The sequence below is a fragment of the Sorex fumeus genome, unplaced genomic scaffold (genome assembly GCF_029834395.1).
Source record: "Sorex fumeus unplaced genomic scaffold, SorFum_2.1 ptg000037l, whole genome shotgun sequence".
Classification (NCBI taxonomy): Eukaryota; Metazoa; Chordata; class Mammalia; order Eulipotyphla; family Soricidae; genus Sorex; species Sorex fumeus.
In genome coordinates this window covers 65836611-65908699 of record NW_026606094.1, presented here as the reverse complement: position 1 = coordinate 65908699, position 72089 = coordinate 65836611, and the positions used below count along the sequence as shown (strand labels likewise).

General features: G+C 40.0%; 1 non-coding gene and 1 pseudogene across 1 annotated transcript; both read left to right on the top strand.

The window, feature by feature from the left end:
* Nucleotides 1–10586: 10586 nt before the first annotated feature.
* Nucleotides 10587–11492, top strand: LOC130027806 (high mobility group protein B2-like; annotated as a pseudogene).
* Nucleotides 11493–44235: 32743 nt separating this feature from the next.
* LOC130027848 (U6 spliceosomal RNA) lies at nt 44236–44339 on the top strand. The gene has a single exon (XR_008793073.1). It is a non-coding gene; the product is annotated as a U6 spliceosomal RNA (small nuclear RNA).
* Nucleotides 44340–72089: the final 27750 nt, after the last annotated feature.

The window sequence follows — 72089 nt, the reverse complement described above, 5'->3', positions numbered from 1 at the left end:
ACTTAAAAAGGTGAAGCATATTCCAAGTAAGATCCCAGTTTCCCCTCATTCAAGCACCACTGGGCACAATCTGAGTAGCCTGAAGTCTGTCGTACACTGCTGAGTTAAGTGGTCAGTAGAGGTGACCCAAGGTCTTCTCAAGAATGACAGGTAGTGGCTCATAAAATAAAATAAGTTCATAGAGATAGTACAGGGCTAAGACACTTGCTTTGCACGTGACCAACCCCTGTTAGATCCCCTGCACAACATATGGTCCCCTGACTACCACCAGGGTGATCTCTAAGCAAAGAGCCATGAGTAAGCCCTGGCAAGTACTGGACATGGTTTCCCAAAATAAGATAAAACAAAATAAAATGCTTTCTTGTACTAAGCATAACCTTTAATTTTTCTGTATTCTAATATTTAAAATTGAGGCCTAGACAGACTGCCCCCCTCTAATTTCTAAAGATAGTAACATATTCACCTAGACGTAGGTGAGTATGTTACTCATAGATTCACCTGTAACATATTCATAGGCAAATCTAGAGCCCAAACTCAACCACCTCCTCTGCCAGGCTCTCACATGTGGGTTCATTATTCTTCTGCCCTAATCACCAGAGATCTGTGTCCGAGATAGCCAGGGACAGATCTTACATTCCAGACCACTCCAGAAAACTAGCCAATCCTATGTCTATTTACTGGGCTCACTAATCCCTCCCCATGGAAACCACAGTAAAGACTCTTGTTCATGCCCCACACCCCACTTTCTACACAACGCTGCAGCTTCCCCAAGTTTCCCTGAATGCAGTATTATAACTCCTGTTCCTTGGAAACCATCACATAAGTCTGTTCTTCCAGACAGTCATGCCCACATCTATCTCTCTTGCTGTACTGATTAAAATGAGTCTCAAGGCTCCCTCTTCCTCAGAAAAGACACAACTCTGCCCTACTACCTCAGCCATAATTTCAAACTCATGGAGATTAAAACCCAATGCAACAGAAAGAGAGCCAGGAGGGAATCAAGAGGCACTAAAAAACACCGGGCTTGAAAAGATGAGAAGAAACGCAGACACAGAAGGCAGTCAGTTTTGTACCCTGGAAGGTAACCTAAATGCAGAATAGAGAATTATGGGTACTATCCTTTTTGTATCTTGTTCATATTTGATCATCTAATACAAAAAAAGTAAAAATAAAAATCCTCCTGCCTCACCCACCCCAGGGCCTCCTACACCACTCCTGAATGTATTCCCTGTCCTTCCAAAAGTCACACAAAAAGGGGGTCTATGCCATTTCACTATGCTAGACACTTTCAATGTCTCTCTAAGTCCTCTAGTTTTTCCTTATAAAGGTCCTGCGTACTATAACACTAATGCTAATCCGGTTATGTGGCAATTTGATGTGGCATTTTACTATTTACAAAGCAGTTTGCACCTATCATCTCATTGCACTCTCCCAGCAATTCTATTTGGTGAACAGGAATTAATTCTCTGCTCAATCCATTCCTCATTATAGACGGAAATCTCAGCAAAATCTCATAGATTTTTTTAATGACATTCAAAAAATTTCAGACCATTTCCATGAACCCTCACAATTTTCTCTCTAGACAGCTGAAGAGGGCTCTCCCTTCAGTAGGGTCTGGACCTGACTTTGCCCTTTAAACAAGGGAACTTATTCTAATACCATTTGCACGTGTTATGCTTATATCAAGAACACATACGAAAAACACCCATAATCTACACATACATTCATCACTCAGGAAAAAGTTCAGGATAGAGATGTGACATAGTGTATCAGAATCCCACTAAAACTAAAGTCCTGACTAGGAGTTTTGTACCTGCCAGCTCCTCTGTGCTAATCTTTGGTGCCATATTCAGAATGGGAATGGTGAGAAATGGTGCTCATATTCAGGAAAGCTGATCTCACCCAGTTAGTGCCATGCTTCTTCCTGTGGCATAAGATAACATGATTTAAAAATATTACAAATAAGGATTCAAGTAGACATAGCTCAGTGGTAGAGATTTGCCTGCAAGGCGAGATCTAGAGTTCTAGAGTTCGATTCTGGTACCACCCACATGTCAAACATTATCCAGTGACACTGTCATTTTAGATCCTCATACCACAACAAAGTGTGAAATCTCCAGTGTCCACAGTCAAGTATGTGCAATCACCAAGGCTATACATGCAAAACCTCTGGCAAGTACCACAAACAAATGTGCCATAACCCCTGGTCATTGCAAAAACAACAACAATAATGAAAAAAATGGAAGGAGAGAAAATAACAAATTGTTGGATAACTTTTAGATCAATACTGCTCTGTACAACACTTAAAAGCCCATGAGTAGACTGAGCTTATGCAATTGAGTGCATTTTCTGTGAAAGAATCTAGGCAAGGAAGAGAGGTCTGGGTTAAAAAAATCTAAAAGGCATTTTTTATAACTTGAAGAATAATTACAAGATAGATCAGTTATTGTATCATTTATATATAGTGTAAATCTGCAACTTCACTGTCATATTTATTTGAAATGGAACACAGATGGATTTAGTTTGTCAAACCATTTGAACTCCCTTAATTATATTTTTTATGCAATATGATGGGCTGGAGAAATAACACAAGCAGGTAGGGCGTTTGCCTTACATGCAGCTAACCCGGATTCGATTCCTCTGCCCTTCTTGGAGAGCACGGCAAGCTACCGAGAATATCCCACCCACATGGCCAGGCCTGGCAGGCTACCGTGATGTATTCAATATGCCAAAAACAGTAACAACAAGTCTCACAATGGAGACATTACTGGTGCCCACTCGAGCAAATCAATGAACAACAGGATGACAGTGCTACAGTGCTATGCAATAAGATATCACAGAGAAGAGCTGGAGGCTGCTGCTTGGATGAGGGCTGAAGAGACTTTTCTACTCTGGTTTTGATACAAGCTAGTCATATGACCTTAAGTTAAGTTCTTATCAAGAATAGGTTTTCTCTACTGTAAAACAAGAAATGAACTTCCATTCACTATTTTCAAGATATACTTATTTAACTTCTGTACTTAGTATATATCAGGATGATAACATATGTCAGAATAAACTTCCTGAGAACAGTTCCTACATTTCCCCCCCCTGTGGCTGGAATACTATTAAATTCAAGCCTGCTTAATGCTTTCACTGGATTGTGATTTTGCAAGATGTTTTATGTATTCAGCCTTGTTTACTCCTATGAAGCAGGGAATATTGCTTGGGAAAAAAATTACTATGTACCGCTATCCAATGGATAATCATTACATTTATGACCTTGAATTTCTATTGAGTTTCTCTCTTTGTGTTTATTATCCCACAGTCAGCCAATCACCATATGTTCTCCTGAAGACAGCCACTATTACTGTCAGGAATATGCTTATAAGATTTACTCTTTTGTCATTATTTATGTTTCAATCACAGTTATTCTCTCATCCTAAATGAAAGAAGACATATGCATCATTTTCCCAACCCTGGAAGACAAAAAGAAATAAATTAAGAATCAAATCAACAATGGGACTCATCCTCGTTTTGCAGTGAATCAGGCAAAACCAGGGTTGCTGCCAATGGCTGTGAGTGTTGCAGAAGCACTGAGACACCATCCAGAGCACATGAATGGTGGCTCTACTGAGCCGCAGGCTAAAGCCCTTGCTGGAATGGATCTAGGACTAGCACTAGTTAACATACATCTTAGAGAGCAGCAGTATGAAGTGTGATGCTGTGGGACTTATACAGGATTGGCAATGATTAGAGATAAGATCATCAGAGTCTACCTCCCAGTCCGGAGTCAGCCTATCTTTCTCTGCTTGACTACCAAATCCCCACCATCCAAGGGTTTACCTGCTGCTTCTATTTTCTCATTATTTTACAAACTCCCTGCAGCAGAGCTTCTATTACTGAAAATTATGCTTCTAACATCACCAGCATCTAAATTTCTCAGTGCTCACTTTGTCTGACCTCTTGCAGGCACTTCATCTTGCTTGTGACCTCTTTTTTTGCTCTTTCTTATTGAAATGTTTCTTGCCTTAGGTTCAAGACAAACAGACTTCTACTCTTAGAAGGGTACTCTTATCCTCAAAGAATCTTTTGCTGACTCCAAAGACTAGAATATATAACCCTGCTTGGTTCTCCCATAACCTCCACTTATGACACATACACACTATCTTAAAATTGGACACATTCACGTGTAACCCATCAGACTGCTCAGAATATGACATCTTTGTTTAATATCACTGATGTCTAGCACAGAGTTCAGTATAGACATGGACTTGGTAGGCCTGCTTTAGGGAAAAAGTGCAATTTAAATCCAATGTTACCCAATGTTATGAAGTAAGTTCCAACAGGGTTGACTTTAGCAAATATGTACTGAAATAAAATTGAAGAAAGCATATGTAGTATCTGAAAAAAGAAGAAAGTATTCTGACTACAGAAAATATTGAAGTTGTGGTCAAAGATAGGTTTTTCTAGGTGCACACGTGAAAACGGAATTGTCATATCTACTTAAGTAGGAATACAATATAATAGGAGGTATGTTGTAAACATAACTAAAGCTCATCATTTAACATATATAAATAGTTGATACCAATGTATTATACCTGTTCTGTTACTGGGAAATACAACTGCATGATTCAAAAGTACAAATTTTAAGAAAACCCATTGCCTCAGAATGTGATAAAAGAAAACTTTGTGCTGTCTTAGTGAAATGTAAAATGACTTGCCATTATTGAAGCAGTATGGAAAGTCTCAGAACATAAAGAGTAGAAGAATTATGTAATCCAGTAGGAGCATAATAACCTGACTTAGTATCAAAAAATACCAAAATGCCAATTCAAAAATACATATACACTCCCATCTTCCTAAAGTGTTTGTTGTTCAGAAGAGCCAAACATTGAAGACACTCTAAGTGTCCATTGAGAGGTGAGTGAGTGAAGATGGGACATATATAAACGATTAAATATAACTCACTGATTTAAAAAGAAAGAAATAAAATGAAATTCTGGCATTTACAAGAACATTCATGGTCATTAAAGTTACTGTACAAAATGAAATAAGTCATACAGGGGATGACAAGCACCATATGATTTCATTCATATGTGGAAGATAAAGAAATTAAACACATGAAAAAACAAAATAAAACTCAAATGTCTTTTGCTCAGGCTATAAGAGCCAAACAGTGATTTCAAGGAGAAAAGTGGGGGAAAGCAGAGTAGGGTTATCATGTGATTGATAGAAACTAGACTGATGATGAACATCACATATCTGCATGATAATTTATATTACTGAAACAATATATGCTACACCTGAAACCCACAATATTGCAATAAAAATGAAATCAAGTGGTTCAAACAATTTTTAAATTTTTAATATATTTTTTAAAACTGTTCACAATATTTAATATTCCAACCAATCCCACCACCATTACACCTTCCCACCACCATATTTCAGATGCTTCCATCCAGAACCCAGAACCCTGCCCTCAAAACAGAACTAAAATAATTTATTTTGTATTGCTTGTTATGAATAATCCACTAAAAATGATCCGAAAAAAGATTTCTTAGAGGAAAGTGTATGAAGAATGTTCTCTACACAAGAAAAATCTTGTGTGAAGACTGTTCTTGTGTGAACTAAGTGTATTTCACCCAGGAACCATGAAGTCCGTCAATAAGAGATTAGTAACCTGTTGTTAAAGGCTGAGCCTTGTGTCACTGTCACTGTCCTCCCGTTGCTCATTGATTTGCTCGAGCGGGCCCAATAATGTCTCCATTGTGACAATTGTTACTGTATTTGGTATATCGAATACGTCACAGGTAGCTTTCCAGGCTTTTCCATGCGGGCGAGATACTCTCGGTAGCTTGCCAGGCTCTCCGAGAGGGGCGGAGGAATTGAACTAGGGTCAGCCATGTTGGCTGCTTGCAAGGCAAAGGCCTATCCACTGTGCTATCGCTCCAGCCCAAGCCTTGTGTATATATATATATATATATATATATATTAAATATATATATTTCCCCCTAAGATTGCTTGCCTACTACTTTGAACCCCATCAAATGTGGTGTACTACTTTTGGTATACTAGTGGTGTAAAGTATGAGATGTCCCAGAAGAGATTCGCTCATGGGTCAGGCCTGTCTGAGTGTGTGGAGAGCATGGTAGCTGTTGAGTTTCAGAGGTCTTCACCCACCCCCCCTCCGGGTTGCCCCAAATGAAACAGCCTGGCACGGGGTATGGAGGCATGGCTATGAAATATCTTTTTGCGCTCTCTTCTGAGAGATTTATTGTTGAGTCTCTGCGTGATGGCAGTTGATGAGGTTATATAGTCCCAGAGGTGGCTTTTGGGGGTGACTGTCAAGCTGCCAAAAAAAGAGGGAGATGGGAGGAGGTCACAGTTCAAACATTTTAAAGGCACTGCCTCTACAAAAAAAGAAAAAAGAGAAACACAGATTTTGAAAGCTTAAGGATGTTGTTATATACCTATCAAAGTAAATAATACATTTTATAATTCTATGGAAATATAATTGTTACTGTTGCCATTATAAAATTGCTTCAGACCCAGAACATTCTAACAATATGAATAAAAATAACCACTAGAATATGTTCCTATATGACAATTTACAATTTGACTTTGAGAAGGCATATCCTAAGGAATTAACCTAAAAATATGGCCAAAGGTGAATTTATATTAGGAAGTTTGTTGTAGGACTATCTAGAGATTATGAATGCTGGAAGCAATCCAAGTGCTAAAAGATGGCATCAAGGTATTTAACTGTAACGGATATCTATGAACTGTGTCCAGCTGTGGGAGCCTGATATGAAGTTAAGAAAGAGAAAAATGCAGATACTAAAACATGTACACAGTGATGCAGTCAGATGAAGGTCAGAAGGCATCCAGAGATAGAAAGTCCAGCTTAGCTTTTCATCTTCCCCGGCTTCATTTGTTGTTTCCTCCACCACAATCAGAGGCACTTACGAAAGAAAAAAAAAAGATTTAAAGAGGAAGATATGACTGCATCCATATTTTAATTGGTATATAATGTATATAAAGTCTATTGTTGTATATAATGACTATAATCATTATCATTATCCACTGAGGCCATAATTATTTCATTGGGTGAATTAAATAAAAAAAATTAGTAGCTGCAACAAGACATCCTCCATCATACATTAGGTCCCATAGTCTAGAAAATTCTTGCCACACTGTATCCACACATTCCTCCTCCTTTTCTTTCTTTGTCTTTTTCGCTTTTTGGGTCACATCCAGCGTGCACAGGAGTCTCTCCTGGCTCTGCACTCAGGAATTACCCCTGGTGGTCTCAGGGGGCCATATGGGATGCTGGGAATCAGAGTTCGCTGCAGCAAGGCAAACGCCTTACCTACTGAGCTATCACTCCAGCCCCTCCTCCTCCTTTTCCTTCTCACTCCCTGCTCTGTGCTCATCAAGCCTCTGCTCTCTCCAGTCAGTTCTGCTATTAGTTTATAATTAAACAAGGTTAGTTCCAAGTGTTTGTGGATTATGTTTCCACCTCTTTGGCATAATGATGCTTCATGAATTTCAAAAGGCAATGAAGAGAACTACAAAGACTCATCAGAGAGATAGGAGGGTAAAAACATAGATAGTTGCCTCTTCAAACTATGTTAACCCACCACACCCACCACCAAAGTACAAATATCCCTCCACCATAGCCCAGTGGACCCCTCCATGCTTTCCTTCCCCCTCCTCCCTTTCCTTCTGATAAACTCAGCTCTGCAGTCTTAATTCGAGGTTTGATTTTTGATTGGCTTTGTTCCCATGCTTTGTTATATATATTATATATAAACGAGTTATCTGTTATCTGTTTTTCTCCTCCTGATTTATTTTGCTCAACATGACTCCCTTCAGTTCCATCTAAGTTTATAGAAAAAAGTTTACAGTCAATTAGTATCCCATTGTGTGTCTGTGTATATATATAAATATATATATGCATATATATACACTGTATCTAGTCATTTTTCATTGCACATGAGTTGTTTTCATATTCTGGCTATTTTTATAAATAGCACTGTCAATGAATATAGGTATGCATATATATTTATTTTTAATTAGTGTTTTTGTATTCTTCAGACAGACACTAGGAGTGGAATTGTTGATAATACATTAGATCTATTTTCAGAATTTTGAGAAATCTTCATACTGTTTTCCATAATGGCTAGGCAAGTTGTTATTTCCACCACCAGTGTAAAATAATTCCTTTGTCTCCATACCTCCATCAGCTTTTTGATAGATGAGTTTCGTAAGTTTCTTATATATTCTATAAAGTACGTCTTTGTCATACATATAGTATAAGAATATTTTCTCCCATTTAGTAGAGTTTTAATAGTAGTCAAATTCCTGGAGACATTACTAAAACCATCATCATGAGATCGGTTTTTGCCTGTTTCCTTCTCTGTTCTCTGCACCTTCAAATCTAACATTCATGTTCATCCATTTGAGTTAACTTTTGTACATGGTGATAGGATGACCCAGTTTCATTCTTTTGCATATAACTATCCAGTGGTCTCAATACCAGTTTGAGGGAGGACTGGTGGAAGTTGGGGGCAGGGTGAGGGGTAGGGCTTTGCCAAGTGGTGCTTAGTGGGTACTCCTGCCTCTCTTCACAGGGGTCCCTCCTGGCAGTGGTTCGGGAGACTGTAAATGGTGCTGAAGATAAAACTGAGGTTGACAGCATGCAAGCATATGCCTTAAGCCCTGTACTATCTATCCAAACTCTCAAAGCCATCTATTAAATATATCTTCTATCTACCACTTTAGCTTTTGGATTCTAAATTATAAATTAGCTATCCATAAATGTGATGATTTAATTATGTACTCTCAATTTTATTCTGTGTCTTTTTTGATTATTGGTTTTTATCTTTGTAGAAGGCCACACCTGGTTATTCTCAGGGTTTACTCCTTGCTCTGATCTCAAGGATCACTCCTGGCTGGGTTCAGGTGACCATATGAGGTGCTGGGGATTGGGCAGCTGTGTGCAAGGTAAGCTCTCTACCTGCTATGCTACCACTCCAGCTTCTGCGTGTGTTCTCAGCTATTATTTCCTCAAATTAAAAATCTTTCTTTCTTTGTTTATATATGGTTGCACATGGAGAGTATCATACTGGGTGAATTGAGTCACAGGGAGAGAGACAGACAAAGAATGATTGCACTCATATGTGGGCTATTAAAAAATCATAGGTATGAGAATAATACCCAGAGACAGTAGAAACGAGAGGTATAAGGACTGGTTCATGGTAGGAAGCTTGTCACAAATGGGCCTAGGGAAGCAGTTAGAACAGAGAAGGAACTAATAAGACAATGATAGTTGGAAATGATCACTTTGGACAAGAACTAGGTGTTGAAAGAAGGCAAAGTGATAAGCAATCATACCCTTTCAGTAACAGTATTGCAAACCATAATACCTAAAAAAAATGAGCTGGAGAGAGTAGGGGTGTGGGGAGAGTGAGAAGTGTCTGTCATAGACGCAGCTGGGGAGAGGGAGAGAAACTGGGGATATTGGTGACGGGATACGTACACTGGTGAAGATATGGGTGTTGGAACATTGTATGACTGAAACTCAATCATGAATAACTTTTAAATGTGTATCTCACTGTGATTCAATTTTTTAACAATTTTTTTAAAACTTTCTTTCCCTGGGTCATAGAGATAGTATAGTGGTAGGACTCTTTCCTGACCTCAGTTGAATCCCCAGTACCATATATAGTTCCCTAAGTACCACCAGAAGTGAGTCCTGAGCACTTCCCAGGTGTTAATCCCAAATCAAAACACAAAACAAGACAAATTCTTCCTTTATTTTTCTCTTTTCTTTCTGAAATCCTTATATTTATTGTTTCTAGTTGTTTCTAGTGGAGTCTTTACACTTTTTATGTTTATAATAATGATATTTGCAAACAGTGGTAGTTTTGCTTATTTTCCAGTTTGCAACCCTTTTGTTTTCTTACCTTGCCTAATTTATCTGAGTACACCATTCAAAAATGTCTTAAATAATATTTGAGTGTGCGTACACTGTCTTATGCCCGACATTAGAGGAAAATTAGAAGTTTTTCATCAATAAGTATGATGTCAGCCATGGGCTTGTCGTAATGGCCTTTACTATGCTCACCTATTTTCCTGCTGTTCCATTTTGTTGAATTTTTTAAATCATGAATGGAAGTTGAATATTGGCAAATGCTTTGTATCTATTGATATGCTCATATAAATTTTATCTTACATTTTGTTAATGGGTGTATTACACTGATCGATTTATTGTGAAACTTCTTTATGCCCCGGTGATAAACTTCAGTTGTTCATAATCCTATTAATATATACTTGAATTTGCTTCACTAAGATTTTGTTATTAATCCTTGCATCTGTGTTAATCGGAAACATTGATCTGTAATTTTCTTTGCTTTATGATGTCCCCATCTGTTTTTGATATCAGGGTAGTTTTGGCCTGTGTTCAAGCAAGTCTGAGGGATGGTCAAGGGTTGCACAGTAGTGAGTAACTGGTACCTGCTGCAGCATCAAGGCTGAGCAAGCCTGGAAAGCAAACCAGGTAAGGGAGAGGGTGTAATGATGAATGCTTGGCAACAGCTATAATGCAAAGGGAAAACAGACTAAAGAGTGACAAGCAAGAAACCAATTCGCGCTGGAGCCTGTGCAAGGTGGCGGCTGAGGCGGACGCGGCCGCTTGGCGAACTCTGAGGCAAGGCCAGCAAGCAGGGAGACGCCGTCCCGTCGCCGTGGGCAAGGCAGACCCCAACAAGCCAAGGGGCAAGATATCCTAGTACGCCTTCTTTGTGCAGACGTGCTGGAAGGAGCACAAGAAGAAGCGCCCCGACTCGACGGTCAACTTCCTTCGCGGAATTCTCCAAGAAGTGCTCGGAGAGATGGAAGACCATGTCAGCCAAGGAGAAGTCCAAGTTTGAAGACATGGCCAAGAGTGACAAGGCCCGCGATGACAGGGACGTGAAGAATTACGTGCCGTCCAAAGTGGACAAGAAGGGCAAGATGAAAGACCCCAACGCCCCGAAAAGGCCCCCATCTACCTTCTTCCTGTTTTGCTCCGAGTATTGCCCCAAGATAAAGAGCGAGCACCCCAGCCTGTCCATCGGCGACACGGCCAAGAAGCTGGGGGAGATGTGGTCGGAACTGTCCGCCAAGGATAAGCAGCCGAGCGAACAGAAAGCGGCACAGCTCAAGGAGAAATACAAAAAGGATATTGCTGCATACCGCGCCAAGGGCAAAAGTGAAGTGGGAAAGAAGGGTCCCTGCAGGCCAACAGGCTCAAAGAAGAAGAATGAGCCAGAAGATGAGGAAGAGGATGAGGAGGAAGATGAAGAATAAGTGGCTATCCTGTAATATGTATGGAGTGTGCGTGTGTGCTCAGGCAATTGTTTTGCTAAGAATGTGAATTCAAGCGCAGCTCAATATTAGCTTCACTATAAAAACTGTACAGATTTTTGTTTAGCTGATAAAATTCTTTGTAGAGTAAATACTTTTTAAAAAAATGCAGGGGGTAGCTTTTCGAGGGGCTACTACATAATTAGATTTTAAAGCTTCTCTCTCTGGCCCCAGAGTTCAGCATTCTTATTTGCTCTCTATCCCCCCTACAGTTATCTCAACTATTTTTCTAGGGGTGAATGGAGCACTGTTCAGGAATTTTCCCTCAGTGCCTATCACTGGAAAGTGAGTTCCTGGACTACCATCAGCAAGGTTGTAAGCAGCTACCAAGATGGTGCCTGAAAGCAATTCTGATTATGGTTATGCACAGGATCACAGGATTGGGGATCAGGTGATTGACTCAAGCATCCCAACTTGTTCCCCACAGTTAAGATCAGCATTTTTGAAGTCTGTTCCAGGCTGAAGTGGGTTAAGGGAACCCTATCTTGAAAACATGTTCCATTTTCCAGGAACTTAGCTGCTTTCTTTTCTTCTTCCTGTCACTTTTCTTAAATAAAATATTCTCTGAGTTTGACCCAAGTGTGGGGGAGGAGACGGGGCAGAGAGATACTTGAGAGGATAAGGCACTTGTCTTGTGTGCAGCCACCCTGAGTTCAATCCCTGCTACCATCATACAGTCCTGTCAGCTCTGCCAGGAGTGATCCCTGAGCACAGAGCTGGGACTAAACCTTGAGCACAAACGGGTAGATTTACTATAATGGCAGAAGGTAAACAGTAGTTCTCCTATTGCTCACTTCACCAGGTCTAATGTGTCAGAGTTAATCTTCGACTTTTCAGTCCTTTAATGATGCCGTGTGGTGAGCTACATAGCTGACACTTGGTCAAGCTAGCGTCATCTCCAGGCTTTGACTATTCCTTGACATTCATGAGGTTCATTGTCTCGATTTGCTCATGAATTTCTTGATATTACATTTTCCTTGGCCACCACACTTTCATTTTTCTCACATTGTCTCTGAAGCAGTAAAACAAAAAACACCTTAGTTTTAGTACAGTCTTCGATTTACAGACCCTGAAGCATGTGAAAAATAAGATATAGCCGCGGTTCTTAGTGTTGAATAAGCATCAGCAATGGCTTCCAGAAATTATATATTATTCCACTTCATTATGCCCATGGCTTTCCTTGAACTGTGAAGCCAGTTATGGGTGGTTGTCAAAGAAAAAATAGAAGCACGAGGGCTTATACCTGATTCTGTGCCTGAGGATCACTTCTGATGGGGCACTGGGAACCATATGGGATGCCAGGGATCAAAACCAGGTCAGCTTCATGCACCCACCCTCTTATACTCTGCCCAAGGAGATATTTTAATACCCATATAAAACAAAAATATTCATAATTTTGACAAAAATATTTTGTAAAATTCTAAAATATTTATACATTTTCCTTTGCTAAAAAGTAATGGAGATGAAGCAAATGATAATTAGGAATATAGTATCTTGGTTTCTAAGTAATCTCCAAGCCTAGTTAAGCAGTTAAACTGTTCCTTCTTTTTAAAAATAACATTTTTCTCTTATGAGGCAGAAGAAAAGATATAAAATTAAGCCATTAGAAGTGTCATCACTTATAAGCTTGTTGTCAAATATTTAAATAGGAATAGACATTAAAATTTCAGTGATAGAATTAATTTTCAAAAATATTAACTTTTGTGAAAGAAGAGTAGATTCCTTACCAGTCATCTTCTATTAGCTGTTCTAATGGGATCTTCTAGTATTATAGAACTGTCTAGAGCCAAGCACTCTGCATGGCTCTTAACAGATTAAGACCCCTTAACAGATTTAGACTTAGGAACTGACTTACAAATCAAAGCAACCTGAGGAGTAGAGAGTCTCTAAGAAAGACCAGACAGTGGGTTGTGGATTTCAAGATAGATAAAATGAGCCCCTCGTTTGGCCTAGTATTTGGTTCAAAAAAGTTCCTGAACTTAACACTCCCATTCTCCAATAAAACTGTCCTGTAGTTTTCTTACGCTAGCGTCAGGAGAATCAAGGAGACACTGGCAAACTGTCCTGGACTGAAGGGGATTAAAGCAACATGACAATGAATACAGGACGTGGTCCCAGACTTGATTCTTTCTTAAGAAGGAGATTTTGGGGATAAAGTTGAAATGTAAGTGAGTTCTGATGATTCCCTGGCAGAAATGAATCTGTGCTCATTCATTGATTCTTGCCATTTATAACCTAGCTTTATGTGGGAAGGTATTAGTATCTAGCAAAACATGCTAAAATATTCCAGGGTCATGATGTTGATCCCACAACTTACAAATGATTCAGGGGGAGAAGTGTTCTTTGCAAGACCCCTTAGAGATTCCAATCAATTTGAATTGGTTGGCAAGAGAGAGGGTTGGGCCACATCCAGGGTGCTCAGGGCGTGGCCCCACCATTTTTAGGTGACCTAGTTTGATTCCTGACACCACATAGTTCCGTGAGCACTGCTGAAGAAACCTGAGTACAGAGCAGGGAGTCGCTACCAAGCACCACCAAGTGTAGCTACACACACAAACACACACACACACACACACACACACACACACACACACACACTTTCCTCTCTTCCCTAAAGAAAAGGATAGAAAGAAAGCAAGAAAAGGAATGGTGACCAATCTGAAAAATGAGGAAATGTATTTAGTGGCAGGAGACTGACTAATCAAAGAAGATCTGAATAAAAGAGACAGGTAGCAGGCAGCACTGCAAAGCCTGGTTCAACCTGACTGAGTTGTACTAGAGCCCCTGGACAGTCCCTGAGGGTCTCTTTTGGGAAGGCTCAAATTTCTGGATCTGTTTGACTGCACAAGCTCAAGTTGATCAGAATTAACACTTTAACTTCTTGAACTACTGCTTCTCTGAGATCCTTCTTTTCTTTGGTTTTGTTCTCTTATCAGACTTTCCATACTTCTAAGGACGTTTGTTTTCAGTAAAATGCTTTGTCTCAATAATCTAGCTGTCCTTACTCCCAGATAAAGAAATTCCCATTTTATTCTCTTCATAGTACTCCCCGCCCACCTCTAGAGATTTTATATATTTTATTCCCTTTCTGTCTTTTCCATAGGGCTGGAGCAATAGCACAGTGGGTAGGGCCTTTGCCTTACAAGCGGCCAACATGGCCGACCCGAGTTCGATTCCTCCGCCCCTCTCGGAGAGCCTGGCAAGCTACCGAGAGTATTCGATATGCCAGACACAGTAACAACAAAGTCTCCAATGGAGACATTACTGGGCCCGCTCCAGCAAATCGACGATCAACGGGAGGGCCTTTACCTTTACCTTTTACCTTACCTGTCTTTTCCATAGGCTGAGAGCTCTAAGAGGGCAGAGGTCACCTGCCCTTAGTGAACCCCCTCCAAAAGGATCAATAACAGAATCACAAAGAGCCTGTGAGACCAGAAACCCACCATTCTTCCACAACTACCCGGTGCATGTTCCTCACATTATCCCAAGGCAGAATCATGTTCATCCTTTACAGGTAAAAGGACAACCAGCAGGCTGGAGGGAATATGTTGAAAAGGACATACTCTGTACACTGTTGGGAATGTGATCTAGCATGACCATTATGGAATGCAGTATGAAGAGTCCTCAAACATAAAATAAAATAAAATAAAACAAACATTCAGCCCAGCAATTCTACTTCTGGATGTTTATTCAAAAAGAAAACTGTCACTGTCACTGTCCTCCCGTTGTTCATCGATTTTCTCGAGCGGGCTCAGTAACGTCTCCATTGTGAGACTCGTAACATAAATCCAAAATATATTTATTTTGGATTTGGAAAACAACCTCAATGTTTAATGATGAATAAACTAGTATGTGTGTATACACAATGAGTTATTATTCAGTTTTAAAAAAATGAAATCTTGTACTTGCGACATGATTGAACCTTCGGTAATTATGCTCATAGAACTTGAGTACATTATACTCAATTGCTTCTTAAAGACTCAAATAACTGGCCAGAGAGATAGTACAGTAGGGAAGGTTCTTGCCTTGCATACAGTTGATAAATTTTGATCCCTAGTACTCTATATGATACCCTGAGCCCCACCAGAAGTGATCCCTGAGTGCACCACCAGGAGTAACCACAAAACAACAACAAAAGACTAAGATTACCTTGGAACACATTAAATATGCAGTTTCTGACTCATACCCTCAGACAATTTCAATTAATTGATTTTATGTTGGGGCCCAAATATCTGCATTTTAAACAAACATCCTTGATGATCCTGGAACACATTTGGAGAAATACTGATCTGGACCATTTTAAACCTTCAGTCTTTTTCCTAGTCACTCTCACGTAGGCCAGACCCCTCTATAGACATATCCATGGCTGCAAAGCAAGTTAGACATCCCATACAGCTGTGCTCTGCTCTGCTCACATTCTGATGCCATCTGCCACTTTCTTCATTGCATTTCTATAGGGATTTGAGGCTTCAATTGTTTTGTTGCGTTCAATCTCAGGATTTTATGAGATTTTATGTTCTGCACCAACTCATACTCAATTTGACTTTAAGTTTCCATACTTCACGGTTTCTGCTCCTAATTCCAAATCAGTCGTCTGAGACTCCCAGTTTATCTGGACCCATATAATTTCCATAATAAAACCACTGGACCTCCTGGGTCTTGTAGGACATTCTGCCCAGGGCTCTCAGAGATTTCTACCTCTGTTTTACCTCCCAGCCATGGTTCTTCCTAAGCTGCTCTGACAAAAGGCAAGAAGAACGAGTTTTGAAGAAAAAAAGTCAATTATTTCTCATCTACAATATTTATTTTTTAAAACATGTTTTGTTTGGTCAATGCTGATTTAAGGAACTGAAACATCTGAGTTCCCAAGCTTCATTAAGCAGTGTCCTATTAACTTTGTGCCAACCAAAGAGTCATCAGAGGCTCTGGTGCTTCCTGGGCTGTTGCACATTTTATCTTCACCCCCCTCAGTGAACCCCACTAAATTTGTTTTCTTATCTGCTTCCCTCAGGAACATGAGTAAGTGAGATATGGCATGTTTATCCAATATCAAGATAGTCCCAGCAGCACCGGTTTCTAATAGTTATTCTCAGGCTCCAGTAAATGTCAGTAGGTGATGTGATCTGCTCTACCTTCTCATGTCTGAGCTGCGGAAAGTGAAAGAAATCCAGCTTGATTATAATATGGTGATAGATAATAGCTTTAGATTTGCAACAAAACTGGTTAGATTGCTCTCAGGGGTAATAAACTTAACGTCCATAGGCGTCAGGAAAATCACAAGTACCGAATTTGTAATTGGTGCGGGATGAGACATAAAGAATTTATTTCATATACCATTCAATTACATTCCTTCCTCGGATACCTAAAACCAATCAAGGGGTTAAATACAATAAGACAGAATGGGATTATAGACACTGAGAGTAACTGCTCTGCTCTGCTTGGTTTCCTGGTAAAATTCTAATAGATAGACGGATGATAGATAGATAGATAGATAGATAGATAGATAGATAGATAGATAGATTAATAGATATAGATTGATAGATATAGATAAATACAGAGATATATAGACAGATAGATGATAGATAGATCGATCGATCGATCGATAGATAGATAGATAGATAGATAGATAGATAGATAGATCACTGTATCACTGTCATCCTGTTGTATGTTGATTTGCTCAAGCAGGTGCCAGTAACATCTCCATTCGTCCCGGCCCTGAGATTTTAGCAGCCTCTCCTTACTAGTCCTTCCTAATGGTGCCGTATTGGGAACTCTTTCAGAGTCAGGGGATGAGGCCTGTTATTGTTACTGTTTTTGCCATATTGAATATGCCATAGGTAGATTGACAGGCTCTGCCATGTAGGTGGGATACCCTCGGTAGCTTGCAGGGCTCTCTGAGAGGGACGGAAAATGTATATAAGAGAATACAAGCAAGTATGTTAAAACCAAACATATGTGTGCTGCTTTAGGTACATTACATGGCACCGGGGGCAGTTTGTAAGTGTGACTGCCAAGCTATTGGAAAATGGGGGATCTGAGTGGAGGACGCCCAGTCCCTATCTGAGCAATCTTGGAGATCTCAGCCCCAGGTCCTGCATACCTGGGTTCCTCTGCCAGTTCCTTCATGCACGGGGCTCAACAGAGCATGTGGAGAGTGGCCTTGAACATGGCTGTGGCTGAGTGCTAGAGGTTTTAGGCTGCTGGGGTTCTGCTTGGGGCAGGGAGGGAAACTCAACCCCTCCCCCCTCTGAGGAGCCCAGTGAAGACAGCCTGGCATGGGGCAGGAGATTCTGCGTCACCCAGGCGCCATGTAATCCCATCAATGGCCAAGATTCTGAGACTATAAAACAAAGATCCTGGAAGAGAGCAACACAGAATCTCTTGCCCCTGTGCCAGATAGATAGATAGATAGATAGATAGATAGATAGATAGATAGATAGATAATGTATTGGTTTGAGGGCCATACCAGAAGATGCTCAAGGCTTACTCCTGGCTCTTAACTCAGGAATCACTCCTGAGGGTCGGAGGATCATATGAAGTGTCAGGGATTGAAGCTGGGTCGGCTCCATGCAAGGCAAACTCCCTACCTACTGCACTATGACACAGATGCCTTCTTGCATATTTAATAAACCCAAATCTATCTCATTTTTAGGAGTGTTTATTGGTAAACTTGTTCTGAACCAATCAAATTTTGATCTCTGGATTTGTTTTTGCTTTGAAGCCACACACGGGAATCTGGGGTCCTCAAGACTTGCTTCTTGCTGTGCTCAGGGATCTCACACTGGGCTCAGTGATCACTCCTGGTGATGCTCAGAGGTCGAACTGGGATTGACTGTGTGTAGGTGAATTAAACTCTTTACTACCACTCTGCTTCCTGATCTCTGGCACAACTTTGCAACAAACTCACTCTACATGAGAACTATTTGTAAGTTAATTTGAACAGCAGAGTTGTGAAAAAAGGCAAGAATAATTTAGAGAAGGTTAAATAGTAATGAGCCTTAAGAGCCTCATTTAATAGCCTAATGAGAGCAATCTATTATAATTATTACTAGTACATTACACCCTCTGACAACAGCTGAAAAAAAGAAAGGTAAAGACTAATATTCAAGGCAAATGCAATGAAGAAAATATTTTCTTTTTTATTACTTATTGATGCAGTTTTGACAATTATCTGAATTGACTATAGACCAAACATGATTGCTACTCAATGCCTTTTTTGCAAACCACAACACCCAAAAGGAGAGCAAGAACAGAGGGGATGGGATGGGGAGGATGAGGGGATGGGAGGGATACTGGGATCCATAGTGGTGGGAAATGGGCACTGGTGGAGGGATGGGTAATTGATCATTGTATAATTGAAACCCAAGCACAAAATTTGTAAGTCTACAACAGTACCTCATGGTGTCTCACTAATAAAAAATAAATAAATAAATGGAAATTAATTGGGGCTTGTATATAAGGTAATATACTGGATACAGGTAAAAAATAAAACAAATAAAGATACAAGTATTAAATAGGTATAAAAGTGATATGACTTTACTGATGCTAAGATTTAGTAGGTGACTGATTGGTCCACAGAGAAAATGCACTGGCTATAAAATTAGTAGCATTCTTTTTTTTTGCATTCTTAAGGTTCTTTTTATTTATCTCTTATCACTGGACTTCATTACTATGCATGTCTTGCATTTGTAAATTATTCTTGTTGCTGCTGTGATTTTTTCTGCTACCCCTTCTCCTCATCAGAATCTGTTCTATCTTATGCTAGGCAGTGCTTCCACTGGTTGGTCTTCCCAGAATTCCTCCAAAAGAACTATTTCCTTCCACTTTTTCACATCACAGTAGTCATTTTCTGCTCTTATACTGAATTCTATTTATTCTGTGCTAGCACCCTTTCTGACAATGTGTACACTTACTATGGAAAAGGCATATGATTTCTTTCTCACATCTTTCTGGGATAAAACCCCACATATAGAAAGTTGCTCAACAAATGTTGCTGAAGTTATACACTATAAATTTTGTGTTTCTAGTTTCTCATTCTATGAAAGAAAGGTTTCATATTACTTATTCTTCACCACTGTCTCTAAACTCCCCATATCTTCAGTGATAAAAAAAGATACTCGTTAGTGTTTGTTACAGTTGTGAAAGTTAACATCTACCTAAATTGTCTATCTGTGCAGTATTAGACATAGTTTGTCTAATAGTTGCTAAAATGGATGAGCTTATTTATTAATCAATAAGAATAAACTTCAAAAAATTAAATTAAAAAATCTACTCATGTATGGTATCTTAGTAATCAGTTATGTTTCAAAAAATACTATTTATTTATTTACATCTATTACCTAACCAACAAAACTCCTGATAAAATATCTAAAACAAAAAGTTATTTGAATTTGATTGCTCCAGTAGCAACCTCTGGAACTGGGAACAGATTTTTATAGACAGAGAAGATGAAAACCCAAAAGGCATTCAAGTTTCTTCTACAAGTAAATATTCAAATCCAACACTGAGACAACTCTGAATTATCTTTAAGTAATTCTTTGCCCCCATGTAACTGACATGAAGGGCCGGTGGGGGGGGAAAGAAAAGGAAAGGCTGTGAAGAATGCTAATAGCTCTTAACTCCAATTAACTAGCGTACCCAGAGAATTTTAATGTATGGATTTTCAAACCCTGGCAATTAACTGTAGATTTTTCCATTGATAAATGTAGAGTTTATTTATTCATTGATAAATGAATGCCCACAATGAAAGACGGAAAGTAGAAAAATCACTAAGAGGGAAGATTTAGTGTTTCTTCCCCATAGAGCAGGACATTCAATTCAGCCCACACTGCCCAACTTCCAGAACTGAGGGTGGGGGAGAGGGAATTGATGTTGGGAAACCAGAAAACATGGACTTCGGGTCATTCTTTTTTCTCAGTACCAGATTTACCCTTTGTCTTCTCTGCTCTGATCTAAGCATAAAGAGATTGGGCTCTTTGGAGGACTGCTCCTCAACTTTTCTGCAGGCTGGCTTTCAGCTGGGTTCAACCAATGGGAGACACTGGCAGGAACTAGAGGCACCTGAAAGAGAGAGGTTGGGGATCTGTTTTCTCCTTTTAGGGGTCCTGGCCCCATCCTGTGACTGTCTCTGTACAGCTATGGGTCATCTCTGTAGGGCTGCCAGTCTTGATGTGCTTTTGTAAGGGTAGTTTCCCCCTCTGGCTCTTTCAAGCCTGTCTTCCGGCTGCTGCTAGTTTCTCAATGGTTTTCTTGTGTCTTTCCTTAGCATTTCCCAGACTAGGAAAATAAGATCCACAACTAGGGATCTTATTCTAGTTACTTGGGTTGAATCATTAGACACTGCCACCCTGGTGTGGATCTCAGTTCCAGACTCAATTCTGCCCCTAATTAGGTAAAGGAAACTGGATGGTCCCTTCTCTCTCGGTGTCCAGGGAGAAAGAACAGACATAGAAAGGTCCATCCACATTAATAATTCTATAATCCCATGGAGCCTCTGATTGGTTTGAATCTGGTCTCAGATAAGTCCTTACAGAGTATCTGTTGAAGGACACTCCTTTTAAGGGAAAGCCACAGATGTTTGCTTTGCCATTTTCATGCCTTCTGAAGGAGATGTCCCTGAAGAATGAGCTCCAGTCAACAGCAGGTTGGGCTGAACACTTTGTTTTATTTCCTTTCACTCCCCTGTGTTAAGGATCCAATCCATGCTCAGCCCAATTCAAACAAGTTCTCTCTTCAGGAAGAGGCAAGTCCAGCTCTATTGAAACAGAGTATAGAACCAGAGTCACCAATCAACTTCCTATCCCAATGCCAACTCTGGCTTCTTTCTCTTTGCCCTCTTAGAACTCTGCTCTTATTCCCTGTTTCCCAGTCTCATCTCCTGCTTCCTCTTTCATCTATTCCTTGCTATTACCTCTGGTTCTTTGTATGTCCTCCTCTGAGCATTTAGATGGACAAAAATTACAGCCATCTTCATCTTAGAGCCTAAAAAAATTATTCAAAGTATCCACCAGCTAGAAAGCTGCTTCTGAGCCTATTGGGACCCCAACCTCCAACCCCAGCCTGCACAGTGCATGCAGACTTTCATGCCTTTTCTGGAGTGAGATCCCCACAATGCTGTCCACTGGAATGTGGGACTGTGCAGTTTAAAGGAATCTGTACTATTTCCATGTGGATTTCTGCAATAGCTATAGCTAGTGATGCAAATGTTTCCTTAATTTCTACTTGATCATTCATTCCACAGCTGGCAGGAAATGTAATCTCAGGGGTTTTTTGGCATCTTTCCTCTCTATACCAGATAGAGGGCTGCTTCTGAAGTACTATGGCCCCCAAAGACCCTCTGATCATTAAGTCAAATTTCAGATCATTAAGTTAGATCTCCTGCTCCTTCTGTGGTGTCCGGAGGCTTGGGATCTTCTCCTGAGGGTTCCTGGGTAAAGCACACCAAAAAGACATTCCTTTCTCAGTACAATGACAGGAAGAAAGGGTCCCTCCTCCAGGACTCACAGACTACTCTTTTCCTACACAGTCCTAGTAGGAAGGACTGTATTTTAGAGGGAGGAACTCCTTTCCCCTCACTGTTCTAACCAGGGCACACTCTCCATACTCTGAATTTTGTGCTCTCTTCAGGGCTTAGGCCTTTGAACACAAAAATCCCAGATTTCATCTTTCTGTCCTTCCATCTGTCTTCCTGAGTCAATGAACGCAATGAGTTCCTAGCTTGAATGGCAGGAGAAATGGGGAAGGGAAAGGAAAAAATAAATAGCTTAGTCACAGCACAGAAGAACCACCAACCTTCTTCAATAAAGGACTTCTAGAACCTTTTGACCCTGCTCATTTCAATGTACACTTTGGTCCATCTCAACTTCCAACCTCATCCCACCACTTCAAATGATAAGCAATGGGAGAAAACATTTTTTTTTCCTTTATTTTATTTTATTTTTTTTAAAGTTGTAGATTTACAATTTTTTGTGCTTTGGTTTCAATTATACAATGATCAGATACCCATCCCTCCACCAGTGCCCATTTTCCACCACCATGGATAATATCCCTCCCACCCCCATCCCCCCATCCCCCCTGTCTCTGTGGCAGGGCAATCCCCTGTGTTCTCTCTCTCCTTTTGGGTGTTGTGGTCTGCAAAAGAGGCATTGAGTGGCAAACATGTTCAGTCCATAGTCTACTTTCGACATGCATCTCCCCTCCTGGGAGGATCCTCCAAACATCCTTTATTTGGTGCTCCCTTCTCTATCTGAACAGCCCTTTCCTCTAGGATACCCGGCTGGCCTCTAAGTTATGGAGTAATCCTCCTGGTGCTGATCTCAGCTATTCTTGGGTATTAATCTCATACTTTGTTACTTTATATCCCCCAGATGAATGCAATCTTTCTATGTCTATCCCTCTCTTTCTGACTCATTTCGCTTAGCATGATACTTTCCATATTGTACCACTTGTATGTAAATTTCATGACTTCATCTTTTCTAAGAGCTACATAGTACTCCATTGTGTAGATGTACCAAAGTTTCTTTAACCAGTCATCTGTTCTTGGGCATTCAGGTTTCTTCCAGTTTCTGGCTATTGTAAAGAGTGCTGCAATGAACAAACAAGTGCAGATGTCACTTCGACTATACATTTTTGCCTCTCTGGGATATATTCCCAGGAGTGGTATTGCTGGGTCAAATGGGAGCTCAATTTCTAATTTTTTGAGAATCGTCCATACTGTGAGAAAACATTTTTTGTACAGTTGATTCAACAACTACTCACATCTCCTGAGATACATGGGCATTTCTATCATATACATCCTTTCAAGGGCTGGAGCGATAGCACAATGGGTAGGGTGTTTGCCTTGCACACGGCCAACACGGCCAACCTGATGAATTCCTCCACCCCTCTTGGAGACCCCGGCAAGCTACTGAGAGTATCTCGCTCTCACAGCAAAGCCTGGCAAGCTACCCGTGATGTATTCGATATGCCAAACACAGTAACAAGTTTCACAATGTTACTGGGCCCGCTTGAGCAAATCAATGAACAACAGGAGGACAGTGACAGTGACAGTGACACCCTTTCAAACTGTTGCTCTGTTGGGCCTGAAACCATCAAGGAGGTCTCCTTATCGACTTAAATAGTCTTCTACCAGACTGGTGCTAAGCAAACAAATAAAAAAGTCTGGGAGAATCTTTATTTTATTATTTTTTTAAGGGAAAGGGCTTAGAAGGAAAGTGCTACAACTTTATTCATTTGCTTTTTTGGGTCACACCCAGTGATAAACAGGGATTACTCCTATTACTCCTGGCTTTGCATTCAGGAATTACTCCTGGCGGTGCTCGAGGGACCATATGGACTGCTGGAAATCGAACCCCGGTTGGCCACGTGCAAGTCAAATGCCCTACCTGCTGTACTACTTCTCCAGCCCCACCTGGGAGAATCTTTAGAGACCACAGAGGAAAAAGTTTTAAACAGGATGCAAGATGCACTGGCAAAAATTTATTGCATTTCTGTATACTAACAGTAAATCATAGGAAAGAGAAATAAACAATTCCCATTACAATATTATTTAAAATTATAAAATACCTGGGAATAAAATTGACTAAGGAGGTAAAGACTTGTGCTAAACACTATAAGATATTATTAAAAGGAAATAGACAAAGGACCAAAGGATAGCAAAGTTACCCCATGGAAGAATGAGCATTACTCATCAAAGCAATTTATGAAAATCCCAATGAAATTTCTTTCAAGTATGCTAATTTTTTAAGTTAAACTACTAAAGACCCAAATGAACCAAAGCAATCTCAAAAAAAAAAGATTAAAAAATGAAGTTATCACTCTTCCAGATTTCAAACTATGCTACAAGGTGATAGCAATAAAAAGAGTATGGTATTGGAATAAAACAGATGCTGAGATCAGTGGAATACAATTGAGAGGTCAGAATTAAACCCATATAGATATAGTCATTTATGTTGGAGCGATAGCACAGTGGGTAGGGCATTTGCCTTGCATGCGGCTGACCCAGGTTCAATTCCTCCGTCCCTCTTGGAGAGCCTGGCAAGCTACCAAGAGTATCCCATCCGCACGACAGAGCCTGGCAAGTTCCCCATGGAGTATTAGTTGTGCCAAAAACAGTAACAACATGGAGATGTTACTGGAGTCCACTTGAGAAAATCGATGAACAACAGGACTACAGTGCAACAGTGCTACAGTGCTACATATAGTCATTTAACTTTGACAAAGTTAAAGATTCTGTCAAGATCATACAATGGAGAAAGGAAAACAGTTTTGACCAAATGTGCTGGTAAACCTGGACATGTACATGAATTGTATTATTATTCAACATGATGTACCAAAATTAATTAAAAATAAATGAAATATTTACGTATTCGGAGAGCCCGGCAAGCTACCAAGAGTATTCGATATGCCAGACACAGTAACAACAAAGTCTCCAATGGAGACGTTACTGGGCCCGCTCGAGCAAATCGACGATCAACGGGAGGGCCTTTACCTTTACCTTTACCTTTACGTATTAGACCCCAGTCTATAAAATACATAAAATAAATATAGGGGATGTGCTTCAGGGTGCCAATATTAAAGATTTACCTGGAACTCAATCCCAATGGCAAGGAAAACAACAATAATTAACAAATAGGACCACATAAAACAAAAAAAACTTTTATACTGCAAAAGAAACTGCCACAATAATAAAAAAGCAACCTAAGAATTGATATATTAGCACATAATAAATTTGACAAGGTTAATAGCCTACATATATAAAGAGCTCACACAACTCAACAATAGCAAGCAAACAAAAAACCTATTTTTTTAAAAATTTTATGAACTAAAAATGAATAGAAACTTTACCAAAGAAGACATACATATTGTCCACAATCACATGAAAAAGTGCTCAATTTTATTTATTATTAGAGAAACACAAACCAAAATCATGAGAGATTATAATCTTACCTCCTAAGAATGGTCTGTATCACAGAGGCTGAAGACCGCAAATGTTGGCAAGACTGTATAGAATAATTATTCTATAGACTAATTATTTAGTAGACTATTGTTTGAATATTCTTTGGTCCAGTCTTTAGAAAACAGTATGGAGATTCCTAAAAGGACAAAAGTGAAAACTTTATGCTATCCTGAAATACCAGTCCTGTACATTCACTCAGATATGACAACACTAATTCAAACGGATATTTGCACCCCCGTGTTCACAGTATCACAGTTCACAATAGAAAAAATATGGAATCAATCTAAATACCTATCAACAGGTAACTGGAGTAAAGAGTCTTTGCCATGCTCACTTCAGCAGCACATATACTAAGAGTCTTTGCCACTTACACTCAATGGATTACTATCTTGCCATTTATAAAGATGAAACTGTCAGGGTCAGAGCGATAGTACAGCAGGTAAGGTGCTTGCCTTACACATAGCCAATCTGGGTTCAATCTGTGGCACTTCACGTGATTCCTCAGAGCATGGCCAGGGGCAAACCCGCACACAGAGCTAGGAGTAAGTCCTGTACATTGCGTACATTGCCAGGTGTGGCTCCCCAAACAAACAAAAGATGAAACTGTTCCCATTGGGGACATAATGAATGGCTCTTGAGGTGAGTAATCTAGGTAAAATAAGGAAAGAAGTAAAAGGAATTTATTAGTTTCACTCAGATATGGGCTATGACTTACTGAAACACAAACAAACTGCCCCCTGCCTCCCCAAAATGACATCAAAACTTGCAGGGAGATTTGAGTGCTTGCTTTGTATTCAAGTCAGGCAGGGTAGGATGGAGGGGGGAATGGGGGTGGGAGGGATACTGGGATCCATGGTGGTGGGAAATTGGCACTGGTGGAGGGATGGTATTTGATCATTGTATACTTGAAACACAAGAACAAAAATTTGTAAGTCTACAACTATACCTCATGGTGTCTCACTAATAAAAATTTTTAAAAAATTAAAAAATAAAGTCCTGGGTTTGACCCTCTGGCCACATCCAGGAGTGATATCTGAGCACAAGGCAGGAGTAGGCCCTGTTCACAGAGGCAGAAGTAGGCCGTGATCACCACCGGGTGTTCCTCCTTGCCCTCCCAAATAAAAACCTGTGAAACTCAGTGAAATCTATAACTGAACAACAAACAACTTCAGTGGTAGGTGTTGTGTCTCAAGCACATAGAGAGATGTGAAGCTAAATACTTGAATTTCCGTAATACTCTAAACCAATGTTAAATCAATTTTTAAATCAATGTTAAATTTTTAAAAATTGTAAAGGATTGTGTGAACAATGTGAGACATGGATTTGGGGAGAAAGCTATGTCTGGACAGCCAGTACAAATGTAGACCAGGCTCTGTTTTTGGTCCCATCCTGTCACAGACTTTCCCACTCCACAAAATGATGAGGCCTCAGCACAGCCCACCACTGCTGAGCACATTCAACATTCCCCAGCTGAGTTCATTCAAAGGGAGCAGAACCATTTCAAACCCAAATTTAACCTGCAAAAAACCTAACCCAATGATTACTCAAGTCCCAGGTTTTAGTGGGAGAGATTATTGAAATAGTAAAAGAAAGAAATGACTTTGCATTACTTTTAGAATGCTTGTTATTTACCCATCAACAAGAAGTTGAAATAACCCTCTTGTACGCACATAATATACAATGGTGTTTTTTTCACTGGTAAATAATATCTCTGACCATTTAATTTTGTTAATAATAGTTATTTATTAGCTATTTTTTATTATCGTTTAGATAACATGGTTACAATAGTGTTAAAATTTATGATTGAAAAGTTACTGCACTTTCACCACTAACAAAGTGTTCACTTTACGTTATTCTGGCCCTCCTTTTTTGTTATAGTTTCTATTCCTTGTCTTGTTTCTCTTTATACCACAAATGAGTGAGCTTATCTGGTACTTGTCTTTATCCTTCTGACTGATTTTGCTTAACGTGCTATCCTCTAGTTCCACTCAAGTTGCAACAATATTTTACCCAATACATGTGAACTTCAGATAAATAACCGTTTTTAGGATAAATATATCTCAGACATTACATGGCCTTAAATGTAACTGAACACCTTTGTATATGGTCTAGCAGACCAAGTATGGCTCTGTTGTCCATCCTTATTTCATTAATGAAAGCATGAATTCATCTCAAAGAGCCGAAATCCTCTAGTGTGGCATTCAAGTGAGCCTTGCTGCTGAGCAACTGGTTTGCCAGGTGAGCAGAAGCCTTAGGCTGGTTGACAGAGAAGATGTAGCCCAACTCCCAGTTCAGCCTGCTCTTCTGAGACCTCAATCCCCAAGAGTAAAACAAAACCCCAGTGAAGAAGTTGCTTGCCCAACTTGCATCTGAGTTACAAAGCGAGAACAGCAACTTCTTGTTTATGTTTGCACTTCTTGTTGAACCCTCCTCTACAAGTTTTGACTTCATTTACCTTTTTAGTCTCTTTAGTTCCAATAATCTCTGAGAATTCCCTGTGATGGTTAAAGACCTGCTATCTTTAGATCCAGCAGGACCCACAGTGAAACTAAGGGACACAGTGCCAGCTCTCACCCCTAAGATCAAGAGAACTGCTTCTCACCACAGCCAGGAGAAGCAAAGGGGACATCTTTTAGTCCAATATTCACAGTCAGATCTGAAGTCTGGATTGCTCTAAGATAGTGACACAGTAAGCACCCATGTGCCTGGTCCCCTTCACACAAGCTTTCCTGGCCATGAATTGCTTCATAAATAATCAGCTTACAACTTGATAAATTCTTTTACTAATGAACAAACTGAGTCCCAAATCAGGAAAGGCGCTGGTGCTAGAACACAGTCACAGAATCCCAGCTGTTGATGAACAAGGGGAATCTTGAAACCTTCCACACTTTCTGCTCCAAGGTATTGCCTCTTCCCTTGAGTTGGGTGGAGTTATCAGGCCACTTTTCCGCTCTTAATGTTTTGCACAGAGAAAAAGGGTAACTATCCCCTTATCCATTCATATGTAATAAGATTCCATCTGTTCCCTCTTGAGGACATAATTGTATCTGTGAAGCCAAATCTTATTTTTATAGCCTTTCCAGGATAGTCTGAATGTCTCAATTCTCATTGTAAAGCAATTTATTCTTACACCTGCCAGAAATTTGTTATCACCAAATCTATGCTAGGTGCCTCGTGTCATTATAAGTATTTTGTAATACATATAGAACAGAAAACTCATATACACAAGGTACTTAATAGTCACACCTAATACTTTACAGGACAAAATAATATACGCATTACTATATTGAAAATAAAAATGCAGTAAGAGCTTGTTGAAGTTAAAGTTCCACTTTTATGAGTTCAGACACCTGCTAAGTTGATCACATTGATACAGATCAAAGAGGGAAACATGTTTTCTCCTTTCCCTGGAGAGGAAAATGCATTATCCTCTCTTCACAGTTTCTGTGCACCTGACAGCTCAACTTGGCCTTGGGCCAGTGAGCAAATGACTTACTTTCTCCGTTAATATCACAGCAATGAGAGGTTCTTTTGCCCTATTACTTGCAAGAATTGGTCAAGACTTTAGAAAGAAGAATGACAGCGAATGGAATTCTCTCATCGGGGAGCCCTGATCTTGGGACTCCACCATGGTTCACACATACCCTTCTCAATGAGTTTGTCGGGGAAAAGTGTGAGAGTGACCTTGGAAATGGCTTAGGCACTACTGGTACCGTCATATGATGGGGAGAGCCCTCAGCGGAGGGAAGGGGCGTGGTAGAGCAGACGGCACTGGGGAGTTTATTTAGACAGCAGTTTAATTAATGATACAGTTTCAGTCAAATCACTCAGCCTTTCTGAGCCTCCCTTATTTCCCCTCAAGTGCTTACAGGATTCTGAACCACCACATGTCAGCTGTTTGGATGAATTAGGAACATAGTCAACGGATGTTCAGGAGGGCAGGCTAAGACAGCTGATGGCGGCAAACACTGGGGTTGTTTTGGCTTCATTCCTCACCACCAGTCCCTGAGAGCACATCAAATCCTGAGCACACACATACACCAGGAGTATTCTCCCACCCCTCAAAAAAACATCTGGGAACAAACCAAGGTCTGGGAAAATAAGGGGTAAAACTCTGCAACTGTAAGATTTTAGTTTGAGGGGTTCTTGACTTGCTTTCTTTTCTTATCTTAATTTCTGACTTTCTTTTTTGCTTTTTTGGTCACACCCAGCAATGCTCAGGGGTTACTCCTGGCCCTGCACTCAGGAATTACTTTTGGTGGTGCTCGGGGGACCATATGGGATGCTGGGAATTGAGCCTGGGATGGCCGCATGAGAAGCAAACGCCCTACCCACTGGGCTATCGCTCCAGCCCAAATTTCTGATTTATGAACAGGTGGTTCTCTTTACATACTTTGTTCTCTGCATCAGTATTTGTGATAAAGACTCTCCATTTGAATGCCCAATGGACGTCTCTATGTTAACTAAACTCTCAAATTAGGCTCTACGGATGAAACTACAAACTGCACTCCTCATACCTCATGCAAGGGCTGAGTCCATGCCTAACTCCATCCCCCTACCCCCATCCCGCTTCCAGTCCATTAGCAAATCTCACTGGCTATATCTCAAGAGCTCCCTAGACTGAGCTGGTGGAGTGCTCTCTCCCTGAAGAATCACATCATCATTTATTGCCTTTCATATTTTGCTCTAGCTCCTCCTCCCTAGCCCAGACAGCCAGCCAGAATGATGGATCTCTGTCTAAGGTCTCTGGAAGCAAAATAGAAGATAAAGGCTTCTCTGTACACATTCTATGAGAGAATAAGGCCTTAAGGAGTAGGGGTGGTAATGTGCATTGAAACAAGAAAGGAAGTAGGGTCAGCACAAGAAAATGTAGCTCAAGCAACTGATATTTTGTCCTGGGGGTCCTTTAAAAGAGCACAGTGACTACATCAGAGTCATCTTGCAAAGAATGAGCTTGAAGCACTGACTTCTGCTTCCCAGTTATTGAGGTCTGCTCCATCTTAACCCTATCAGTAGGTTTTTGTGTGAATCTGAGGGTGTATCCTATATGACAAGTTCTAACAAGTTTGTAACACTGGACAGTAGTCATGGGGCGGGGGAAGCCTATGGTAAGACACTCACTGTGGAAAACAGTCTGACAGTTCCTCAAAAATCTAAAAACAGAGGTTCATACAATACATCAGTTCTACTCCTAGGTACCTACCAATGAATCATGAAAGCATACATCCACTGAAAAAATGTGCATAAATGTTCATAGTGACACTATCTATTATCATAAAAATGTGTAAGTAGTCTGGGTCCATCAAAAGATGACTATATAAGCAACATAGGATATGTCCATACAGTGAAAAGCTTTAAAAAAGAAGTACTGGGGCTGGAGAGATAGCACAGCCGATAGGGCGTTTGCCTTGCATGCAGCCGACCCGAGTTCGATTCCCAGCATCCCATATGGTCCCCTGAGCACCGCCAGGAGTGATTCCTGAGTGCAGAGCCAGGAGTAACCCCTGTGCATCTCCAGGTGTGACCCAAAAAGAAAAAAAAAATAAAATAAAAAAGAAGTACTCATACATGCTACAACATTGATGAATCTTGAAAAGAGTCTTTCAAAGATAGATAGATAGATAGATAGATAGATAGATAGATAGATAGATAGATAATAGACATAAAGCCCATATTATAGGATGCCATTCATAGAAAATGTCTAGAATAAGAAAATTAATGCAAACAGAGGTAAGATTAGTTGGATTGCTGGGCTGGGAAAGGGTTGAGTGATGAGGAGCATCTGCTAATGGGAAAGAGATTTCTTTTTGAGTGATAAAAATGTACTAAATTTATGTGGTGGTGACAGTTGCACAACCTTATAAATATACTAAAAACCACTAACTTGCATATTTTAAAGAGCTAAGTTTTATAGTATGTGAATTTTATCTCAATAAATATTTCTATTCTGGTAAACTTTCATATCTATACCATAAAATTTAACAATATTGTAACTTCCTAAACTACAATAAGTCAGGGCTGGAGTGATAGCACAGTGGGTAGGGTGTTTGCCTTGCACACAGCTGACCCAGGTTTGTTTCCCAGCATCCCATATGATCCCCCAAGCACCACCAGGAGTAATTGCTGAGTGTATGAGCCAGGAGTAAGCAACCCCTGTGCATCGCCGGATGTGACCCCAAAAAACCTAAACTATGTAAAATAAATTAAAATTTAAGAATAAAGTTTCTATGAACAAATGAGTGAACAAATATGAAAATATTTGCAAGTGTACAGAGAAACTCTGGGATTATAAAATAATAGTTACCAAGCGAAAAAACTGAAAATTTATTTTAAAACAACATGGGAAAATGGGAAGATGGGAAGGTGCCATCATTGAGAACATTGACGATCGACTGGTTCAACACCTCCATGATTGTGTGAGGAATGCCGAGAGAGAGATAGCCACAAAAAGACACCTGTCTTCGAAAACTATTGAGCTCATTCACCAATGTGGCTTGGCGCAAGCCTCAGACAACCACAAGTGAACATTCAAGCTCACAAAGTAGTGCAGAGAAGCGATAAAGGAAGACCTCAAAGAGAGAAGAGCAGCAATGTTAGCAGATGTGGCAGAAGCCAGGAAAGCATTCACAATGCCCTCCTGTCCTTCACCAACTACAAGACCAAGATGACTGCCCTCGGACGTCCTGATGGATCTATTGCATCTTCCAGAAGGGCAATGGAGAAGATTATCCATGACTTCTACTCGGATCTCTTTGATAGCCATGTCCATCTGCCCACATACCAAATTTTGCAACAGGGATATGTCATTCTCAACGCTCTCCCTTCCAAAATCCGACATGCCATTTCATCGGTAAAGAAGCGAATAGCACCCGGCCTAGACAAGGTCAGACCTGAACACCTGAAGAACCTGCCGTCAGTTATTATCAATACACTGGCTGTGCTCTTCACATGCTACCTATCTGAATGCTAGGTTCTGTCCCAATGGAAAACCAGGAGGACTGTTCTACTATACAAGAAGGGAGATATTTATGACATTGGAAGCTATCACCCGATCTGCCTGTTGTCTGTCGTCTACAAGCTGTTCACTCGAGTCATCCTGAATAGGATTGGCAGAACACTAGATGAAGGACAACCATGAGAACAAGCCATGTTCCGAAAAGGATTCCGCATGATAGACCATATCCACATGGTAACCAAGCTCATTGAGGTTTCTCCGGAGTTCAAGATGCCACTCTGTCTAACGTTCATTGATTTAAAGAAGGCCTTTGATTCTGAATCAGTCATTGAAGCCCTAGTCAAACAGGGCATTCAAAGTCAATACATCAGGATTTTTCGTGAGCTGTATTACAGATTCATCACTAGGATCTCACCATTCTATAAAGAAGTGATCATTGACATCAAGAGAGGGGTTCTGCAGGGTGATACCATTTCACTGAAACTCTTCATTGCCACCCTCAAGAATGTTATGCAAGGACTGGAATGGGAAGGAATGTGAGTGAAGGTAGACGGTCGGCAACTATATCACCACAGCTTTGCCAATGACATTGTTCTAATAACACCAAACATTAGCAAAGCGGCACAAATGCTGGCCGACTTCGACTGTGAGTGTGGAAAGGTCGAACTACAGCTGAATCTCATGAAGACAGTATTTATGAGAAACGGTCTCATTCCTGACGTTCCATTCACTTTCAATAGAACAAACATCTCCGAATGCAACAGTTATGTGTACCTAGGTCGAGAAATCAACATGACGAATGACCTGTCACCTCAGTTGTGCAAAAGGAAGAGAGCGGCTTGGAATGCCTTCAAGAGCATCGAAGAAATAGCTAAGAGGATGAAGAAGCTACGGCTCCAGGCACATCTCTTCGATTGCACTGTTCTTCCTGCATTAACATATGCCTCAGAGACCTGGGCCCTATGAAAACTGGATGAGAACACTATTCCAAAGCGGAATCAAAAGAGCTATGCTTGGAGTATCACGCTTCACTCAAGTAAGAGAAAAAGTCCAGAGTTCCAACCTCCATCAATGATCAAGAATCAGGGATGCTGTCTCGTTTGCCAAGTCGTCAAAAATCAGATGGGCTGGACATGTAATGAGATTTAGAGACAACCACTGGACTAGAGCCATTACCAACTGGATTCCACAGGACTTCAAAAGATCACATGGTTACCCACCTACGAGATGGTCAGACTTCTTCGTCAAGACCCTGAATGATCGGTTTAAGGGTCTTCATGCTCCTGTAGAGAGCAGACGCCATTGGGCTACACTAGCACGTGACAGGGATGAATGGAGATGTCACTGGCACCAGCTCAAGCAAATCAATGAGTAACGGGATGTCATGTGATCAAGTGACCTTATTTATCATACTTTTCAATAATCATTCACCTAGGCACTTATCTCTGGAATGAAAACTCCTGTCATCAAAAATCTGCATATGATGTTATTGGCAGTTTATTTATAATAACCCCAAAGTGCCATACAATGAAAAAGTGGTTAAAGAAACTTTAGTTCACAAATGCCATCAAATACTATTCATCAAACAGTATGGACTATTCTCAAAAAATTAGAAATTGAGCTCCCATTTGATCCAGCAATACCACTCCTGGGAATATATCCCAGAGAGGCAAATATACTCCATGACTTGGAGGCCAACCACACATACTAGGGGAAAAGGGAACTCAGATAAAGAGGGAACGCCAAATAAAGGAGTTGGGAGGATCCTCCCAGGATGGGAGAAGCATGCTAAAAGTAGATTATAGACCAAACAAGACTGTCACTCAATGTTTCTTGTGCAAACCACAACACCCAAAAGGAGAGAGAGAACAGAGGGGAATGCCCTGCCACAGAGGCTGGGTGAGATGGGGGGGATGGGGCGTGGGAGGGATACTGGAATCCGTGGTGGTAGGAAATGGGCACCGGTGGAGGGATGGGTATTTGATCATTGTATAATTGAAACCCAAGCACAAAAATGTGTAAGTCTGCAACTGTACCTCATGATGTTTCACTATTAAAAATTTTTAATAAAAAAAATACTATTCATCAGTTTAAAGCAATTATAAATTATTATTACATGCAATCATTTGGATGAATCTTAACTACATTATACTGAGTGTGGGGGCTTATTTCAATAGGTCATATTGTATCATTTTATTTATACAGTGATCTGAAAATGACTTAAAAATGATTAAAAGGGAAAATATTAAAGATTATCATGAGGTGAAGAATAATCTCTTCTAAAAGTGCCTGCCATAGAGTCAGGCAGGGGTGGAAGGTGGGAGGTGATGGGAGGGAACCTGGAGGCACTGGTGCTGGGCAATGTACACTGGTGGAGGGATGGGTATTGGAATACTGTATGACTAAAATCCAATCATGAACAGCTTTGTAAGAGTCTATCTCACAGTGATTCAATAAAAAATAAAATAAAAATATTTAATTAAAAAATAAATTGTTCTATGAATTATTAAAAAAAAGGAATAATCTCATCTTCAGTAAGAAGATGTTAGCTCCAAAGGGATATCAGAAGAAATCTGTAATGAAATAGTCTTTCATCACCTGAGAGCACATATATGATAAAATTATATAGGTATACACTCATACACACAAACAAGAAACATGTATAATTGGTGACATCAGATAAGCTCTAAGGATAGCATTAATGTCCTGGTATTTGTATTGTATCAAAGTTGTTCAAAATGTCAGGGGAGATCTGCTGAGATTTACTGACTGTTGCAATCAGGGAACAAACCAGGGAAGAAAGTACAAAAGCTCTTAAATGATTTCCATTTCCACATGAATAAGTTCCCAACATGCTTTTCATGCAGTATCATTTATGGGAAGAGAGAAAAAAGTCTCAGAACCAGCATTGTGATGAGGCTAGGAAAGATTGTGGCAGAAGATGGTAAAACCATCTCATCAGATGCAGCAAAGTTGGTACTCCAACCCCTATACATCCCTACGGTGGATACCTCAAGTAGGTCCTCTCCAAGGCATGTTGTGTACTTCTGAACACCCACTGGTGCATTCAGAAGTAAATCCATTACCTTTTGACACCAAAAATTGGCTTTACATACATAGCTGCATCTATACATCATAAAAAGTGGTCTGATCTACCACCTCTCTTATTTTAAATATTGAATAGAAATTTTAATATTAAATTTTCATGCTTCAGCTAAATAATAAGTTGATTAGAAAATCCTTGAAAATCAATTATTAATTCAATTACTCTCTTGTCTAACAAAAACCATTAATTTTATCGTATAGAAAATAAACTTGTTTGAATTTTTAATTACCTTATATTCACCTCCTCACCTGCCTTTCTCAGTTAATCTTAATTCTGTTATCAGTATTCACTGATTTGTCTTTATATTTTTTCTCTGATAATCAACTTTATATCCTTATAGGTAAAGTCATTCAATATCTGTTTCTTGTCTTCTGCCTCATTTCACTTTATATAATTCCCACAAGTTATTTCCATTTTTTTGTAGATGGAAAATTTCCATCTTTTTTATGTCTCCATATTCTTATAGATGAAACCTTCACTATATAAATGCAGGTCTTCCGCACTCATTTGTGGAATATAAAATAACATAGTATGAGACTGACACTCAAGGACAGTAGGCCTAAGGGCCAGGAATAGTTCCAACCCCATAGTTGGAAGCCTGACTTATGATCTAGGGGAGAAGGCAGCTGGAATAGAGAAGGGAATTACTAAGACAATGATGGTTGGAGGAATCATTCAGGATGGGAGATGTGTGCTGAAAGTAGATAAAGGACCAAACATGATAACCTCTTGGATTCTGTATTGCAAACCATAATGCCCAAAAGTAAATAGAGAGTATGGGGGAAATTGTCTACCATGGAGGCAGAGGGAGATTTGGAAAGGGGTAGTATACTGGGGATTGGTGGTGGAGAATGTGCACTGGTGTAGGAATAGGTGTTTGATCATTGTATGATTGAAACTCAAACATGAAAGCTTATAACTGCATCTCATGGTGATTTGATAAATAAATAAATAAATAAATAAATAAATAAATTCAGGTCTTCTTTAGTCAGCCATCTATCTATGTATCACTATGTTTCAACTATCTATGTATCATCTATCTATGTATCCATCTATTTATGAGTCACTTTGCCCACTTCCACATTTTTTTCACTGTTGTTAAACACCATGGTTCACAAAATTGTTCATGATGCATTTGTTACACGCATTCAATGTTCCCACCACTGTCCCCATTTTACCAACCATCCCTCAAACTTGCCCCCTAACAGACCCAAAATAATTTATTTCGCATTGGTTATGACCACAAAATGACTAAGGAAACTATTAAAAAATGCTTCACGGTCACGGTCCTCCCGTTGTTCATCGATTTGCTTGAGCGGGCCCAGTAACATCTCCATCATGAGACTTGTTACTGTGTTTTGGCATATCGAGTACATCACGGGTAGCTTGCCAGGCTCTACCCTGCGGGCAAGATACTCTCGATAGCTTGCCGGGCTCTCTGAGAGGGGCAGAGGAATCGAACTCGGGTGGGCCATGTTGGCTGCATACAAGGCAAACGCCCTACCGCTGTGCTATCGCTCCAGCCAGTAAAAGAAAATTTGTGAAAACTTATATCTCACCATGGGGACAGTAAGTCTTTGTCAGAGGGTTCACTAAGTGTTGTTGCTAGTTGAACCTTCTAAGTTCATGTTTTTGTTAATTGAACTTCTACACTATACTCCCATCCAATCCCGGGTGCTCCTACTGGGATGTTAGTGTTGTAGAGTTTGAGATGTTCGCAGCTGCACACTCCAGAATATTTAACTGGGCAGTGAGCTCACATGTTGAAAGTGGTAAAATGTGGGTGTGGCTGCTGGGGCTTTGGTGAGGCAGAGACTTGGCCCACTCTGCTCCCAAGGTCACCTCAGAGTTCTCGGCTGGGGACAAACGTATCTGAGAAATTTTTGCAGCTAATTGATCTCTTTTGAGATTTAATCATGGAGCTGAGCCAATATATGAGCTTGCATGGCGTCAGTGGTGGAATCCCTTTTTCACATTTTAACTATTGTGTAACTGCAATAGACTGCAATAAAAACCCTTAAAAGGTATTGGAGGTGGATGTAACTGACTTTTAATTATACTTTTGCTGTACGAAAGTTGTTCAACTTAATGTAGCCACAATCATCATTAACTTTCCATTTTCTTGCTGTTGCGTTGAAACCCAAAAAATTTCTTTAAAGCAAAAACCATGGGACATTTCACCTATGTTATCCTTTATGTAGTTTATGGTTTAAAACATTACATCTAGGCATTTAATACATTTTGAACTTATTTTTATGTATAGAATTAGAGAATTGTTCAACTTTATTCTTTTGCAAATTGTTGAACAGAATTTTCTTTCTCCATTAGATGGTCTTAGAACCTTTTCCATAAGTTAAATAGTGATAAATGTGTGGGTTTATTTCTAAGATTTCAATTTTATTATATTGAACTGTGTATCTATTTTTATTCCAACACCATACAATTTAAATTATTGCTGTTTGGAAGTATAATTTGAAGACAGGAAGCATGATGCCTCCAGTTTTTCTTTTAATTCCTTAGAACTGACATTTAAAGACTTCTATTTGAAGTCTTTGAGTCCACATAAACCCTAGTATTGTTTGTTCTAAGTCCTTGAAAGATGTCATTGGAGTTTTTATTATGATTGCACTAAATCTGCATATTGCTTTTGGTAGGATAGGCATTTTATTTTCTTATTTTTAATTTGGGTTTTGGGTCTCACCCGGCTGTGTTCAGGGCTTATTTCTGGCTCTGTGCTCATGAATCATTCCTGTGAGGTACTCAGGGGACCTATGCAGTGCCAGAGATTGGACCAGGTTGGCAGAATGCTAGACAACTTCCTCATCTCCTAGAATATCTCTCCAAATCTAATGATGGGCATTTTAACCACATTAATTCTCTGCATCTATATATATATATATGCATATATCTATTATGATCTTTCCACTCTTTCTATTTTTATGTTTTTAACTGTTATATAGATTTTTTAAATTTTTATTATATAAATGTTTTACCTCCTTTAATGAATTTGTTTCTAGATATTTATTCTTTCAGATGTCATTATAAATAAGATTGCTTTCCTAATTCATTTTTCTCATTCATTATTTGCATAAAGGAATGCAACAAATTTTTTGTATATTGATTTTGTAGTCAGCCACTTTGCTGTACTTATTTGTTTCTAATAGCTTTTTAATGGAGTCTTTAGAGTTTTTCTCTGTACATTATCATATCATCTGCAAATAATTATAGTTTTACTCCTTTCTTTATGATCTGAATTAATTTACTTTCTGTTATCTGACTTTTCTAGCAAAGACCTTTAATACTAAACCACATAGAAGTGGTGAGAGAAGACAGCCTTGTATTTTTCCTGTTTTTAAAAGAAAAGCTTTTCAGTATTCTACACTTAAAATCATTAATATGGTATTGGCTGTGGGTGTATAGTATACAGCCTTTATTTTGCTGAAGTTTTTTCCTTCTATCTTCATTTTATTCAGAGTTTATCATAAATGGATGGTGAATCTTGTCAAATGTTTTCTAAGCACCCATTGATATATTCTTAATTTTTGTCTTTCTTTTTATTTATATAGTATATTACAGGGCCAGAGCGCTAGCACAGTGGGTAAGGTGTTCGCCTTGCACATGGCCTACCCAGGTTGGATTCCTCCGCCCCTCTTGGAGAGCCCGGCAAGCTACCGAGAGTATCTCACCCGCACAGCAAAGCCTGGCAAGCTACCCGTGCTGTATTCAATATGGCAAAAACAGTAACAACAAGTCTCACAATGGAGAGGTTACTGGTGCCCACTCGAGTGAATCGATGAACAATGGGAGGACAGTGCTACAGTATATTACATTGACTTGTGGATGTTGAAACATCCTGATGAGCCCAGAAAAAAAAAAAAAAACACTTTTTTCATGATGTGATTTGTATAATCTCCCGGTCAGCTCAGCAAGGGAAGCCCCTGTGGCTCTCCCCTACCGCCTGGGTTGGGAGTGGCCCCGGGCCATGGGGCAGACAGAGAAGGAAACGTGGAGCAAGCCGGTTGGTTGATTAAGTTGCTGTTTATTCTATTCTCCCCACATGCCTGTTCCAGTCTCTCTGAGCACCCCATTCTAGCCTCACACTGCCCCTCATTCCCAATCTCCTGTCTCTTCCGCTCATCTCTCCAAGCTCCATCTTGCTCCCTGCTCTTTTCCAACACTTTCACACTTTCCTCTCTCTCTACTCCTAGCACTCTGGGCCAACACTACACTCAATCCTCTAGCAAAATCAACACAAGAAAGCCCTTCCTGACTGTCCATCAGGTTCAAGGGCAGAAACACCTAACATCTTAATTAACGTCTTAATATTAGTTGTGCTGGAGCCATAGCACAGCGGGTAGGGCATTTTCTTTGCACATGGCAGACCGGGGTTCGATTCCTCCGCCCCTCTCGGAGAGCCCGGCAAGCTACCAAGCACAGTAGAGCCTGGCAAGTTCACTGTGGCATATTCAATATGACAAAAACAGTAACAAGAAGTCTCACAATGGAGATGTTACTGGTGCTGGCTCGAGCAAATTGATGAACAGCAGGAGCACAGTGCTTACAGTGCTTTTATTAATATTAGTTATTTTTGTGTGGACACAGTAAAAGATACTTTGAGGCTTGTAGGGCAGCTCTCCTGGGAACAGCTTGCCACAGATTCAGAATACAGTGCTCAGGCCGGATTAATCATTCCTAACCCTAGCAGGGTCCAAATCTAGTTATTGCTTTTTAGATCATGACAGCATTTGTCCATGACCAAGCTCTTAACTTATAGTCAAGCATTATGGCACTTTGGCCAGGCCCATTTTGATGCCAGGGTAGCACACAGCTCACCAGTCCCTCATCGGGACCTTGCTTTTGGGGTGCTAGGAAGGGCAACTGAGGCTTAAGTCAGAACAGATGCCCAGGAGGTAAATATCATTGAGAATCAATTAACTCCCATGTTACAAAAACATAGCATTTGCTGTCTTCCTGTGCCCATACAAAAAGGACATTGCTCTGAATTAACTATGCAAAGGATTTAAGGTAAAGAGAAAAACAGTATCTACAAGTCAATAGGGCACAAAGAAAGAAGTTACAAATAAACACAGAGGAATGGCAGCACTGTGATGGGAGTAACCCAATAAACCTAAGCTCCTTGCAGCAAGGCAGAAAAGACAAACCAATGTTATCCTACAGTGATCCTTTTGATGTATTGCTTAAGTCTATGTTCTTGAATTTTGTTAAGAATTTTTGCATGCATGTTAATCAAAGATATTTGTCTGTGGTTTTGTTTTTATTTTGTCTCCTAACCGTGTCTGATTTCCGTACCCAAGTGATATTGGCCTCAGCAAAAAATTGTATCTGGGAGTATTCCTTCCACTGATTTATTTTTGGGGAATGAGTCTCAGTCAAATAAGTTTAAGTTGCTCTTCCATGGTTTTGTAAAATTCACTGACAAAGTCATGTAATCCATTCCTTTTATTTGGTGAAAAATGTTTTTGTGTTACTTTTTATGTTTCATACTTGTAATCAGCAAATTTAGTTTTTCTGTTTCTCTATTTCAATTTTGGTAAGCTGTCTTTATTTTAAAAATTAATTTGCTTCTTCTGAATTATCATATTTGCTGGCCTGTAGATCTGCAGAGAAGCCTCTGGAGAAGGGAGAACCGAGATCTGCAGCTCCCTCTTTTCGAGGTCAGTTCTGCTGTCTGTGCTTTTTCAATCACTTCCGGTTCTCTGGTCTCACAGCTGTGGCTGAGTCCTGATTGGTGGGTTCTGCAGCTCAGGTCTTTCAAAGGGGTGCAAAGAGAAGAGTAATTTAAAAGCAGCAGGTATGGACCTGGATCAAAACACAGTTTCTGCAGTAGACACAGGCCAATACAGTAGGTTGGTTCTAAGGTTTTCTCCAGCCTCTTCCACTTCCTCTTCTTGTGAGTCCTACTATTCTGGCCCTCTGATCCTTCTTCAAGGCTTCCATTTCACTTTATTGACATTTAATTGAAAGGAAGAGGAAGGGAAGAGTCAAATATATATATATATATATGTATATATATATATATATATATGCATCAGGCATCCTGCCAGAACCTTCCTGCATATTTCTTTGTAACTTCTTATCTATATATAATTATTTAAATTTTTAATTTAAAAAGTAAATCAACTTCTCCCCAATCCACATTTGTAGCTCTCAATATCCTCTCTCTCACACACACAGAAATTGAAAGGTAAATTTTTCAGTTGAAAAATTATATATATATAGGGGCTGGAGCAATAGCACAGCAGGTAGGACATTTGCCTTGCACTCGACCGACCTGGGTTCGATTCCCAGATGGTCCCCCAAGCACCGCCAGGAGTAATTCCTGAGTGCAGAGCCAGGAGTAACCCCTGTGCATTGCTGGGTATGACCCAAAAAGGCAAAAAAAAAAAAAAAGAAAGAAAGAAAATTAAATGTATTTCTCCAAATAATTATTTTTCTTTGCTTATGTTTTAGATGAAATTGCATATTAAACATACACATTCTATTAATACAATAATAAGGCAAAGAAATTTGGTTTTAACATTATGTAGGTAATTTTTTAAATATATAATTTATATACTCCAAGCCAAACAAGACATAAAACTTCTAAACAAAATTACATCTTTATAGCTATTATAAACAGAAGATAGTGCATGGAAATTAACTGCCTCATTAGTTATAATATTGCATACATTTAAATGTTTGCCTAGCATTTCTGAGTTTAATTTGAGTCAATTATCCACAATTCAAAAATGCTTTCTCTGGATATCAAAGCTCTACAAATGTAAAGACCACATATATATATGGTGAAGGAGTCAACATTTCTGAAGAATTTTCTCTTTCACTTAAAACAAATAAGTATCCACTTGAATTCAACTTCAACCTGGATTATACAGAGAACATAGCTGACCTATAGATTACACTGAAGATTAAAGTCTGGTAGAAATCTCACAAGGGAAAACTTGCTGAGACCACAAATATCCTTCAGGTGAGGATATTTGTTTCTGAATAGTCAGTAAATATAGGAAAGCCTGAATTGAAAAAATTAGAATAATGCCATAGAAATTGATTATGAACAGGAGTGAATTATAAACACAAATGCAGAATTCCCTTAAAGGATTATGAAACTGAATTATGAAGACAAGACTATTTAAAAGTAGTGCTATTTGCAAATATCCCATGGGTATTTTAATTTCCTCCATATGACTATTAGCATAAATCTTCATAAGTTAGTACTTTGTGCCCTAATTATTTATTCAACACAATTAATTTCTTTCCATCTTTTCAAGCTGTCATTTCCTGATGGGTTTTTTCTCCCCTACTTGTCTTTGTTTTTTTTGTTTTGTTTTCTTTGTTTTCTACTTTAACTAGGGATTTTGTACCATTGCTATTGTGTTCCCTACCTACATAGAGAAACTTTTCCCAGAAAATTCTTAAAGAATAGCAAATCCTACTCCAAACCTACTCTGGTTCTTTACACTCCACTCCAGAAATCACACTTTCAGTTTCTAATTCTTTCCAAGACAGAGTAGGAGCCAGGAATGTGAAGTTGAAACCTCTTCAACTTCAAAGACAACCAGGCTAGGGCTAACTCTTTTCCCCAGACGATTTCTCTTTGCAAGAAATTTTCCGGAAAAAAAAAAAGTCACTTCCTCCTCTTCCCCCACCCCACCCCACTCTGCTTCCATGTTTTCAGAGTAGCCATTCAATGAGCATACTCCTGTCCCTGACTTCATTGTGTGTGACAAGGAAAGAAATACAGGTTAACTCATAGTACCCTTCCAATCCCCAATGACATTTCTTTAACATGTGTGAAGATGCCACAGTTAATGTTGCTCTTTAATATACAGAAAGATGTTAAGAGAGTGAATTCAGAGTTCTTATCACAAGAAGAAATATTTTTCTTTTTTATTATTCATATTTGAGAAATACATTAGCTAAACATACTGTGGCAATCGTTTCACAGTATATAAAACCATCATGTTATCCAACTTAAACTTAGATGGTGAGGTCCAGAGCAATAGTCCAGTGGGCAAGGCATTGTCATGCAAGCCCGAGACCTGAGTTGGATCCCCAGTGCCCCGTAGAGTCCTCTGAGTTCTGTCAGAGTGATCCCTGAGCACAGACCCAAGATTAAGTCCTGAGTACTCTCAAGAGTGCCATCCCCACTCCAAAACAAACAAAAATCCTCTATGGCAATACATGCACATCATTTTAAAATAAAAACGAAGAGCTAGAAATGATCATTTTGTAAAAGATATTCATAGCACTATCTTTTCCTTTACTCCTGTCAGGTTACATCAACTTTTAGTATCCACAGGGTGGCAAACAACAGTCTCCAAAAAAGGACAACAAATTCAGTAAGCTTCTAACTTGAGTTTGTATTTTATTCATCACAACAACTTAAAATATTTGTAAAACAATGCTTAATTCACAGTCAGTATTTGGTGTTTGTATGTGCTGATGGATCCCTTGCAATGATCCCATTCCAGGTTGGAAATCACTGCTTGGGAAACTTTCCTGATGCAATGACTCAAAAACCCTTCTGGGTTATAGGTTCACATTAGATGGGCATTTTAATAACATGCTCATGAAGCTGGAGCAATAGTACAGCGGGTAGGGCATTTGTCTTGCACACAGCTGACCCGGGTTCGATTCCCAGCATCCCATTAGGTCCCCTGAGCACCGCCAGGAGTAATTCCTGAGTGCAAAGCCAGGAGTAACCCATGTGCATTGCTGGGTGTGACACAAAAAGCCAAAAAAAAAAAAAAAGAAAAAAGAAAAAGAAAAACATGCCCAAGAATAACACATATAAATATTTAAATATCAGTGCTCATTTTGGTAGCTCACATGCTAAAACTGTAACAATACTGAGATTAGCCTAACCCCTGCCCAAAGATGACATGCAAACTCATGAAGCATTCCCTATTTTTAATATAAGATTCTTGAATACTGTTAATTGGAAATCTATTACCTAAGCTATTAGTTTTTAAAAGTTTCAAGCACCATAGAAGGTAAAAATAACATGCAAGTGACTTGGAGGTGCTCTGTGATAGGGACAATGAAGTCATGAGCACCCAAAACCTCATTGCCAACCACCTGCTAGGCTAAGGCAGAACAGATTCTTTTTTAGATCCTGGGGACACTTTGGCCACAATACCATTTTCAGACTCTCCCTCTGTTTGTTTCCTTTTGGGTATTGCACTTCTGGGTGAGTTCGTTGTACTTCTGGGTGAGTTCATTTTTCTGTTTGTTTTTTCGGGGGGTAGACCTGAAGGTGTTCATGGCTTCATCATCTCAGAATGTTGCAGAGCACTCCTGGGGAGAGCCCAACAGACCATATGGTAGTCACAAGTGCACAAACTGATGTGCTATCTCTCTGACACCTAGCCACCATTTTTTGGTTTGTTTTTGTCTTTTTAAGTCACACCTGGCAATGCTCAGGGGTTACTCCTGCCTCTGCACTCAGGAATCACTCCTGGTGGTGCTCAGGGGACCATATGGAATGCTGAGGATCAAACCCAGATCTGCTGTATGCGAAGCAAATGCCCTACCCGCTGTACTATCATCTTACATTTTTTATACAGACTTTTACTAGAATCCTGGCAAGGATTTGTGAAAAAGCTCACTGTAGTTTGTGCAATTCTTCTAACATTTGTGCGAAGGACTCGAAGCATAGGTTGGAATGGGCAGAGCAGGATTGCTTCTGGCTTGTCTGGTGCTTTATGATCTCCAGAGTAGAAAAACAAGGGCTGTGGGTTCATGACTTTTTCCTCCTTACTCTAAAGAACATAGAGAATTTAAAAGAAATTCCTCAATGAGACAAGTCACTATACAAAGAAAAACAAAGCTTAGACTTTCTTTCGCCCTTAGCATCATTCATAATTTGACTAGACTAGCACCACAGAAAATAGCATAATATAAACATAAAATAACTAAATTCCAGTGATAAACTTTAGCTTCCCTAAAACTTAGTAAGTTTTTCAACTGTGTCAATGTTCAGTATTTTCTGAACAAATATATAGGTATAAGTTCCAGTATGTTTCTACTTCCAGTGGAAATTAGTAAATTACACCATCAATTCTCAAGAATTTAACAGTCCTCCTCTTTTTATTGATTTATGAAAACCAGTAAACATATATTTACTTAAAATTTAAATTCAAGAATTTCCAAAAATAATTATTTGGATTGATATTAAATTGAGAAATGTTTATTTATTTGAACAACATTTTAAAAGTTAAAATTTACTTTTAAAAGAGAATACAAAAATGCCAAAACCTATCATATGTATAAGTGTGTGTACCTAAAGAGGAGCTATAAGCTCATAGGTGGTTAGGGGTATAAGGTGGGTAATTGGTGGGTAAGATGTGTTTCCATACTATCCATATTAATATTTTTCTACCTCAACAGGGGTGAAATGGATGTATATAATCATTTACAAATACCTACCCTTGTGTGCAGGTCAACCCAAACTGTGTCTCTTCGGGTTTGCAGAGTGCATCTGCTCAGGCCTACTTTCAGCGACCCGCTTCTCAGAGGTCTCTGTACCTGTAAGAAGTAAAGATTATAACTAATATAAGAGATTGAGGCTATACTAGGAATAATCACTACAAAGAAATATGAATGCCTATAAAATGACTTTTTATGTATCTATAAAGGTAACAATGGTTACTTTAATTTTAGTATTTTATTATTATCATTTTTAATTGAATCACAGTGAGATAGACAATTACAAAATTGTTCATGATTCGGTTTCAGTCATATAGTGTTCCAATACTCATCCCTTCACCAGTGCACATGTCCCTCAACCAAGGTCCCTAGTTTCCCTCCAGATCCCCCCAATCCATCTACCTCTATGGCAGGCACTTTTCTTCACTCTCTCTGTATCTCTGTCTTTGTCTCTCTGTATTTCTGTTCTCTCATTCTCTCTTTCTCTCTCTCTCTCCTTTCTCTCAATCTCTATCATTTTAGGTATTATGGTTTGCAATAAAAATACTGAAAGGTTATCACGTATAACCCTTTACCTATTTTCAACACACAGTTCTTTTCCAGAGTGATCATTTCCAACTATTATATGTACATCCATTTATAAGCAAATTTTATGACAAGAAGGAAAATTAATTGTCGTTCTTTGATTTATAACTGCAAAAAATGAGGTGGAAAAAAGTAATCTGAAGTAATCCAATGTTTAATAAGAGTGGTTTAATTCTGTTTTGGTTTGGTTTAGTTTGGAGTCCACACCTGGCTGTTCTCAATGATTATTCTTGGCTCTGGGTTCAGGGATCACTCATGGTAGGGTGTGGGAACCATATGTGGTCTAAATATGGAATCAGGGTTCACTGCAGACAAGGCAAGCACCTTATCCACTGCTCTATCACTCCTGCACAATAGTACCCCAGAGAGCACATAGCTGTTACATATTTTTTACAAGTGAAATGTTATTAATTTGAACATAATTTGAATTGAATATCTTTCAGATTGGAACTATGATGTCTATATGTTAATATAACTCCCCAAATATAAATTTTTAATAAAAAATATTGTTCCTAGATTTAAATATATTTGCTAAGCAGGAAAAGTCTAGATCTCACGTTATGATATAGTTTAAATGACTCTGAAAGCATGTCAATGCACATCCTGTACAGAATATATTTTATACTAGGAGCAATCACAATTATAAATTTTATAACATATTACACATCTCAGGAGTCCACCATTTCTCTTTCTGGTGCTGTTATTTGTTATAATAAGTGAGAGCAAGCTCTTCCATCTTAACACTGACGGGTGTTTTTTAAGTTGCCTAAAAAATACTACAAACCACAGATCATATGTTTGAATTTCTAGAAAAGTAATCAAAAAGTCTCAGTAAATTCATATTCTCTTAACTAGTAATATTAAAGTAGTAGAGTTAAGGGGTACAGGACATGCTTATCACCCACAGTTCTCTGTCCATTTGTACCAAGGACCAGAAATTCCAAGACTCACAGTCAAAAGCAGCTAAGTTCATTCAAGTTTTGTGAAAACTTAGTCTAAGGTCAGCAAGCAAGAATTTACCTAAGAAAGAATGAATCAACTCAGGTAAGACTGAAGTTATATTTTTAATGGACAAATGAGAAAATCCTTTCTATTTTTTTCTTGCCCTGTCCCTAAAATTCAACATAAGGGAATATACCTATATTAGATTATAATGAAATATTCTTCAAGTAAGATGAGGTTTCAACTAAAAATTCTTTCAATCTCAAAATTCAAGAAAAATCATTTAAAATCTTAAGATTGCATGTTAATAAATCAGGAAAATGAAAGCTTTGTGGTACTGTTAAAGGTGCATAAACTGATTAGCCTTTTCTATAAAAAACAATTCTAGAATTATCCTATTCAAAAGAGCACAATGATAAGTAAATATTATTCAAAACATGGATGATACAGGAAGTTATCACATAAGCAAAGAAAGTCAGGGGGAAAAGAACCAATGAATACCAAATGATCTCACTCATCTGTGGAATATAGAGAAATAAAGCAAGGGAATGGATGGTATAGAACAATAACAAACTTTTGACCTTGGACCACAAAACTAATTACAAGAAGGGGAGAGAAAGTGGAGACAATTATAGATCAGACAAGAAGTAACATAAAGATAGGGGTAGAACTTTGTGGGTACTTCAGCGCTGGGTTAAATGTCTTTAGACATTTAACATTATTGCAAGCATGTCACCTACACCATAATTAAAAAATAAAATAAATATCATAAAAAATCCCTTACTAACTCTGCACTTCCCAGGATCATGTAACTTAACATACGCCCTCTTTAGCTGGGATAGAGAAGGGCCCATTATGACAATGATGGTTGGAAGGGATCACTCTGGATGGCAGATGTGTGCTGAAAGTGGGTAAAGGACCAAACATGATGCCCTCTCAGTATCTGTATTGCAAACCATGATGCCCAAAAGGAGAGAGAGAGAGAGAGACAGACAGAGACAGAGACAGAGACAGAGACAGAGAGAGACAGAGAGAGAAAGAAAGAGACAGAGACGGAGAGAAAAAGAGAGGGAGAGAGGGAGGGAAAGGCAGAGGGGAGACAGAGACAGAGACAGAGGCAGAGAGAAAGAAGGAAAGTGCCTGCCACAGAGGCAGGCTCGGGGAGAGAGGGTGGCAGGAGAGATACGGGGGATACTGGTGGTAAGAAATGTACACTGGTGGCGGGATGGATTTTGGAACATTATATGACTGAAACTCAGTCATGAAAGCTTTGTAACTGTATCCCACAGTCATTCAATTTAAAATAATAATAATAATAAATAAAACCTAAAAAATGCCCTTCATTTAGCAAAACATTAACCAGGAGAAAAATATGATGAGCATGAATGTAGAAATACCACATAGAAAAAAAAATTATTGAATTGTTGCAAAGTCTATGATTACAGAGCAGAAACTACATATAAATATAGTATCTGTGGAAATAAAATGATGCTTACAAATCATCTGCCAAAAATTGGTCTGACAGCTGTTTTGTTGTTAAGAAAACCAATCTTTATTGATGAGAAGGAATGTTATGTCCTAGCTAGCACTGAGAAACTGCGAGAAATTACAGAACACCAGTACAATTATAGGCACTACAGACAAAACCTAGGAGAGAAGAAATGGACTGTTTTTGTTTTCTGGTCTCAGTAGACAAACTAATAAGGTCAATAAAAGTGCCTCCAGCCACATACTTCAACCCTGAAGGTCTTATAAAACTTTCAGACAGAAAGTGACTCTCAAGCCTTAGTATCTTGCAACTCTAGTTTTATTAACCGCATCAAGAGGTAGATGTGCATTAATCAACATCCCTTGTTATACGTATTTGTAAAACCAGTCAAATAAAATCGCCCATCAAATTAATGATCTGAATTGTAAAAGAACGAAGCAAATTTATGTGATCAGATGTGGGAACCAGAGGGAGTAGTGAAAACAAAAGTGATGGTTTGCTCAGCCTGCCTTAGGGCTAACCACAAACCACGCCCCACACCAGCGAGCATTTTGAACCTGAGATCAGCACTCACCATAGTCAAACAAGAAACAAAAGCAGGATTTCCCTGTCCAGCTCTAATTCTCAAAATAAAGAAGACCTGAGATCAGGAACTCCTAACAAAATAGCAGCAACGGAATCCATACAGTTGATCAACAGGCACATGAAAAAAATGCTTACCATCTCATGTTACAAGAGAAATACAAATCAATGGGATATAACCTCATTTGGATATGAGCTCATACCTCTGAGAATGGATATTTTTGCAAGTAATGGCTTACTTGCAAAAAGTAAGAACAGTAAGTGTTGGAGAAGATGTGGAGAGAAGCTAACTTCTGGATACTGTTGGTGAGAATATTATTGGTGCAATCATTACGGAAAGAACTTCGGGGATGACTCAAGAAAATTGAAGATAGAAGTTACGTATGATCTTATTATTGCACTGCTGAATATTTATCCAAAGGAAACCAACACATTAATCCAAAACAATTTATGCATCCCTATTTTTATTGTGTGGGCTGGAGCGATAGCACAGCAGTAGGGCATTTGCCTTACAAGCGGCCAACATAGCCGACCCGAGTTCGATTCCTCCGCCCCTCTCGGAGAGCCGGGCAAGCTACCGAGAGTATCTCGCCCGCACGGCAGAGCCTCGCAAGCTACCCGTGACGTATTCGATATGCCAAACACAGTAACAACAAGTCTCATGATGGAGACGTTACTGGGCCCGCTTGAGCAAATCGATGAACAACGGGAGGACCGTGCTCGACCAATTTTTTATTGTAGCTGGAAACCAATGATGTGCTTATCAGAGAAGAAGAGATAAAGAACATGACATATTTTCCCCCCAAAGATAAAATCAGGCCATTTAAATTTTCTTTCTTTTCTTTAGATACTGTTACATGTTTTGTTTGGAAAGTTAGACTTTAAAAGCCTATAGTCCCTTGCAAAATCTCTTAACAAGGAAGCTCCTTTTCTTTGACCCAAACAAAAGAAGTACCAAATTATTTGGTCTCCCTGGCTTCCTTCCACATGAAAACCCCTACACTTCTGCCTGGAGCTCCTTCAAAGGAGCTTTGACAGGTTCCTTATGAACCTGCTTCTGATCCTGTAACCCTGGAGTGGCTCCAACTAGCAGGCGCTGGCTGCCCTTTCCAGCCCGCAGGGATGACTGGCTCAAGGCCGTAAAAAGCCTCCCGAAGCTCACAGCCTCTGTTGTTTGCCATTAGGCAGAAACACGCAGTCATCTCTCCCGCACTGCCAGGCTATCATCTCTCTTCAGCCCCACAAGCTTCTTTCAACATCAGAGCTTCTCTTCCCATTCAAAAACGCCCTGAGAGGGAGGAAAGAGAAGAGGGGCTCCAAGGAGGTCCTCGACTATAAAGTTAGCCCCAGCACCGAGAATACACAGTGGCTTTCTCTCCCATTTCTTCCCATTCTGAGCCCTTCTTTATGAGCAGAGTCTCCCTGCCTGCCTCTCAGCTGTTATCTGCTTCTTCAGAAAGTTAATGCAGCTTCCAGAGCTTTTCTTCCTCTCTCCTGTTAATCTTGCTTCTGGAAGCAGACTGCTGCCCTTCCTCTGCTGTCATCCCCCTAAGCCAAGTCTCAATTAGCCAGCCTGGTGGTGATTACTGTCTTGTCACTTCACCATTCAGACTTTCTTTAATTCCCTGGAACTTGCCAGCCCCCTTTCCCTCCTCTTTCCTCCCTCCCAAGCATTCTTGCTAAAACTGGAGCCATTGAGATCTCAAGCTGTGTGATTCTGCAGGGGCTAGAGGGCTGATGGGTAGAATGCCTTTTTCCGTAGATCTAGACATGCTTTCATGTTTCGAATGTCCATAGATGAAAGCCTTCTACTGGAGCTCCAGAAGCCTATAAACTGCCCCAGTGAAACAGAAACTGTTGTGAGCCTGAGGACCAAAGGATTTCAGATGGAACCAGGAAACCCAAAATCAGACCTGAGCCTAATTTTTGAATAATGTTTTTGAAAAGGAGGATTCAAGCTCTCACATTCTTTTTTTATAATTTTATTTTATTTTTTAATTAATTACTATGACATACAGTTACAGACTTATAAACTTTTGTGCTTACATTTCAGTCATACAATGATCGAGTACCCATCCCTTCACCAGTGCCCATTCTCCACCATCACTGATCCCAGTATCCCTATCACCACCACTACCACGTCCCCCCAACCCCACCCTGTCTCTGTGGCAGGGCATTCACTTTTGCTCTCTCTCCTTTTGTGGTTTGCAATAGAGGTATTGAGTGGCCATTATGTTCGGTCTATAGTCCGTACTTTCAGCACACATCTTCCAACCAAAATGGGTCCTCCCAACATCCTTTACTTGGTGTTCCCTTCTCTATCTGAGTTGCCTTTCCCCCCAGAATGTGAGGTTCCAACTCGTGGAGCAATCGTCTTGGTCCTTATCTCTACTATCCTTGGGTGTTAGTCTCCCATTTTGTTACTTTGTATTCCATAAATGAGTGTGGTCCTTCTATGTCTGTCCCTCTCTTTCTGACTCATTTCACTTAGCATGATACTCTCCATGTTAATCCACTTATATGCAAATTTCACAACTTCATATTTTCTAACAGCTGCATAGTATTCCATTGTGTAGATGTACCAAAGATTCTTTAGCCAGTCATCTGTTCTCGGACACTCAGGGTTTTTTTTTTCCAGATTTGGCTATTGTAAACAGTGCTGCAATGAACATACAAGTGGAGATGTCATTTCTACTATACTTTTTTGCATCTCTGGGATATATTCCCAGAAGTGGTATTGCTGGGTCAAATGGGAGCTCAATTTCTAATTTTTAGACAGGCTTCCATACTGTTTTCCAAAAGGGCTGAACCAGTCAGCATTCCCACCAGCAGTGAAGGGGAGTCCCTTTCTCCCCACATCCATGCCAACACCGGTTGCTTTTGTTTTTCTGGATGTATGCCAGTCTCTATGTTGTGAGATGATATCTTGTTGTTGTTTTGATCTGCATCTCCCTGATGAATTAGTGATGTAGAGCATTTTCTTATGTGCCTTTTGGCCACTTGATTTCTTCTTCAAGAAAGTTTTTGTTCATTTCATTGCCCCATTTTCTGGTTGGGTTAGATGTTTTCATCTTGTAGAGTTCAACCAGTGCCTTGTATATTCTTGATATCAAGCCTTTATCAGATGGATATTGGGTGGATATCCTTTCCCATTCTGTAGATTGTTTTTTTATTCTGGTCACTGTTTCTTTTGAGGTAAAGAAGCTTAGTTTAAGATAGTCCCATTTGTTTATCTCTGTTTCCAGTTCCTTGGTCAATGGCTAGTTATCTTTGAAGATACCTTTAGCTTCAATGACGTGGAGGGTTTTACTAACCTTGTCTTCAATGTACCTTATGGATTCCGGTCTGATGTTGAGGTCTTTAATCCATTTTTATCTGACTTTTGTGCATGGTGTTAGGTAGAGGTCTGAGCCCATTATTTTTTCATGTAGCTATCCACGTTTGCCAGCACCATTTGTTAAAGAGGCTTTCCTTGCTCCATGTCACATTCCTTGCTCCCTTATCAAAGATTAGATGATCATATATTTGAGGGTGTGTGTAAGGATATTCAACCCTGTTCCATTGATCTATTGCCAAGCTCTTACATTCAATGCTGAAAGATGAAGCCACTCATCAGGAAAGTTCACCCCCAAAGTCAATGCTAAGGTCTTAGTGTTTTCTTTTGGCTCTGGCAATAACTGAGTGACCGGCTATAAAACCTTGACATCTTGGGGCTGGAGCCATAGCACAGCCGGTAGGGTGTTTGCCTTGCACGCAGCCGACCCGGGTTCGATTCCCAGCATCCCATATGGTCCCTCGAGCACCGCTAGGAGTAATTCCTGAGTGCATGAGCCAGGAATAACCCCTGTGCATCGCCAGGTGTGACCCAAAAGGCAAAAAAAAAAAAAAAAAACCTTGACATCTTGACAGCAGTTTGTTCAGAAGATCAGGCATTTTACTTTGAGTTAAAAGTATAAATTTATTCTTTTCTGAAGGCACATTGTAATTAGTACCTGAAAGAAAAGACAAACAGAATGGGGGAAAGAGCTACAAGATTTAACAACATTGTCATGCTGGAATGGGAATCAAGGAATTAGAAGAAAGAAAAAAAGGAAAATTCCCTGTTCCATGAGAGAGGGATCAAAGTGAAAAACAATTCCATCCTGCAAGTTGCCCTGAGAGACTTATAAACGGGAGAGCCACGGGGGCAAAATACAGCTGGAAGCAAAAAAAAAAAAAAAAGGCAGGAGAAAGAAAGGCTTTGGCAATCACTCTGGCTGGCTTTCGAAATCATTATGGCTGCAGAGAGCTTAATCTTAGCTTCCTCCCAGCAGCCAGTCAGATTAGCTACCTTCCCTCTTCTCCACCAGAAAGAGGGACCTACTGGAAATTGAGAATACTGGATAAATGACAGAAGCAGATCACCACCCTCCTGCCAGTTTCCCAAATCCAGCTTACCAGAGAGCCCTGGGTAGAAGGAAATTGGGAGAATATTCTTTGAACAAATCAAATGGTTCCAGAAAAGTTATTATAAGAGAGGCAAAGATTTCTCTACTCTCTTGGATTCAGTAACTGTGCCTGTGAAATAAGCTGACCAAAAGACATATGGGAAGAGGGGGGAAAAGGAATGCATTCACACGGTTATCAAGCAAACGTGTGGGAGAAGTCAGTGGCTTCAGGAATTGTTGAAAGAACTTGAAATTTATGTAGGATATAAAGACAGAAAAACCAATTTGTCAAGAAATTGTAAGACAAAAACAGGTTTAGGGTTTGGGGAATGAAAAACTTATGGAGAAGCAAAACACATTGGGGATTGCGGGTGAGGAATTAACAGATGACAAGAGCTCCTTAGGGATCTGTTGTGTAGGTTCCCTTGGGAGCCTGTATCAGGATTGATAGCAAATAGAGTTCTCTCCTGGAGACCGAATATGGGAAATGAAGATACACTTGCAAATTCACTCCTTGTTTTAAGGCAAGTAGGTGAACAACAGAGAGTTTTTCTTGTATCTGCTTCTTTCAAATTGTCTTCAGTTGAAAACAACTGCATGACAAAGTAACTTATTTGGGGATGCCTCTCCTGATACCTTAATATGACCCATAAAAGTCACCCTTAAGTGCTGAGTATTGGTGTTTCCCAAAGAGACAGCAAATCATTCTATACAAATCCTAAGGATTAGTACACATGCACACAGTTCTCAGCCAAAATTTTAGCACACTACTTCTTTTTTTTTTTTATGGTATGTGGATCTTTTTTTTTCCTTTTTTATTTATTTATTTATTTATTTATTTTACAGTTGTAGATTTACAATTTTTTGTGCTTGGGTTTCAATTATACAATGATCAGATACCCATCCCTCCACCAGTGCCCGTTTTCCACCACCATGGATAATATCCCTCCCACCCCCATCCCCCCATCCCCCCCTGTCTCTGTAGCAGGGCAATCCCCTGTGTTCTCTCTCTCCTTTTGGGTGTTGTGGTCTGCAAAAGAGGCATTGAGTGGCAAACATGTTCAGTCCATAGTCTACTTTCGACATGCATCTCCCCTCCTGGGAGGATCCTCCAAACATCCTTTATTTGGTGCTCCCTTCTCTATCTGAACTGCCCTTTCCTCTAGAATACCCGGCTGGCCTTTAAGTTATGGAGTAATCCTCCTGGTGCTGATCTCAGCTATTCTTGGGTATTAATCTCATACTTTGTTACTTTATATCCCCCAGATGAATGCAATCTTTCTATGTCTATCCCTCTCTTTCTGACTCATTTCGCTTAGCATGATACTTTCCATATTGTACCACTTGTATGTAAATTTCATGACTTCATCTTTTCTAAGAGCTACATAGTACTCCATTGTGTAGATGTACCAAAGTTTCTTTAACCAGTCATCTGTTCTTGGGCATTCAGGTTTCTTCCAGTTTCTGGCTATTGAAAAGAAGCACACTACTTCTAAGTAAGAAAATATCACAAAGCATCTTCCAATATTTGAGTAACAACAAAGATCAAGAACAAAAAAAGGAGATCTAGAAAAATGAGAAACACTATTTAGAGACATAATAGAGGAAAATAGAAAGTAAAGACCAATGTAAACAATTATTAATGTCTTCAAAAGTAAAATAAAAAAAAAACATATCCCTAACATAAAATAGCATACAGGAAAAAAAAGAAGGGAGGGGACTAAAAGAGGGAAAGAAAAAGGCAAGATGGAAATGGAGAAAATCCCAAAGCAAACCTCTGGGGTCCAGGATATGGTTTAGCAGTTAAGGTGCTAGCATGCACCTGACCCAGGTTCAATTTCAACACCACATGGTGCCCTGCGCATTCCTGGGTGCAGCCCCAGAGACCTCCATGCATTTCCCTGGTGCCTTGGGTCATCTACACACCACAAAGCCCAAGAAACATTGCATCCTTTGGTTTTTACTCTAAACCAGTGGCAAAAAGGTTGGCCAAGGATCACCAATAGGGCCCTCCTGAGGACTGTTGGAGTGCCTCCCTCAAAAAACAAAACTAAAACCTTCTAAAATTTTAGAAATATGAAACAAAATTGTGGCTTTCTCTTAGAAATCAAAATCTAAAGACAAGGAAGAGACACATTAGAAAATGAAGATTAGAAAACCATAGAGTATTATCAGATCAAGTTTCTTGTTTCAGGAAAATTATTAAATAAGAAGAAAAGGGAACTGGCAAGTGCCTGATGTAATTAATAAAAAGATTAATTTAAAAAATCCCCTTTAATGCACATGACTGAATTTTCAGAAAGTCAGTTATCAAAGATAGATCCTCTAAAAATAAAAAATTGATGGTACTAAATCTCTCAGGAGCATCAGTGAATGCCTGGAGACAATAAAGCAACACCTTCCAAAGTGTTACAGAGAATGATTTCCACAAGTCTACACCTATCCAAATTACTAATCCATTTTTATGTGGAAATAAAAACACTTCGAACCTACAATGTCCTTTAAAAGTGATCTCAATGTGCACTTTCTCAGAAAGCTATTTTTTCAGTTAGGACATTCTATAATAGAGCTAACTGCAGTCAGTACACATAAAGTTTTGTTTCCTTGGCTCTCAACTTTAAAAAATCTAGAAATAAGGAAGTCAGCCAGTTGTATGACTCCAAGAAAGCATCAGGGAAATAGTAACTTTTCCTGTTAAAATAGAAACTTTTTGACTGCTTTTAGTCCATTTACCATCTTCTTTATTATAGCAGAACCCTGGTGATCACCTCCACATTTCAAGCAGAGAAAAGGGAAAGAAAAAAGCAAGCAGAGAAGGCAAAAAGAAAACTGCCTCAAAAATCTCAGGCTGTTATTGGCCATTTCTGTCTAAAAGGGAGCTGAGGAGAGGCAGTTTTGTTATTTGCTGCATCCAATAATGACAGACTCTGGTAGTGGTAAGGAGAAGATAATGATGTTAGGCAACTAGCAGTGCAATAAGAAACATTCTCCTCTCAAATGCGATGGCACAGCAAGAAAAGAGGATACAAGGTATGTGAGACCCCCATGAGCTAACATGAGGCGAGAGGGTGGGAAGACCTGACCACTGAGAGAGCAGTGTGAGATGGAGGTGACTGGGCAAGGTTGCCAATAACGACCCCAAAACCTGGGGTGTTTGATCAGATGTCCATTTTAAATGTTTTTCAGTTATGTTGGATAATATGAGAGAAAAGTCTTCAAAAGGATAAAAATGAAGTGTAAGGATCACTTGATCACTTGACTTCCCATTAATCATTGATTTGCTCAAGCAGGCACCAATAAAGTCTCCATTTGTCCCTGTCACGTACTAGGATAGCCCAATGGCGTCTGTTCATTCTAGGAACACAAAGAACCTCAAACCGATCATTCAGGATCTTGAGGAAGAAGTCTGACCATCTTGTAGGTGGGTGGCTATGCGGTCCTTTGACGTCCCATGGAATCCAGTCGGTAACGGCTCTAATCCAGCAGTCGTCTCCAAATCTCATTACGTGTCCAGCCCATCTGGTTTTTGATGCCTTGGCAAATGAGAGAGCATCCCTGATTCTTGAGCGTTGATAGAGGTCAGAACTCCGGATTTTTCTCTCATTTGAGTGAAACGTGATACTCCAAGCATAGCTCTTTCTATTCTGCTTTGGGAGACCCAAATGTTCTCATCCTGTTTTCATAGGGCCCAGGTCTCTGAGGCGTATGGTAATGCAGGAAGAACACTGGAATGGATGAGACTGGAATCGGAGGTTCTCCGCCCTCTTAGCTATTTCCTCGATGCTCTTGAAGGCATTCCAAGCCACTCTCTTCCTCCTGTGCAATTCAGGTGCCTGATCATTCGTCATGTTGACTTCTCGACCTAGGTACACAAAACTGTTGAATTCAGAGATGGTTGTTCCGTTGAGAGTGAATGGAGCGTCAGGAATGAGGCCGTTTCTCATAAACATTGTCTTCGTGAGATTCAGCTGGAGTCTGACCTTTCCACACTCATGGTCAAAGTCAGCCAGCATTTGTGCTGCTTGGCTAATGTATGGTGTTATTAGAACGATGTCATCAGCAAAGCGGAGGTGATGAAGTTGCCGACCATCTACCTTCACTCCCATTCCTTCCCATTCTAGTCGTCGCATCACGTTCTCAAGGGTGGCACTAAAGAGTTTCGGTGAAATGGTATCACCCTGCCGAACCTCTCTCTTGAATTGGATGATCACTTCTTTGCAGAATGTTGAAATCCTGGTAGTGAATCCATAATACAGCTCACAGAGGATACTGATGTATTGAGTTTGAATGCCCTGATTGTCTAGGGCGTCAATGACAGCTTCCGTCTCAACAGAATCAAATGAACGAACGTTTTAATCAATGAACATTAGACAAAGTGGCATCTTGAGCTCCCGAGAAACCTCAATGAGCTTGGTTATTATGTGGATATGGCCGATCGTGCTGAATCCTTTGCAGAACCCAGCATGCTCACATGGTTGTCCTTCATCTAGTGTTCTACCAATACTGTCCAGGATGACTCGAGTGAACAGCTTGTAGATGACAGACAATAGGCAGATACGGAGATAGTTGCCAATGTTGTGGATGTCTCCCTTCTTGTACAGTAGTACAGTCCTGCTGGTTTTCCATTGGGATGGAACCTTGCATTCAGACAGGTGTGAAGAGCCGAGCTAGCATATTGATGAGTACTGACGGCAGGTTCTTCAGGTGTTCAGGTCTGACCTTGTCCTGGCCAGGTGCTCTTCATTTTTTTTACCAACAAAATGATGTGCCAGATTTTGGAAGGGAGAACGTTGGGAACTACATAACCATCCAGCGGAATTTGGTAGGTGGGTAGGTGGACGTGGCTATCAAAAAGATCTGAGTAGAAGTCATAAATAATCTTCTCCATTGCTCTTCTGGAAGATGTGATAGATCCGTCAGGATGTTGGGGGTCATCTTGGTCTTGTAGTTGGCGAAGGACAGGTGGGCATTTCGAATGCTTTTCCCAGCTTCTGTTGCATCTACCAGCACTGCTGCTCTTCTCTCTTTGAGGTCTTCCTTTATCGCTTCTCTGCACTGCTTTGCAAGCTCAGACATTCACTTGTGGTTGCCTGAGGCATGCACCAAGCCATGTTGGCGAATAAGCTCAAGAGTTTTCGAAAACAGACATTTTTTTTTTTTTTGTGGCTGTCTCTCTCTTGGCGTTACTCACACAATCATGGAGGTGCTGAACCAGACAATCGTATTCCTCATCAATGTCAATGACAGCATCTTCCCATGTTGCAGCACTAATGCCAAAGAGCTCCCAGTTGGTGATCATTCTGGGAGTTCTCTTCTTAAACTTTGCAGCCCTTTCTCCCCACTCCATGAAGTAGAATTTTGCATGAAGGAGACGGTGATCCGATCCCATTTGGAATTTTGGGACAACAGCAAAAACAAAACAGTCAAAACAGTTGATTGAACATAATGTGGTCAGTTTCATTGTGGAACCATCCACTGGGAGACTCCCACGTCCAACGTTTAGATTCGGCCTTCTGGAACTGTGAGTTACCATGGATGGTCTTGGTCGACATAATGAACTCAGTCTCTCACCCTGTTCGTTCCATTCTAGGTCATGGGTCCTGATGTGGAGTTCTTCGGCTGATCTTCTCGGTCCTATCTTGGCATTAAAATCACCAACAATGATCTTGTAGAAGGTGTGGTCTTCTTTATAGAACTTCTCCAGCTCCATGTAGAACTTCTCAATTTCTCCTTCATCATAATTGGATGTTGGTGCATAGACAACGAAGATAGAAACTGCCGGCAGCGAGACACATCTATTCAAGCGTAATCATCTGATTTGGGTTGTTAGGCATTCGAATGAATCAATGCTCGTGGCCAGTGCTCATGGCCAAGTGTAAGGAAAGAAATGTTATTATCACAGATACCTCAGTTCTTTAGTAAACATTGTAATAAGAATATATTTAATAAAAATATAATTTAATAAAACTATAATTACATTTTTGTATGGAAAGGAGAGACAGTAGGATCATGGGATATAGATGATGTCTAACTCTTATAATAAGAATTTATAATATAAACCCAAAAGTGATCAATTAAGAAATTCTATACGTCTAAACATATACCCTCTCACACACAATTTGGAATGTTTGGGTGGGGAAGAGTTGTTGGGGAACAGTTTTCCCCCCAATGGTACCTGGACACGTTGCACACTGGGTCTGGCCAGACTTGGGGCAAAGGTTAACGGGCATACAGAGAAACACCGTCAGGGAGCAGTTGATTGCTGTTCACTTTATTGTCAAATATACACATATTTTATAGGGGTTCTCGGCTTAAGAGGATGGTCCAATCACAGAAAGTTTAGCATTATTGGTTATCACCTGTCCAGCTCTGCTTTGCCCCAGTCCAATCCCAATCAAGGCCAGATGCTGCTAGATGCTGCAGTTAGGATGACTTGCTAAGCATACATGACAGTTTCTGTGATTAGGGCTCCTGTGACTAGGAGGTCGAGTGAGGCTCAAGGCCAAACACCCGGTGTTGGCTGACACCCTGTTCTTGCCAACTTTGCCCAGATACTTCCTCTTGCGAGGCTTTGCTTCTCGGCTGCTTTGCAAGGTCAGGTCTTATCAGCATTAGTGTCTGTCACCGTGCTCCACAAATTTGGAATGTTTGGGTGGGGAAGAGTAAAGGTAGAGAGATTAATGAAGGACCCAGAAGGCTCTATTTGTGTACTGGGTGATAGTGAATGCGGACTGGGTTGCATGCTTTGCTTGTAGGAGGTGAGGTTCTATCCCTGGCATCATATGGTATGCTGAGTACTGTCAGGAGCAATCCCTACTACCCAGAGCACTGAGTAGTCCCTAAACACTACTGTTTATGGTTCAAAAGCAAACCCAAACACCCCATGTGTTAATACATAGATATGTAAGGACAGAGCAATAGTACAGCAGGTAGGGTTTGCCTTGAACACGACGGACCCAGGTTCAATCCTCAGCATCCCATATAGTTCTTCAAGTTCCACCAGGAGTGATTCCTGAGTGCAGAGCCAGGAGGAATCCCTGAGTACCACTGGGTGTGCCCCTCCCCCCCAAAAAGGGGAAAAAACCCCACAAATATAAAGTTATAGAATAAAGTTTGGAAAGGCACACCACAAATGAGCAACACAATTTTTACCACTGGTTCAAGGACTAGTATTTAGCTTCTGGTAAATGGGGACTTAAGCTTTTTAACAGCAATTGAGTTTTTATAGGAAAATACATTTACATATTTTAGAGTAACAGTGACAGTCTTGAAAGGAACGCTGAGAAATCAGAACACCTCCTCAGAGCATGCATGCTCCTCTGTGACGTTATCTATGACCATTCTGGCCCAATCTGCCTTCCCCCATTCCCAGTCCTCTCCTTAGAGCTTTCCCCAAAGCCTGTAACCAGGCACCAAGACTATTCTTAAAGGAATAACTGTTTTCATCTCCCTCTCTGCTTTCCACTTCAGTCTGCCCACAGACAAGAGTCCACCAACACCTCACTCAACCACACTTCTCTTTAAGTTTCTCTCCCACTCGGAATAAAAAGCTCTGTGAAGAGTTCTCTCTAGTGCGGGCTTTGGCACTTTGAATTCAGTGGGAGGCATTTCTGTACCAGAGGACAGGAATCAGGAATTCTTACCTGAATGGAGTGTGTGTGTGTGTGTGTGTGTGTGTGTGTGTGTGTGCGCGCGCGCGCGCGCGCGCGCATGCACGCACATTTGTGTGTGTGTGTAAGAGAGATGAAAACAGAGACACAGAGATAGAGACAGAGTCAGAGAAAAAAGATACAAAGAGAGACACAAAGAGAGAAAGAAAGACAAGGAGAGAAAAAGTGAATTTTTTAAAATTTAATTTGAATTCTGAGCACCTAATACCATAACTAAGACTGTTTGTCTAGGCTGCATTTTTACCCTGAATGGAAAGTCCGAGACAGCAAGTACCATTGAATCAAGTCCACAGACTTCTGTTTTAAAGGGGCTGGGAAAGTCTGTGCAATCTCAAACAAATGTCCACTAGGGAAGTGGTATGTGACCGTCTCTTACTAATGATTAATGCTGTGAATTCAGCCTTAGTGCCAGGATACTATGGTTATGAGATTCTGCTTTGACAGCAGAGGCCTGTTGGAGCCCATCAGAGTTTGCCTCCTATTCCTGACTCGGCTGCCCCCAAACAGGCATGCTGACTCTCTCCCTGAACTAAACTCCACACCCCTCTGGGAGACAGAAGTTGTTTCATTAGTCTTTATGACACAGGCCCCCAGGGTTCCACTTCCTGTGTCTCCTGTTCTCTGTATCTTCACTTTCCTGGGCCTTCCCCCAGCTGCATGTAGGCACAGATGCAGCTACTGGTCTCTCGTGAATGGCCTACAGGAAGCCCCAGCATCTCAGACTTGTAGGATCAGAAAATCGGAAAAGAGGTCAGGGTATAGCATCTTACTATTTTTTTCCCACACAAACTTTTTCTCTCTTTGCCCATTACCCAGTTCTTCCCTGCATTCCTCCGAGAACCTCTATTATCTATCTCTTGCTCTGTTGACATTGATGAGAAAATCCATACTGTCCACACCAGAGAGGCTAAGACAAAACAAACAAAACAACAACATGAAGATTAAAGGATAAAGAGTCTTTTTCTCTGCTGTCAACTTCTCCTGGTGTCCCTGTGCTCCAGCCTGAGGCCACCAGGGATCACCTTGGCTAAACAAACTGAGTTTATTGCTTGTTACACTTTAAAAAGAGACCGCTCACCATGGAGAACTGTGGCGTCTCATAAAATGGAAACTTAGAAATTTATTACCGGATTTTCACTGTGCTAGGTACTTGAGGAAGAGTTCATGGTACACGGTTCATCTGGGGGGTTGGCTCTGTATTTTCTACTGCAGGAAGCAGGGATGGGATAAATCTATTTTAATACGCAGGTAGGGCGTTTGCCTTGCACGCAGCCAACATGACCAACCCGAGTTCGATTCCTCCGCCCCTCTCAGAGAGCCCGGCAAGCTACCGAGAGTATCTCGTCCGCACAGCAGAGCCTGGCAAGCTCCCCGTGACATATTCGATATGCCAGACACAGTAACAACAAAGTCTCCAATGGAGACGTTACTGGACCCGCTCGAGCAAATCGATGATCAACAGGAGGGCCTTTTAATACATCTCAACTAGGAAAAGAAAATACCAGACCCAAGAAAAAGTTGCACTTGATACATAACAGCAAGTCACTCAGCTTTGCAAAAAAAAAGGATGGTTAATGCTTTGCAGTCGAGACCCTGTCCATGGCTTGCCTGCACTGGCCATCATCTGATCTTGTCTTGTTCCTTATGAGCACAGGTTGACCTGGAATGTTAGTGATGGCCTGTGACTCTGCTCACACCCAGGAGAAGAGCACCTGACTCTAACTGAAGCACCAGACCAGCCCAGATGCAAGGGATGCTTTTTCTCTACTCATGGCTTAGCTTCAAAAGCTCAATCTAACCCAGGGCAGGCAGGAAATGGTCTATCAATTATCAGCCCCAAGAGGCCTACCACACTTGGCTGAATGCTGATACTATCTTTTGTCTCTACTTTAATTCCACGTGTCTGGTCCCAATTGGTCAAAAATCAGAGGAGGAAGGTCTGGGATGGGTAGCCCCAGCACCCCAGGGATGAAGTAACCTTTGTGAACAAACATCCAAAGTAGTAAAAATGTATGGAGACACAGAAGCCAGCAGGAACAGAATGTGGGTCTTTGATCCTCTTTGGAATAGCAGCTGGTCAGGGCCCTGGATATAGTAGACTGAGCTGAGAAAGTGTCCCTTCATTCTTGGGAGGGCCTGTCCCAACTAGAAAGAGCTCTGATAAACAGGCATTTTAGTTAAAGGCTATGGCACAATTTTATTGCTGTGACTTGGGAATGCTCTGTCCTTTAAATGTGACTTGCTCTGCAGAGCTCCTGTAAAGAGGACTAAGGTTCCTTAGAACACAGAACACGCCTGTGTGAATCTAAGCCCTTTAGTATGGGAGTCCTTGAGACATTAATGCCCCAAATCATGTCTCTTTCAGTCCTGCAGATGGACTGTGAGACATGCACAGGAAGTAGCAGATTCTGTCAATGCAAATTCAGAGCAACTGGGTGACCAGCATGAGAGCAGTGGAGTAGTTCCTCAAAGAGGAAGTAAATCATCTTTTTAGAGTGAAAATCAGAGGGGAGAGAAGTCCCTGGAATTTATTGCAGACCCAGAGTCATAGAGGGGAATTAAAAAGACCTCAACAGGAACACACTGTCTCCACAAATTAGGTTTACTCCGTGACTCCAGGGAAAATTGGGTCAGCTTAAGAAACAAAGTTTTCGTCTTTCATTCAGCACACTAGCTCTAGGAGAGGAAAAGACAAAAGGGAATAAAATAAGAAAACAGACTGAATAAACTTCAGGGAAGTTTGCCTCAGCAGAGAAGTCAGACAGCAAAGTCCTGAGATTTCAAAACAGGTTTGAAAAGGAAAAACAATAAGCTACAGTTGGATTGAAAGGTTCCAGAACCTACAGTCAGGGGTGAGGGATTAGCTATTCCAGATCAGAGAGGGTGAGGGCTACCACACTTGGCTGAATGTGGGGGAAAGGGGCAGGGGGCGGGAGGGAAACTGGGGACATTGGTGGTGGGAAATGTACACTAGTGAAGGGAAGGGTGTTGGAACATTATGACTGGAATCTAATCATTAACAACTTTATAACCGTGTACCTCACTGTAATTCAATTAAAAATAAATAAATAAAATCACAGTCACGGTCACGGTGCTCCCGTTGTTCATTGATTTGCTCGAGCGGGCCCAGAAACGTGTTCATCATGAGACTTGTTACTGTGTTTGGCATATTGAGTACGTCACGGGTAGCTTGCCAGGCTCTGCCGTTCAGGCAAGAGACTCTCGGTAGCTTGCCGGGCTCTCTGAGAGGGGCGGAGGAATCGAACTCGGGTCAGCCATGTTGGCTGTGTGCAAGGCAAACGCTCTACCGCTGTGCTATCGCCCCAGCCCAAATAAATAAAATAAGATAGATAAATTAAAAGGGTATAAAGAACAGAGGGGGTCATTTCCTCAAGATCAAGAGAACAGAACTGAAGAGCTGGTCCACGGAATTGAGCTTGTTTGGGGAGGAAGGGGGTTAGAAGGGTCTTTGGGTTCTTAGGATATTAGTGGGGGGAACCACCACTTTGGTGGTGGGTGTGGTACTGAAAAGATGTATGCATGAAACGATCATTAACAATACTAAAAATCATGGTATCTCAATAAAAAATAGGGGGGAGCTGTGTAATGTCTCACAGACCTGGTCGTTCAGAGGTTAGGCCAACCTCAGACTCACTGATTCAGGGGTGTCAGGAAGGAATTTCAGTCTTTATATTTTTCTGCTTCAACATCAACAGTATCAGTTTCTTCCTAAAGCAATAGGAATATGACTGATCCAACTAATTCCCGTGCTGAATCTATTTGTGGGGGAGGTCACTAACTACTACTTTGAAGAATGAGTGAGAGAACGATAAAAGTAATGTTGGACACTGAGTGGAGGAAGGGGTGGACTACAGTAGATTTTCTTGGTCCCTCACAACCATGTTCAGTACCATATGTAAACTCAGCACCAAAAGACTTAATTCCCCGTATGATGTGTCTCCTTCTTTGTCTCTGGCTTTCAGAACCCGCATCTGGAAAGAAGAGCCATGATATAACACATCCATCTACCATGCTTTCTCAAGAGAGATAAAATGCAAATGTCCTTCTCTATCCCAGCTGATATTAAACCTGTATGGGAAACAGGTTAATGTCCCAGACTCAATTCTATATGGGCTGTCTGCCCGTCTCTTTACTGGTATTTCTTGCACCTTCAAATTCTCATTTCTGGGCATGTTTTTTCCAGAAAGCTGAGGAAATTGCAAGGAAATCTTCAAAACTGCAAGGAAAACAACCTTTTTTTTATTTATTTACTTTTAGTTTAGGACTGTGCCATTTTATTCATGATTCCATGTGAGTTTTAATACACATACAGACACAAGATAAGCACTTTTATGTTGCTGGACTTATTGTAGATCTACATTTAATACTTCTCCTCACCAAAATATTCTTTCCACACAAATTCACCGTATCTCCTTGCCTTCACACCCATTCCTCAGGTAGCCATAATTCTAGTTTCATTTACTGGCTTGTATTTCTTATTTTGTTTTGGCTCTTCATCAATTTTATATCTTTATATTGTACACATAGGTGGAATCATCCCATTTTTCTTCCCCCGACTTCTTTCGCTTCATGTATTTCCATCATTTCTTCCATTTTATTGGGACTGACACAATTTCCTATTTTTATAGCTGAATGGCCTACCGCTGTCTGAATGTACCATGTCTTCTTTATCCAATCTTCTATCTACTTGCACTTTGGTGTTGCTTCCATATCTTAGCATGAACAACACTGCAATAAACATCAAGGTGGATATAACTTTTTGTTTTTATATACTTTGGATACCTAAAAGGGGGGATGCTGGATCATACGGTAGATCTATATTTAGTTTCTTCAGGAAGCTCCATAACATTTTGCAAAATGGTAGTACTCATTTATATCCCCACCAAAAGTGCTTGTAGCCTCTTTTTGCTCCTCATACTTTCCAACTACTTGTTTCTACTTTTAATGTAAGCCATTCTCACAGGTGTGAGGTGGCAACTAATTGTAGTCTTAATTTGCATTTCCCCAATCATTAGTGATGATGAGCAAATTTTTCATATGCCTATCAGCCATCTGTAATCCTTCTTTTTAAATGATAATTGAAGTAACAGGATTGCAATAGTGTTAAAAATTTGTACTCTTAAAATTGCAGTGTGTAAAAGCTTATAGTATTTCTGTTACAAGGGTACTGTATACCACTCCATTTCTGTCCCTATTTCACCTCTGGACTTCCCTTCCCAGCTGTCCTCTCCATTATTTATCAACAGTTATTGTTTCGGGGGCTATTACCCGTCTTAAGCACCACTCCTGTGCTCTATCTATATTTTCGTATAGCTTCCAGTTAACCTAATTTCCCCCACTACCTCTTCTCCTCTCCCCCAATCTGGTATTCTTGGGTCCAGCCAGTATCCCAGATTTCTATAGATTGATATTGTCCATATCCATATCGCTTTGTTTCTCTATATACCACAGATGAATAAGATCATGATCATCCTGTATTTGTCTTTTTCCCTCTGACTTATTTTACTCAGTGTGATACCCTTCAATGTCATGCAAGTTGCCAATGAACTATAAGACTATTTTTTGTGTCTGTATAGTATTCTATTGTGCATATACACCACAATTTCTTTCTCCATTCATCTACTGTTTAACATCTGATTTTTTCCCATAACTTGGCTATTGTACTAAGAACTGCAATGAATATATGTGTGAGTATGTGTTTTTTAAATTACTGTTTTTGTGTTCCCATGGTCAACAGTAAGGTTCCATTTCTTTTCTGAAAAATCTCCGTATTGTTTTTCCAGAGAGGCTGGACCACATGATATCCCAAACAGCAAAGAATGAGTCTTCCTTTCTCACCACAACCATTGTTGTTTTCCAGCTTTTCTGATATATGCCATTTTCACTGCTGTGAAATGGTACCTTTCATTTTGATTTGTGTTATTCTGTAAAAAAAAAAAAACACAATGTAAGAAAAAATAAATGTTCTCTTTAGAAATTTCTGTGCCAATTTTCAGCCTTTTATTGCATTGTTGGCTTTTTGTTAAGTTTGTATGAGCTTTTCATAGACCTTTGGTATTAACTCCTCATCATTATATGATGTGCAAACATCTTCACCCATTCTCACAGGCTGTCTTCTCATTCTCTATAAATTTTATTTTGGTGAACAGAAGTTTTTCCATTTCATGCAGGTTCAAATCATTTAACTTTATTTTTATTTTTCTGGAAGTTTTAATCAACAACTTTAAAAGAAATTTTAAAGTCAATTACCTTAAAAACTTGTGAACAGGGACTGGAGCGATAGTTCAGTACATAGGGTATTTGCCTTTCATGCAGCCAACCCAGGTTCGATCCCTGGCAAGTCATATGAACCTCTGAGCCCGCCATAGGTGATCCCTGAGATCAGAGCTAAGGTGTGTGGCCGAAAAAACAAAACAAAAGGAAAAAAGCCTGTGAAAAGAAGAAACAAATTTTTATCCTGCCTATTCTATATAGAACAAAATTTTCTCAAAAATATTTCATCAGGAGAAATGTAATTGTATACAATTCCTTTATATAAATAAATTAGAATTATTCGATGTAGTCAATATTATTAGCAGGTACTGAAGAATTATTGGACCTATGCATTGACTTCTAGTCTGATAGCAGAGAATACCATGATATATCTCCTCTAGAAGTATACAATACCACACAATACCACCTGTGACAGACTTGTTGGGGACAGCCTTGTCCCCGAAAATTCAATGGTGAATCTGATAAAGGCTCTAGACTTAACTACCAATTTGAAAGAATGAAATACTTTCTTTATTAAACCTCAACTCCAGGAAGACAAGTCAGCAAAATCCAAACTGTGAGAACTCTACAGAACAAACTATCAATTTCTTCTATCCACCCCTTCCCCCCCAAAAAATTCATCACAAGAACAAAAAAGGAAATAGAAAAGAGAATCCATAAACTTAAAAGACATATTAATCAGCTAATATGATGAACTTTGGCAGGTATTATCCAAGAGAACCAGAGATGGAGACAGGCAAGAAGAAAAGGGAAGAGCAGAACAAAGGGGGAGAGAGATGTCCTATTTTCAAGTAACTTAAAGAGAGGGTGCTGTTTATTCAATGAGACTTGCCTTCTAATGGACTAGTTGTCATAGCAGAACAGCTTCTTCCCTTAGAGATGGGGAAAGAGATGAGGGGCCTAATTGGACTTGGAGAGGGCTTTGAAAATGAGGGTGCAAACTGAAAAAGCATTCAGTATTCTATTTTTAAAGTTTATTTAAATCCAACCTAGATACCTACAGATTTATGAGATCCTGGGTGCAAGGACGATTTCTAAGCCACTTTTCAAGTATCTTGGCCCCATCCTCTACCTTCCTTATTTCCTTCTTACAGAAACCAGTTTCTCCCTTTTCCAGTGAGCTAAGCCTCCATTCAACTCTGAGGAAACGGCACCTGTGCCCCAACAAACCTTGAGTAGCAGAGATTCAAGGGCCTCTTTAGACATCAGAGAGAGCTTGAATTTAAAAGGTCTCAGTGTGCTTATTTGAGAGGCAGCTCTTTTTCAGTCTCACACTTGTTTTTGAAGGCAAGAAAGAAGGCTTTATTAGCTAGCACAGAGCTAGCTAGAAATCGCTTCAGCATTTCTCCCATTTATTCTACCTGAGCAGGTGCGCGGGCCTTTAATCATAGCCATCAGGAAAGGAAAGCTTGTCATTTCCATGATTTCAAAAGAGACAAAGACGAATATAGACAGCATAGAGGGGGTATCTGAGAAATGGACACAGGTCCTGAGAGATTGGAGAAGTGAGAGAAGAGTCACACAAGTAGCCAACGGGATTTTATATCTTTTTTTCTGGATGTTTTGTGAAAAAGATAATTCCTATTGATTTTCAAAGATTTATCTTATAGATAGTGTAGACAGTTAAACGCATTTCAGAATGTCCAAAAAATAAAAAAAGAAACAACATTTGGTAGTAAGTACAAGTTAAATTAGTAGTTGTTTATAGACATTCCACATTGTTTCCAAGGAAGGTGGATGGGAAAGGAGATCCCCTCCCACTCCTCCTTCTCTCTTGCCTGAGCCCATATGTGGTTTCATTTCATTTATTTTTTTTAACTTTCTTATTGAACCATTGTGAGATAGACCCTTAAAACACTGTTCATGATTAGACTTCAGTCATACAATGTTTCAACACCCATTCCTCCACCAGTGTACATTTCCCAGCACCAGTGTCTCCAGATTCACAACCATCACTCCCCACAACCTACCCCCTGTCTGCCTCTATGGCAGGTTCTTGTCTTCTTCCTCTCTCCCTCCTTCTTTCCCTCCCTCCATCCCTGCCTCCCTCCTTCTCCCTTTCTCTTTCTCTCTCTCCTTGTGGGCATTGTGGTTTGCAATATTGGCACTGAAATGTTATCAAGAATATCCCCTATCCACTTTTAAATTTATTATCATAGTGGTCTCTTCGTGGTGACATTTTAGAGATGTCCAGGGAGGAATATAGTGCTTTATAAGAGAAAAAATAAAATTAAATATAGACAGAATGATACAGAGATAAATACTTGGAGAAGAATAGGAGAGTATGATGAAGGCGTGGGAAAGTCAAATCAGTGTAAAGTATTCACAGTTGCCCACTGATATACAAAAGTACACCAGCCAGGGCCAGAGCAATAGTACAGCCAGGAGAGCATTTGCCTTGTACTCAGCCAACCCAGGTTTGGTCCCCAGCATCCCATATGGTCCCTAGAGCATCATCAGGAGTATTTCCTGAGTGCAGGGCCAGGCGTAACCCCTGAGCATCACCAGATGTGAACCCCCATTCCCATAAAAAGTAGAGTAACGTTTTCATAGGCCCACATGTCATGAAATGAAGATGTAATCACCATGAATCTGTATGAGAGAAAAAATTTTTAAGCATTTTTAGACTCAAAAAATAACACATATGAAATAACCCTACAACCTAAAATAACAATAACATATAATAATGGCCTGATGAGTGCTCAGTCCTCTAAATAGTTCCTAGGGTCATGCTTGCTGCTCACAGCACACGTTGTTCCCAGAGCAGTTGCTGCCAAACACAGATGAGTTTCACTTTCACCTTTTGTCATGAAAGCAGAAATCCCGCTTATATTTCCTTGGGTTATTGAAAACATACAAATGTAGGTCATTCCTGAAAGTGAGGTGGGCTAACAGGAATTTTCAAAAAAACAAAGGATGTACTTATAAAAGTTGAAAGGATGACAGAGAAATAGAAATTTTACTGTAGGAAGAACATCACAGCAAAACAGAGAGAGGTGAGCAGTTATTTAGAAATCTTATTGCATAATATGCTATGAAGGGTTGCACTGACTTCCATCCCCAAACCTTCAGTAAAATAACTCATAATTGATTGGAGTTTTCACAATCATACACAAGTATAGTTACAAATATATACATATACACATATAATTACACATATGCATACACACTCGAAAAAAATGTGGGTGAGTCTATCAGAAACAGGTGCTTTTTGTGTACAGGCATAGAGTACAAAAATACCAAGAAGTGAATCGTAAAGACCTATGACTCAAATGCCAGCCAAACTTTCTCTGACTCACCATTTATAGTTTAGAAAATATCTTATCGGAATGAATAAAAGGGGAGCTAACCAAGGAGAAATCTGAGAAAGTAATTACAGTTCTTGACTAGGCTCACCCAAACCCATAAGGGAGCTGAACAATCACTAGCTGGATTGTCACACGTGGTAAACTTATCTTACCAATTATCAACATCAAAATTAGAAAATCTCCTTTTAGCCAATGAGTCATCAGAGAGTTAGACAGCTGCCATGATGCATTCAGCTTCATTCTTAACTCACTTCCTGTCGTTTGAGTGAGGAGTTTCTACTTGACTCATCCAACACTTGAGCAATCAGAACTCTATTAATCTGATGCTGGAAGACATCTCCATTAAAAAGATCACAGCACAGAAAAATCACTCTTTATGTCATTTGTCATAGTGCATCATTTACCCCAGTTGTTATTTGCATAATTATCAAGATTTACTATGTCCCAACTATTGGGCTGAACATTCCCAAACTTTACCTGATATCTGCCACACCCAGTGAAATATCCCTACTACTCTCATGTGCTTTGTAGCACGAAATCAAGAGGAATAAAGATATTTTGAGTTCCTATGTCAGATGCAATAGATCTGGGGTCCAGTATATCCAATAAGCTATTTGGGTTATAAATACAGATGTTTCTCCTACCATTAAAAAAGAAATCATGCCTACAAAGAGAGAAAGATACAGTTTCAGAAAAATGAATTTTCAATTATCATTGATTTACAATTTTGTGAAATTTCAGGAGGTTAGCATTAATCATGTATATGTGTATAGGAATAGGCATCACCTTCAAAGTAAATTTAAAGGTTTTTCTCATATGTGGGATCCAAAGAAGTATATCAAAGGATCAACAAATAGCCAAACACATTGGAAATGGGGATTTTGTCAGAACTGGGGATTTTGTCTGTACAACCGAGTTTATAGTGGTGGTGGTTGTG